The following is a 71,299-nucleotide window of genomic DNA, read 5'->3' on the forward strand; positions in this document are numbered from 1 at the left end:
TGGATTGGGCATTCTGTGATCTTTGGGTGGTTTATCTTGCTACCTTTCTTACCTTGGGGATTTAGTTAACATTTATCTTCCTCCCTTGAGCAGTGAAGTAAAATCTAAGTTTATGTTTCAGTTCTATTTTGAGTATTTTGAGTTACTAAAACTCTAAGGAAGTCAGTTTGACCTCATTTCCAACTGAGAGATTCCACTGCTCTCATTCAAGACTAATTTTCTGATTCTAAGGAAAAACGGAAGTCTTTTTTTTTTCCTTCCTCTCTTTCTTTTTGAATGAATAATGCTTGACATGGACAACACAGACTTGTAGTGAATACAGAGCGTCCTAGTGATGAAACCACCTTTGCAAAAATTACAACAGAAAATTATGACAGTGAAAGAGATCTGACCTCACCAACTCCATCTTGCTTCTAAACTCCAAGCTGTCCTTGTTCATTCCTGGGTATAGGCAGAACTGAACTAACTTTGGGAGGAACTTAGTTTATAGTATAAGTTTGAAACAAAGATGATAACAGCCCATTCTGAAAACAAACCCCCTTCTAGCCTGGAGACCAGACTGCCTTTGTAGGACTAACAAATTAGCCACAAGATTAGAAATTATGGTTTGGGAGTCATGCAACTAGAGGCCACAAGATTCTAAACCTCCCCAATTGCTCCTAAGGATAACATCACTATTGTAAAACCCAAGATTGGTGCTTGAGACGTTTTTCAGACCCACACTCATAGATCAGCTAGCACCACTGAGATGGATAAACTGGCTCATCTAGTCCTTTGGCCCCCACCCAAGAACTGACTCAGTGCAAGAGGACAGTTTCAGTTCCCTGTGATTTCATGTCACACCAGAGCAATCAATTCTCCCCACTCCCTGGTCTTCTACTCCCCAAATTATCCTTTAAAAATCCCAGTCTCTGAATTTTCAGGAGACTGCTTTAAGTAATAATAAAACTCTGGTCTCCTGTTTAGCCAGCTCTGTGTGAATTAAACTCTTCATTGCAGTTCCTCTGTCTTGATGAATCCACTGTGTCTGGGCAGCGGGCAAGATGAACTCGTTGGGTGGTTACAGTGACACAAGGAACCCCTGGGGTCAAGACCTCCTCGAAGCCAGCCCCACTTGAGACCTGTTAACCAAAAAAAAAAAAAAATCCTTTTCTTATTTAAGTCTAGTTTTCTTTTACTTGCACCATGAAGCAGCCTAAATGATACAGAAGTTTTATTGCCAAATCTACCAGTTACAGTCTTAAGAAAGTTGCAAAGGACAAACTCAGAGCAAAGATTTTCAGTCTTCATAAATTCAAAATGTATGCTTTTATCGTGTCTGAGAAAAGAAAGCAATCAATATATTCACATCTTTTTCTGGGTATATGTGATTTTTTTCCATTGGATAATGAATAGTAAACACTTCTACAATAGCAAGTTGACAAAATGAGGATGTATAAAATTAAAATATATCAACTATTAAATAAATGCCAGGCATTATGCTACAAACCATATATGCATTATTTCAATTAATCTAACTACTCTAAATAGATACATCATTTGCATTTTACAGATGAGAAAAATGATGTTCAAGGAAGTGACGTCATGTTCTCTGATTCTGTCTATATTGGGTACCTGGTGACGATTTCCCTCTGTCTAATACCTTAAACATCTGTTCACCTGCATGCTGCTTCTGTTCTGGACCTCTGCGCTGGATATAGTCCCAACAGAGTGGCTTGCTGGGAGGAGGGAGATACTTTTCAGATAAAGCACTAGCACTTCATCCTAACAACTTCTTCATACTGAGGCAACATTTGTAAATACATACAGAATGCCTAGGATTCAACTGTTGAGAAAAACTGATGTAAGTCTGTCTCAAAGAAAGCTGTCAGGAACTACAGTTTTATTAACCTAAATGAACACCTGGTTTGATGATGACTATGTAAATGTATTTTTAGCTAATTAATTTATTTCTGCCCATCAGCCAATGAGTGGATAAAGAAAATGTGATATATATACACTATGGAATACTACTCAGCCGTAGAAAGGAACAAAGTACTGGTGTTGGCAGCAACCTGGGTGGAGTTGGAGACCATTATTCTAAGTGAAGTAACTCAAGAATGGAAAAGCAAATATTGTATGTTCTCACTCATAAGTGGGAGCTAAGCTGTGAGGATGCAAAGGCATAAGAATGATATAGTGGACTCTGGGAACTCGAGGGGTGAGGGATAAAAGACTACACATTGGGTACAGTGTGCACTGCTTGGGTGATGAGTGCACCAAAATCTCAGAACTCACCACTGAAGAACTTCCCCATGTAACCAGAAACCACCTGTTCCACAAAAACTATCGAAATAACATTTTTTAAACTTTACTATTTCTGGGTAAAATTTACATAGATTTCTCAGAAAAAAAATATTTAGAATTGAGGTATCTATTAGAGAACTGAGTTAAATTATTACCACTTAAAAACACAAAGTGGTATAGCCACTTTATGAATTTATCAGTTAGCAATGGTTAGGTTAAGCTTAGTGGTTTATAACCAAATCTTAGTAGTTTATAATAACAAATGTGTATTGTTAATTCCCACTACAAATTTATCAAGACATTGCTGGATGCTACACTCCATGTCTCTTTGTGGGACCCAGGCTCATGGGACTTCCATTATCTGCATTAGAGAGAAAGAGAAGTCAACAAAACTTGCACTGGTTCTTGAAGCTTTGGCCCAGAAGTAAAATATATCTTCTCTGTTCACATTGCATTGGGCCAAGGAAATTATCGTGGCCGCAAGTGACTTAAAAAGGATGGGGAAGTGCAATCTTGGCATTGTCAGAAGAAATGAAAACATTTAGTGAAGAGCATTAATGACTGTCTTCACAGGAAAAAAACAGAATCAAATAGACATGATTTCTTGTTTCAGTTTCATCATTTCCTACTGTGTTACCTAAACTTTCTGAGCCTCAGTTTCTTATTACTAAAATAGAATCATGATAAAGATGATATTCACTTCAAGGACTTTGTGTTAACTATGGTAAAAAAAAAAAATTGAAAACTGTAGCAAGTTATGCAAATTAGAAATGTATAATATTACTGCTTTGAAAGTGATGGTGAAATGTAGAATAATTGAGAGGATAACGCAAAGCACTTATACCAGGAAGCTTTTAGCTGCAGATAATAGAAATGAACTTCCACTACTTTAATCAGTAAAAAAGTGTGTTGGCTCACAAATTTGTCATCCAGACATAAAGGAGGCTTCAGAATTTTTTGACTCAGGAGTTGAATGTTAGTATCGAGGACCTAGATTTTTCTCATCTGCACTTCAATTCTCAATGCCCGATTCAACATCAGGCTGTAGTAAGATGGCTAGAGTGATTCCAGGGATAACATCTAGAGAGAAAAAAGAGAACTCCTTTTCTTACGATTTTTCTCTTAAGAGAAAAGGAACTTCCCAAAAGCCCCCAGCAAGCATGCCTTCACATCCCATGGCCAGAAGTGGCTCACATACAGTACCCTGAGCTAAGCACTGCAAACAGGAATGGGATTGCCCGTAGGCCTCAGAGATCACCTGGATCTTGGGAAGGTGTCAGCTCTACCTGTGGCATTTGGCTGAGTGGGAAAGGGATGGAAACATGAATAAAGTAAGAATTAGGAAGGAAAAGGAGAAATGGATCCAGGGTAGGAAGCCAATAGTTGTAGTTATCTCAAATATGATTGATTTCATCTTTATAAATGTGATGACCTAATTTAATACATTCAATCAATGAAGTAAAAGAAAGTGCAAGGACAATATGACATCTGTCATTCTCTGTTGAGATTTGAGAGATAATACCAAGAACGTGTGGTGACCTGGGTCCTCACTGCTACTGTCTTTCTGTACCTGGACACTTCCTAGCAAGAGACTTCAACTTCAGAACAAAGAGGATCCCAACTTGTAACTGCATTATACACACCCCAGCCGCACACATAAGTTGCTTTCTAATTATTCCTCTTTAAGAAATTGTTTGTAGAATATCTATGTATAAATGGAAAAATAGAAAATTAAAATAACAAAAATAAGTAACACCATGTATTGAGTGTCTACTGCATGCTAGGTGCTGTGCTAAGTGTTCTACATATATTGCCATTGTGCTGCCAACGACTCTGCAATCAAGATGTTCCCATTCCTACTTTACAGCTAAGGAAACCAAGGCTCAGAGAAATAACATATTTTGCACAAGATTATCCAACTGGTAAAATCTGGAGTCCGAATTTGAACCAGAGTCCACTCAACACACTTTCACCTCTACACCAGTGCTTTCTGAGTTTGCTGCACATTAGAATCACCTCAGGAACTTAAAAAAAAAATCCCAGGTGATACCCCATAGCAAGAAAAGTAGAAAGTCGGGCAGGGGAAGAGGAACCCAGGCATCAGTACTTCTTAAAGTCCCCAGGTAATTCCAATATGGAGGAAAGTTTGGGAACCATTGTGCTATATTATGTTGCCTCTTCAACCAGGAATTTAAACCAGAATCTTTTCTTCCAAGGCCAAGAGCAGTGAATGATAGCTTAGGGGCTTATGGTGTATACTCTCATTCCCAAGTGATCCTCTTTCTCAGGAGTTCTGCTTTAGAGTAACTAATTTCAAGTTTCCCTTTCACTGCATTTCTCACCCATCCAAAGCTAAAAATATTACAGGAGACTTTTGTCAACAGGAAGAATGGACACCTGAACCATCTCAGAAGAACTTTTGAATTCATGATCAATGGCATGTTTTCCCTAATTAGGATAAAAAAGCCAGAAAAAATATTAAGTTTAATTTTCTTCTTACAAAGTAATCACTCGGACTCACCTGGAATTTAGAGAGCATTTAATTTCTGGCCTCATTTTTTTTTTTTTTTTTTTGCTTTGTAATTTTTATTTTAATATAATTTTGGACTTACTATAAAACTTATTAAAAGGACAAAGAACTTCCATATACCCCTCACCCCGATTCTATAATTATTCACATTTTACCATATTTTATGGTTTATGCATATTTTTTGTGAACCACCACAATGCAATTATCAAAATCAAGTTATAATACTTCTCCCTAATAATCAGACCTTACTCATATTTTTGCACACATTTTTTTGTCTTGTTCCCCTATATTTTTTACGTATAACCTCCAAAAAGGTTTATAGCTGAAAGTTATAGATAAAGCATAAAGTGAATAGTAAAATGAGAAGCCTTAATTCAACTGTTATTAATGATATTAAATGTTAGTGACCAAGCATTCCATTTAAAAGGAAGAGATTACCAGAATGGATTAAGAGGCAAATCTTAGCCATCTGACATCTATAAGATGTTTGTTAAATTAAAAGATATATTTAAATGTCTTCTGGCCTCTATTTGCTTCTGATAAGCAATTAGAGGCCATTCAGATCTTTGTTTGCCTTTATGTTTCCTTATATGTCATTTGTCATTTTTGCTGTCTGCCTTAAAGAATTTCTCTTTATTTTTGGTTTTCCATAATTTGTGATATGACTAGACACGATTTTCATCTGATTTTTCCTGCTCAGCACTTTCTGACCTTTAGAAATCTGTAAGTATATGTTTTTCACAAAATTTGGGAAGTTTGGGACCATTATTTCTCCAAATAATTTTATTTTACTCTGTTTCTCTTGGTTTCCAATTAAATATGTCACACCTTTTGATATTATATGCAGCTAACCAAACCTCTGTCCTCTTTTTCCATTATTTTTTCTCTGACCTTCAGGTTGATAAGTTCTGTTGATCTATCTCCCATGTTCCCTGATTCCTTCTTCTGTCACATCCACCCTTCTGTTAAAATCATCTCATGATTTATTTCAGATATTATATTTTTAAGTTCTCAAATTTTATTTTTTTCCTTATAATTTCTGTTTCTGATGAGATTTCCTATTTGCTTATTTATTACAGATGCATTTTCCTTTATGTCTTTAAGCACAGTTATAATAGCTACTTTGAAATTTTGTCTGCTGATTTGAATATCTGGAGTATCTTGATGTTAATTCTCATTAATTTTCCCATTTATTTTTATTATGACTCATGTTTTCTTATTTCTTAAATGTCTAGCAATCTTGTGGTTGTATCCTAGACATTTGAGAAATATAGTGCAGAGATTCCTGATTCTATTATGTTCCTCTGACAAGCATTAGAGGGTTTTTTGTTTCTTTGTTTTAACAGGTAGTTCCTTTGGCTGTATTCATACTCCAAACATTTTCTCTCCTTTCATGGGGAGCAACTAAAATCTCATATAGTTCTTTAGCCTTTGCTGAAAGGATTGAATCTGCCTCACACATGCATTGTTCAGAGATCAATCAGTGATTTAGGCAGAGTATGCTGAATTTGTTGCTTTTTCTCTGTTGATCTCTCCTTTTCAGAGCCCTCTCCCCTTACTTTTACCTGCTAAAGTATCCCTGAACTCTGCCTTCTGGGACTGAAAGTGGGATTTTAAATAAACTATAGATGGCTTCCTTTATTTGGTTATTATTATTTAAAATTTGAAGGAAGCGATGGTCATTTTTGGTGACTAGTCATTTTTGATGACTAATTTAAGTGTCATTTAAAGTTTCATTTCCTTTAAATTAACATTTTTTGTCATTCCATTCAAGTGCCTACTCACAATGGCAATAAGAATATGCTATGAACACTTAACCTCCCACACTAGAATTTTAAATCTGAGTTCTTTTCCAATGCTGTTTTGGTGAATTTCAGTGTGGGAGGTGAGATGATTTAAAGCTTTAGATTTTCTGTTATAGTCAAAGGCATAATTTATCTGACATCTTTGTTCATCCTGCATAAGGAATAACACTAGAATAATGTTTTTAAATAACATGTGTCCACATAATGACATTTTTTTCTTTTCAATTCTATCCAAACTAAAATAGCTCCGAAGTGTTTACTTATCATAACTGTTAAGAAATTATACTTGCCAGGCGTGGTGGCTTATGCCTGCAATTCCAGCACTTCGGGAGGTCGAGATGGGTGACCTCCACTTGAGGTCAGGAGTTTGAGACCAGCCTGGCCAGCATGGTAAAACCCCATCTTTACTAAAAATACAAAAAAGTAGCTGGGTGTGGTGGTGGGCGCCTGTAATCCCAGCTACTCGGGAGGCTGAGCCAGGAGAATCACTTGAACCTGGGAGGTGGAGGTTGAAGTGAACCAAGATCACACCATTGCTCTCCAACCTGGGCAACAAGAATGAAACTCAAGAAAGAAAGAGAGAAAGAGAGAGACAGGAAGGAAGGAAAAGGAAAGGAAGAGGAGGAGGAAGGGGAAGAAGAAGAAAAGAAGAGAAGATAAATTATACTTATTACACCTGCTATCACTTCTCTTCTACATCACGCTGGGAATTAAAAAGAATGCATCATTTTGTTGCTTCAGAAAATCTCCTGCATTCTTGTCTTTGTGTTTTATCAATTTATTAGGACTTTGGACAGCTGAGCAAAGTATAGAACATATCCAACCCAACCTCTGCCTTACAAGAACATACTTCTTAAAGAAGAAAGTTTTCTCAACATGGTAAAGAGGAAGATGAGCTTTCTTACTTGTTAAGTGCTCTGCAATATAGAATGTAGATGTTATATAGTTGGTCAGTGGAAGAGCAGAAGGAATATGTGCTACTGTTAGGACTTGGTTTAAGTTTTTCTGCGTTATGAAAGGCAATAGTATTACAGATCATTATCATAGTTATGCTAGATCTAACCATTGTACATTAAGATAGAAACAAGTATTTTATTTTGTCTTGTATAATCAAGACCTCAAATCATGATTTTTTAGCCATTACATATACAATTAATATTCAAACTTGATGTGAAAAATAATATTAAAAATGACAGATAACACTGAATTCATTTTAAAGTAGACATTTAAAATAGTATAGTACACTTTTTCTTTTTTTAAGAGACAGGATCTCCCTATGTTGCCCAGGCTGGTCTCAAAACTGGGATCCTCCTGCCTCTGCTTCCCAAAGTGCTAAGATTACAGGCATGATCCACCACGCCCTGTCATTAAAATAGTATAGTATACTGTCTACTAAACTAGATTGTGTTTAAAAGTCATTTGGCCCTCTCATGAAATTTGTTTGGGAATTTGTTTTTAAGTGAAGACAGATATCTGTAGAAGTGAGAAGCCAGATAAAATAGCATTTGTTTTCTTTGGTGAGCTTTCTCCTTACTCTGCTTCTTCTAAGAACTTTGTTGAGCATGCCTTAAGGGTCAGGTGCTAGGCTTCGTAATCTCCTCAGCTTAACTTCTTGTCACCTGCAGGAATGGCAGAGTAGTGTCATCTAACTCCGTCTTCTGATTGCTCAAGAGGAATCGTGTGTGTGTGTGTGTGTGTGTGTGTGTGTGTGTGTGTGTGTGTGTGACACATTCCAGTTTGGGAATGTTGGCTTCCCATTCAAAAGTGCTTAGGCCATCGTGAAAGCCACATCAGCGGGGGTGAGGGAGCCAGTGCAGGGCTCCTGGGCTTCTGGTTTGTGGCCTCTCAATGAAGGTGTGGCCCCTGGTAAGATACAAGCACTGCTGGGAAGCCTAACACATTGAACATTATTAGCTATTGATACCTCTGCATGGCTTGTTTTCTGTGCTTCTCCCCAGCACTAGCTGCTCCAAGAAAGTTTCAAACTAGGAACAACGTGAAGTGGAGAGCATAAAGACAAGTGAAGTCCAGGAAAGGTATAGCACACCTGGTAGGGAAGACCCCAAAAATCGCAGCTGCAGAGTCAAGAGGAAGTTGTTAGCAATCATACTGATCACCTAATGTGTGCAGCACACCCCACTGGATGCCTGAAATGCAGAGATTAGTAGGACATGGTCTCTGATATTATAGAGCTTGAAGTTTAATAGGAGGGAGAGAGATGCACAGAAATCATGAATGTGCATTGCAGCATGAGAATGGATGATATAAATGTTGAAATCATTCATTTCAGTGTTTAAAATGTTTCCTGATGACATGCAGTATGCCTGGAACTTTCAAGACACCATGATAGACAAAACAGACATAATCTCTGCCTGTAAAGATGTTACAGTCTAGCAGGAGAGCTGGCAGTTTTTAAATTGTAGAAATACAATCATACATCATTTAATAGGGATACTGAGAAATGTGTCCCTGGACATCTTCAACCACCCTAGAGTGTACGCACACAAGCCTAGGTGGCATAGCCTACTACACGCCTAGGCGGTATGATGTGGCCTATTGTTCCTAGGCTGTAAACCTGTGCAGTGTGTTCCTGTACTGAATGTTATAGGCAGTTACAACACAGTAGTAAGTATCTATGTATGTAAACACAGAAAAAGGTACAGTAACAATATGGTATTGTAATCTTATGGGACCACTGTCATATATGTTTGTTGTTGGCCAAATTGTCAGTATGTGGTACATGACTATGTATTTAACGACAATGATAATAAATGCTACAAAGAACTATGGAGACTATGGTAGCGTAATAGGGACACCTCACTTACTCATGAGGAATAAGAAAAACCTCCCCTGAAAAATTACAACTAAACCAAGATTTGAAGAATTATGTGGAGGGAGGGGTATTAGGGAGACCAAGGGGGTTGTAAGGGTGTTGCCGGAGGAGGGAGAGACTGAGAAGGCTCTGAGGCAGGGAAGCTCTTAGATGTTTGCGAAACTGGGAGAATTTGAAGGATGGGGTTGTCAGGGCATAGCTAGTGACAGCAGAGCAAGCCAGAAGAGTAAGCAGACAGCAAGTTGTGCAGGACTTGTAGACCTTCTTGGGATGTCAACAGACCATGTCGCCAGTTGAGAGCTTTAAGCAGGGTGAGAGGGACAAGCCAGCTGCAGCATGGCGCATCCAGTGAGAGGGGCTGTCGCGTAAGCAGAGACTGGTTAGGGCCTTCTGCAATAACCCAGCAAAACTTAAGAGCGTTGGCTTATGAGCTGTGCGAGGTGACAGTAGAACTAGAAGGAAGTGGTGGCTTTTGAGAAAGGGGCTGGACTGGCCTTGATACTGAATTGGATTGGAAAGAGAGGGAAGTGTGGAAGACAGTGCAGGGCTCTGCTATCAACTAGCCGATGGTCCACTTACCAAGGTAGGGAGCACCAGAGGGGAAACGGGCTCGGGGAAGGGATGGAAGTTTTCGTACTAGGTGAGTAGTTTCAGATGTGAAATGGGCAGGAAGATGGGTGGGCCTGGTTCTTAGAAGAGGGGGCTGGGCTGGGAGTCATGGGCATCTGGCAAGTACAAAGGCCAAGGAGTCCCCAGCATGAGTGTGAACAGTGAGAAGTGGCCGGGAGCAAGCCCTCAGGAGAGCCCTCGCTCACTCCCTTCTCCCAGCAGCAAGTAAGTGCAAAGCACAGTGTCACTGACCAGGGCTCTCGTGCTGTCTGGCGCACAATCACCAAAGTTTCCAGGCCAGTACGTTTTATTCTTATTAATACAACAGAAAGCCGGAAACATTCCCAGCTTCATTGTTTTCCCGAAGAGCACCTACTAAACCCAAATGATATTCCTAACCCCTAAACCTCATCACAATAGTTACCCTTTAATACACTACATCTACTAACAAAGCTGGATACATTGCCCTCCTCCAATACAATAAGTTCCCCCCCGAAGGGCATGTCACAATGTACCCCCAACTATACTGGGTGATCGTTTTTGTCCATGTGCATATATTTCGTCATTAAAATGTTAAAAAACAAATATTTCTATTTCTGTCTGCCTTAACTTTTTTGCCTCCGTATAATTGGTTAATATGTCTGAATAACAACTGAGTAGCTTTCTCTTATCCCTTTGAGTATAAGGAACTTGGAATATACTCCTTTCTGACTCCCACATCAGGGTAGGTTAACCACAGGGCTCAGAATTGAGTGGAAAACCAGGAGGGAAGAGCTGGGGAGACTCATGCTGACCCTGGGTGACAGAAAAACGTGGACTCTGAACTCTGGCAATCCAGGTTTGGAATATCCTAGATTTTACAACCTCCACAACTATTCATTCTCCTCCCCTTCTCTCCTGGCAGCAACGTAATAATTAACTGAGACACTGCTGGTCTCAGAAAGATTCAGCAGGAATGAAGATCAGCAAATACATCTTGTTGTTCGGTGACTTCTTAAATCTGATGGTACATTAGTCAGAAATGCTTACAGTGTATTTTATAATAAACTTTTGTTAATGGACTAACATGACGACTCTAAATCTCTCGCACTGTTAGTCCTTAGCTGCAATGCCAAATACATCAGGTAGGTTCAACAGAATCAAGAAACACCACGAAACCCTGCATAATTAGATGAGCACAAACTACGCTTAATAGCACAAAATACCAAACACCTGCCACCGTTCTGTAACGAGAGCTTGATATTCTATAGAATTGGAGATGTGGTGGCTTGAAGCCTCCTGCTTCCAAACCAAACACTAACTGGAATCCTTCACAAATACCCACAACTAGGTTGAGCCCTCAGTTGGGTCCACTTCTGTGACTAGAATCAAGGTGAACGGAATCACTGACTGCCTGCTCCAGTCCTTTTAAAGGTGGTACAGCACGTTTTTAAACTGACATCTCAAGAACCAACAGAGTGATGGAAAAAAGTTGGACACAAATGTGTTTTGCTTTGTTTTTATTTGGAGTCATAATAGAAAAAATGTTAATAAGCCCCTAAATTATTCTCCATTAATGTGATTTAAATCGTAAACTCATATTGATTTGTTTATATACACTCAACTGTAGAAAAATGACTTTGTTTTTTTGTTGTTGTTTATACCATCAAATCCAATCAAGCCAAACAAGATGGTTAACTAAAATGATTAATGAATGCAGCATTAGCTGATGGCTTTAAATTTAGCATGTGTTACTGATGTCAGGGTTGATTAGTTCTCTATCTAAAACTGATGCTATTAAAAGCTTTGAGCAATTTAGATGTTGTCATTGAGTAAAATTTCAATGCGGTGAGAGAAATTCTATCAGGATTAATTCTGCTATGGTGCAGCATGTGCACAGATGTTGGATAGAGAGAGAGTGGGCCTTTTCTGATGGGACAGGAAGAAGGAACGGGAGGCAGAGAAGCTGACAAGGTGGCATCAATCTCAGGAAAGGTAAAGAAGCTTGGAATGAAAAAACAATACTCATCTTTGCACAAGGACTCCCAAATGGCATACGGGTATGAATATTGATCATTTCAGCTTCAGAACTTTTCAAGAAGTGGGAAAAAATAAATGAAGGGAAGGCAAGAGGTTAATATAGTACCATGCTTTAGTAACTCCTCTGAAAATGAATCCACGGGGAAATCATTGTAGTCAGTGGTGGAGACCAACATTTTTATTAATAAGATAAAAGGAAAGAGTGGTAAAGCAAAGGCGATCATTGGATGGAATGATTATGTGTCATGAGCACTTGAGGACCTAGAAAGCAAACCGGAGTGATTATGCCAATCAAATTGCAAGGTCAGAGACATGCTAAAAGATTAGAAGGAATCCAATCCTGGGGCTATTGCACGGAACTTGGGGAAATCAAGTTGCTGCAAGTCGCTGTGACTTGAGGAAGGTGTGCAGTGGGGGACCTTAAACCATTTCCAACATCTGTGCCTTTGAAATATTTTATTATTGATCCAGATATCCCAAGACATTTTAAATGGAAGGGAAAATGTACTATACTAGACCCAAATTCTCTGGATATTTAGATTCCATCCCTGTCTAGGGATGTGGGGGAGGTGAATCTGTCAGTGGATCACATCAGACTAGAAGGTTCTTGTGATTAATGCAGCTGGGCCATCTCTAAGAAAAAGGCAGCAAATAATTTGGTTCCCTCTATGTAGTTCCACCTAAGAAGAGGAAAAACAGAGAAATGTTGTTACAATTTCCATTCAAATGAAGGAGGAAAAATATTCTGTCATTTAGACAGGAAGATTTGATGTTATAAATTCCATCTAAATTATTTAACATACTTCTGAGATCCCAGTATGAAAGGCACTTAGTAAGTTCCATGTGAAAAATGCATTATTATTATTAAGAAGATGAGAATCAGTCCTAGACTCAAATCTAAAAGTCAGTTTTCCTTGATTTCTTATCACCAACATGACATGGATATCAGGGTCGAACAATTTCTTGTTTCTCACTAGTCCGGGAGGCTAAAGAGATCTTGTAGTATCTGCCAGTAGTGCATAAAGCAAACATTCCTAAATGGCCTTTTTTGTTATGCACTTCACATTTGTGTTTCCTCGAAGTTCGGTGTTGAAGCCCTAACCCCTCAGTGTGTCTGTATTTGGAGACAGGGCCTGGAGGAGATGATAAAGGTTAAATGAGGTCAAAATGGGGGACCTAATCCAGTGGGGCTGGTGCCCCTATAAAAAGGGAATGAGACACCAGGGCCACCTAACCCCACCATGTGAGCACAGGGACAGCCAGGAAGACAGCCGGCACCCACCAGGAACCAAATGGGCTGGCACCCGATCTAGGGCATCCAGGCTTCAGAACTGTGAGGAATCAATGTCTGTTGTTTAAGCCCCCAGTCTATACAATTTTCCATTCTCACATAAATTGAACAGGAGGTCACCCATGTGTAGACCCGTGTGTGTGCAGTAAAGGAAGAAGAGAGAGGCACATTGCACAGGCACCAGCTGACCTGTTGATTTTCTCATTCTGTGAGTGTTCTCCATCATCAACAGCTCCCAGCGGAATTAGCACCACGCTCTTGTGGACAATCTCCTGGAACATTTTGGCAATTGGAATGGTGGATCCATCCCGGATCATATCTGGTTCTGTTCCAAACACTGAAACAGGAAAAGAAGGCATTTGAATAGGGTAAGGACAAGACCACCCCCAGTAAGCTCCTCAAGGGCAGTGCCTCCTTTACCTTCCTCTTTCTTTTTCCTTGTTAATCTTTCTTTGTTTTTACCATTAGATTTGGTGCCTGGGGTAAGGAAACCCCTTGATATCATGCAATTATATTCTAAGATAGACGCTAGAGTCAAGAAGAAAACTATGGATGTCTTCTTCACAATTACCTACTTCAAAAAAGATTTTAGAGCCAGGTGTGGTGGCTTACGCCTGTAATCCCAGCACTTTGGGAAGCTGAGGTGTGCGGATCACTTGAGGTCAGGAGTTTGAGACCAGCCTGGCCAACATGGTGAAACCCTGTCTCTACTAAAAATACAAAAATTAGTCGGGCATGCTGGCACATGCCTGTAATCCCAGCTACTCGGGAGGCTGAGGCAGGAGAATCGCTTGAACGTGGGACATGGAGGTTGCAATGAGCCGAGATCTTGCAACTGCACTCAGGCCCGGGTGACAGAGTGAGACTCTGTCTCTAAATAAATAAATAAATAAAATTGTAAATAAAAATTTTATTTTGAACTAATTTTAGAAAAGTTTAGCATTTAGAAAAGTTGCAAAAATAGTACAGAGAGAGCTCCCATCTATCTCTTACTCTGCTTTCCCTAATGTAAACGTCTTATGCAACTATTGCAAAATGATCAAAACAAGGAAACTGACAATGGTTCAATGTTGTTAACTCCACTCCAGACTTTCGATTTCACCAGTCTTTCCCTTTTTCCATTCCAGGATCTGATCCAGAATCCACACTGCTTTTTTATTATTGCTTCTTAGTTTCTTGTATGCTGTGGACGTTTCTCACTATTTCCTTGTCTTTCATGACCTTGACCATCTTGAAGCTTATCAGTTGGTAGTTTTGTAAAATATCCCTCATTCTGGGTTTGTCTGATGTTATCTTGTGATTGCAAGAGGTCATGCATGTTTGGCACAACACAAGACAATGTGCCTACCTTTATTGTTTCTTCATGCATTAAATATTATGAAGTGGGACTTCTTTGGATTTTTTGGTGACAGATATGCCAATAGCTGTACTATCACTCAAATATCACAATGTTTCTGGCAATTTTCAAAGTATTGCGCAAAATAGTTTTAACTGCTATCCTAGGTTTTAGAAAGAGATTATTTCAAACCTTCTAGCTTAGAGGACATGCTGCCAGTGATGCAGTGGGATGAAAAATGAAACAAAGAAACCAGAGAGAACATGTCACCTCTTCTTTACTCACACAGCAAGATGTGATGGATGTGAATCGAAGTAATGTATCTTGTTAGTAGAACCAGTTTAGCACACAAACAGACCGAAAGGTGTCTTATACATTCCTGAAAGGCTATTTCAGATTTATTTATTGTTGTCAACTGGGGTATTTCAAACGCACACCTCTCTTCAGCTGCCATTACATTTCTTCAATCCTAAAGTTTACTGGCAAAATACCTGCTAAGGTTGGGGGCAGCAGGAATGGTGATGGAAAGAAGCATGGCTCCCTGTCATGGACTTGTTCCCTAGTTTTCCGTGTCTGTGTCCGTTGTACTGATAAGCCCAAGAGAGAGAGTTAGTGCTTCAAGGAGATCTAGGCTTCCCTTTCCGGCTTTGCCACCATTAGCCAATGTGGCCTCAGGTATCATCTGTAATAGGATGCCATAGGTCTACCAAAATGCATGCCACTGCTTTTCCACCTAGCTTTTGGAGAGACCTAGAACTCCCTGCTTTGGGAAGAGCCCCCATTCTGCTATTGTTGGCAGGGTCCCCCTCCTGGTGCAGAAGCCAAAGAGACTGGGTGTCCCTGCTCCCTGATGCACAACCAGCACCCAAGTACACGCCCTCTGCTCAGCCCAGCACATGGCTCTACCCAGGACCTTGAAATGCATGGAATTAAAACAGGCACCACCAAAGAAGTTTGAAATAGAGCTGTGCTGCCTTCTGGGGAAGCGATGTGGCATTGTGAAGAGACCACCGGCTTTAGGGTCAGACACACTGGAATTGGGTTTCTCGTGTGTTTTGCAATTGTATACAGCGAGCTCATCTCCAGGAGGCTCCTGTGGAATCTCCTTGCCCTGCCTGGGGCTGTGTCCTCCTGGGTAATGCCGTGCTTGCATCAGCAGGCAGTCCAGCCATGGCACTAGTGAGAACCAGACCATGCACTAGCTAAAAATTAAACACCCAAACCCACAGGAGCAAGGGTCCATGGTTAAAAATTCTCAGGGGAGACCTTGTGTCCATCCAACGTCCACGCAAAGGCAGTCAAGCTTACACACGCAGGATAGGTGTGGCTTTCCGGGGATGCCCTGCCTGCGTATAGTGGGTCTCCTTTTCACCTTCCTGCCTCACTCTGGCCCAAGGCCATTAAAGTTCCAGTCTCTTTGTGACCAGGAAGAGCAGATCCCTGCAGGCCAGCCCAGGGTCTGCTTATTCACTCCCCTAGAGTTTAGCTTCTTCATTTTCAATCCTAAAGGATTCCCTCTGATGTCGTACAAGCTAAGCTGTGTTTTTTTGTTTTTCGTTTTTGAGACAGGGTCTCACTCTGTCCCCTAGGCTGGAGTGCAGTGGCATGATCACAGTTTGCTGCAGCCTTAACCTCCTGGGCTCAAGCCATCCTTCTGCCTCAGCCTCCTGAGTAGCTGGCATTACAGGCGCATGCTACCACACCCAGCTAATTTCTATATTTTTTGTAGAGATGGGGGGGGGGTCTTACCATATTGCCCAGGCTGGTCTCGAACTCCTGAGCTCAAGTGATCCTCCTGCCTCTGCCTCCCAAACTGCTGGGATTATAAGATTGAGCCATCACACCTGGCCTAATCTGTGTTTTGAAAGGATGTTTTTACATGTTGGCCAACATTTCTATGAGTTTTGTATCAGGGGGTTTGAAGGTTTTCTAGTGCATCATTTTCCCCAAAATTCAGGTCTCCAGACTTCAATTTGAGCACAGGTTTTGCCACTTGTGAGCTGGGCACCCTTTGGCAAAATACTTCATGTCTGTAAACCTGCATTTATTCCTCTGTTAGATGGGGAAGGCCACTGGGAGGATGACTTGAGATGGCGTGTATAGCGTGCCCTGCACATGACATGCATTCAACAATGTCCTCTATATTAAAAGGAGAGTTGATTTCTGAGTTTTAAAAGTGTCTGCTTTACCCACGGTCCCACAGGTACCACCCCTGAGTCCCAGTGCAGATTGGCCAGTCAGAAGATCTTAAGGTCCCACCTGTTCTGATGGCTCTTTTTGCTGCGAGATACTGGGTGTCGTTAACATTTGCGATCCATGGGTGTAGTCCTAGAGTCATGGAAACAACCATCTTGTTGGAACTATTTCTTTTGGAGAACACATCTTCAAGATGCCGTGTCACCTAAAAGGTGACGTTTTCAATAATAAGAGAAAGTGTCAGGTTATTCTCTCATACAGTTAATATAGTCTTCCATCAAGAAACTGATTAATACAGTTAATATAGTCTCTTCCATCAGGAAACCGAAGGCCCTAACCTGACACATGCAAGTGTTGTGATTTTTCCTTCACTCTGCCAAGGGGCGAGAGTGAGATCCTTCTTCAGTGCTGAGAGCAGGAAACCCTGGGCTGCACCCAGAGGGAGATTCTCCTCTATCCTCCTCCCCGCAATCCTGGCCCCAGCCCACCCCCTTCCAACCACAGCGTCTCACACACGGAGGTGCTGGAGCATTGCCTGTTGAAAGTGATGAAACCTAACACAGCAGGACTTCTCTTTTGAATCGTCCTCTTTTAGGACTCCTCAGTACCCTCTGAGTGATTTGGGAGCATTAAGCATTTGGAAATTTCCAAGACGTGGGAGCAACTCCGGGCTCAACTATGGAGGAGGCTCATTTCAGCCTCATTCTCTCCCCTCCTGCTCTTTTCTCATTGTTACTGTGGAGAGCCTCCCGGGAAGGTGCCATACTCAAACTTCTTCCATTAATTACCTCAACACACATTTACAGAACATGTGTCATGTCCCAGAGACTGTTCTAGGTGCTGCGGATACAGCTGTGAACAAGACAAGGAAGGCCCTGCCCTCATGGAGTTTATATTTCATGAGAAAAAGGGGTAGCACCTCCAAAAAGAAGGAAGGGGAAGGAGGAAGGAGGGAAAGAGAAAAGGAAAGGGAAGGGAGGGAGAGGGGATAGAGAGGGAAGGGGATTGGGGAAAGGAGAAGGAAGGATGGAAGGAGGGCAGGAGGAAGGAACAGGAGGGAAGAAAAAGGAAAGGGGAGGAGAGGGAAGGGAAGGGAAGGGAAAAGGGAGGAAGGAGAGAGGGCAGGAGAGAGGCAGGGAAGGAAGGAAGGAGGGAGGGAGGAAAGGGAGGAGGGGAGGAGGCAGGGAGGGAGAAAGAGAGACTATTTTAGAATGTAATTAGTGCTAACAAGACAATAAAGAGGGATAATGGAATGGACAAAGATGGTTGGGATGAGGTATTTCTTCAGTTCATTCATTCAAGAGTCTACTTTCTATTAAACTAACTTGAGGCAAATTGATGATTGGTTGGTAATTTGGACACGTAACTCCTTCCAGAAAACATTTTCCTTAAAATGGCTGCATCCAAAGTGTTAATTTCAGACATCATGAAGATCTAATGACTGAAGCCTGAGACCTTCTGCTTCTGTCCAAGCATAGGCAGGTCCCTACTCCATCTATGTGTAAACCAATCTTGCTTTTATATCTACCATCTAACTTTCAAATTTTCCTAGCATTCTAGCTTCAAATGGTTATTTACCTGACTGCTGTAGTTGCATATACTTGAGGAAAAAGATTGGGTTCTTTTTGTTTGTTTTTTTTAAGAGACAGTGTCTCACTCTGTCACCCAGGCTGGAGTGCAGTGGTGCAATCATAGCTCACTGCAGCCTTGAATTCCTGAGCTCAAGGGATCCTCTAGCCTTGGCCTCTCAAATCCCTTGGCCAGGATTACAGGCACAAGTCACTGAAGTAGGCAATATTGGTTTCTTGACGTTTGTTCCACTCCTCTTGTATTAGAAAAAAATGATACTCCAATGGTAGCAACCTCACTGCTCACTAAGCAGTGATAAGCAGGATTAAGAAACCATGTTACTACGCAGAATGACAATAAGCATTTGTTACCTGTTTTTCCACCACAGACACATTCATGTGAGGGACTAGCCGGATGGAAAATTTTCCTATAACTTGGCCAGGTATGACTGTTTTAGCTCCAGGCTCATCAAACGCGCCCTCGATCCCATGAATAGAAAGAGACGGGTACCTCCAGAGGTGCATTAGAATCTCCTCCTATATTAAAATAAAATTACCCAAAGCATGCTTAATTAGACCCCAGTGGAGCTGGGTTGCTTGTGTTACCACTGTCTGTCTCTCTGAGACACCATTCAGGACACGTTAACTGTCACCTTACTCAGCTGTGTCTGACGCAAGGACTTTTCCCTCAGGACACAAACTCTGCTGTCTTCAGATGCCTTCACGTACCCAAGATGCTCCCCACTGATGAGTGCCCCTCTTTGCCCAAGATTTGCAGTTTTCAGTGAACAAATGGCAAAGGGGTCCTTTCAGACGAGATCGGGCACGTTCAGGATGGAATGGCCATAGACAAACGGGCCCCTTCAGAAATGTGGGCTCAATTATAAATTTCTAACCTCAGTCATTACAATAATAACTTATGTAATGAAAGCATTTTCTTATTCAGAAGACATCAAAGAACTCTCCACATGTTTGAGCCAGTTTTCTTTCTTCTTCTGGCCATCCTCGAGCTGGTCTGCAGGAAGACACCTGCTTCATAATAATTCACTCTACTGCTTCTTTTCAGCTTGCTTTTCCCCGTCGTGGCCCCTTCCCCAGGAACCAGCCCTGCTACCAAACACCTTGTCAGGCAAACATGCTGCCCAGAAAGAGGAGGAGGAGAAAAGCAAAACAATTCTAAATTTGCCAGTAAGGAATGTTTTTGGCTTTGTGTTTACTTAGTCCACTGAGGCAGTGATGTATTCACTTACAGATTAGACCCTAAGGCTCTTGGTTTTGTCTGGAAGAATGAACAGTTACAGGTCTTGGAGCTGGAATCATCTCAGACTTTTCTTGGTCTTTGAAAAGGTAAGAAGTCCAACTCACCGGCTGAAGGCTGGCATGGGATTTAGGTTAATAAACAGCTTTGGAAAACATGGCTGGGAAATGGGTAACTGCTTGTAGTTAAATGCCAGAAGCCAGTGCCCATTAGACACCAGTGAAAAAGGACTGGTTGATCCAGCCCACAGGGAAGTGGCTGTGGACATCAAAAATCTGCCTAGGAATTCACATCTGCTTTGGATTCTAAGATATGCAGATTAGCACCAGACAACGATTTAGACAGCGGGCAAATATGATCTACTAGCCTCATGCCTCTTCCAGCTTATCCATCAGTCTGTGGTCATACCTTAGTATCGAACAGAAATTTCTCAACCCGGCTGCTATTCCGGTATTCTTCCAGGTCTAGATGGATGGCTTTGTATGTATTTATTTCCTCTTCTGTAAGAGGAGCCACTTCATCATAGATTCCAGGGACCAGGATATGACCCGATGAGTCTACCAGGCTACCTACAAAACACACACAGCAAACAAAGCCAGGTAGAAAGGGGTGTGCCCATGCTGTGGTCCTGGAGCCACAGACTGTGGGAGGACTCTTCAGGGCTGCAGCAGGCCTCGTGACTCTCTGGGTCCCCATGGCCAAAGCCATTGGCAGCAACTCCATCCAAGAAGTGACTGTCAGAGAAAGGAGCTGGTCACCAGGTTCACGCAGCTGGAATCAGCCCTGCTTTAGTGTTCACCTTGTCAAAGGTGAGGCTGAAAACACCTGGGCCCACAACCAGTGAGTCTGGAGCGAGTTACCTCCATCACGTTCACATTCTCAGCTATGCCTTTTATACATAAACAAGGTTTGTTTTTTAGTTTTACCTTATGCTGATTTAAAAAGTAATACGTGTTCACTATGAAACATTTAAAATACATGCTGGGTGCGGTGGCTCACATCTGTACTCCCACCACTTTGGAAGGTCAAAGCAAGTGGATTGCTTGAGCCCAGTAGTTCCCAACCAGCCTGGGCAACATGGCGAGACCCCATCTCTACAAAAAATACAAAAACTAGTGGGGCATGGTGGCACATGCCTGTGGTCCCAGCTACTTGGGAAGCTAAGGTGGGAGGATCACTTGAGCCCAGGAAGTTGAAGGTGCAGTGAGTAATGATCACATCACTGCACTCCAGCCTGGGAGATAAAGTCAGACCCTATCTCAAAAAAGAAATAATATGGCTGGGAGCGGTGGCTTACACCTGTAATCCCAGCACTTTGGGAGTCCGAGGCGGGCAGATCACAAGGTCAGGAGATCAAAACCATTCTGGCTAACATGGTGAAACCCTGTTTCTACTAAAAATACAGAAAATTAGCAGGGCATTGTGGCACGCACCTGTAGTTCCAGCTACTGGGGAGGCTAAGGCAGGAGAATCACTTGAACCCAGGAGGCGGAGGTTGCAGTAAGCCCAGATCACACCACTGCACTCCCGCCTGGGTGACAGAGTGAGACGCCATCTCAAAACACACACACACACACACACACACACACATGTATACACACCTACGTACATACATACCTGACAAACCAAAAATTGTTGTCATTTCTTCTCAACTTCTCTTCCCCTACACGCATGCACACACACACACACACACACACACACAAAATATAATAAACACTCATTTTTAATTAAAAGCTTTATACCCTTCAGGTCTACTCTATGAGATACCATCATGACCACAAAATCCTCTATATACACTAGTATGCTCTTCATGAAAGAGTTTAGGGATCAATACAAGTGGAAAAAACCATCACTAAATACCCAGAAGAGCAGCAGATGTTGAAGTTCAGTAAATGCTGCCCACTCTCTGGAGAAAGTGCTTATCAAAGGCAAAATGCAGCCAGGAAGTAGACTGATATACATGACACAAAAATGTCTCCAGGGCAGCTCAGTGAGTCCCCACTGATAATGCAATCATGAGATCTTCCCTTGAGGGTATGTCCCTAAACTTCTGCTGACAGTCTTCCGTGTAAGGACAGAGTTGCAGAGTCGTGCTTTCTAAGCACGCCTGTACCTCACTAGTAAAACAATCCAAGCCTCTGTTCTTGGCATCATTTTAAATTACAACTTTATTCTCTTAGCATACAAGTAGCCTTCCCTACTGCTGGACTGGGAGAAGGAAGAGTAAGAGGATTTCCTTATTTACTTTTTCTTTCCTTCCTTCCTTCCTTCCTTCCTTCTCTTTCTCTTTCTTTCTTTCTTCCTTCCTTCCTTGTGTAAACACAAGCATCCCCTTAGCAGTTCCTTCCTTCTTCCTTTCTCTTTTTTTTTCTTTTTTCTTTCTTTCTTTCTTTCTTTCTTTCTTTCTTTCTTTCTTTCTTTCTTTCTTTCTTTCTTCTTCCTTCCTTCCTTCTTCTTTCCTTTCCTTTCCTTTTCCTTCATTCCTTCTTTCCTTCCTTTCCTTTTCCTTCCTTCCTTCTTTCCTTTCTTTGTTCTTTCCCTCCCTCCCTCCCTCCCTCCCTTTCCTTCCCTTCTTTTCCTTCTTTTCTTCCTTTTCTTTCTCTTTCTTTCTTTCCTTTTTTTGAGACAGAGCTTGCTCTGCCACCCAGGCTGGAGTGCAGTGGCATGATCATGGCCACTGTACCTGGCCTTCCTTTCCCTTTTAATTTGCTTGCAGAGAATTCTGATTAGAGAGCTGTGGATGGCCGGGCGTGGTGGCTCAAGCCTGTAATCCTAGCACTTTGGGAGGCCGAGACGGGCGGATCACGAGGTCAGGAGATCGAGACCATCCTGGCTAAAATGGTGAAACCCCGTCTCTACTAAAAAATACATAAAACTAGCCGGGTGAGGCGGCGGACGCCTGTAGTCCCAGCTACTCGGGAGGCTGAGGCAGGAGAATGGCCTGAACCCGGGAGGTGGAGCTTGCAGTGAGCTGAGATCCGGCCACTGCGCTCCAGCCTGGGGGACAGAGCAAGACTCCGTCTCAAAAAAAAAAAAAAAAAAAAAGAGAGCTGTGGAGTGCGGCTCAGTCACTTTGGCCCTGCCTGAAACACCATCACAGGGAAAGGGGAGCCATTGATATCTGTGCTACTCAGAAATAATGCTGCTTCACAGATCCCATTTTCCATATTTCTTTGCCCTAGTTCTTTAATATTGAAAGCATTTGAATGAAAATATTATGCTTAAGAGCGTGTTCCCTCCCATCCTGTTCATTTTCCTCTTGCAATCATGACGTGATGTCATTTCTGCAGTTACCACAGCCGTCTTGGCAAGTGCAGGGAAGGCAGAAAGTGCCTTTGAAAACTGCCCACAGGAAACAGAATCCTGCATGCCCACCCAGCAGCCATCTTGGATTTGAACATTTTAAATAACATCATTTGGTGCTTATAAAAATGCCTTTGGTGCAATGGCCTTTTCTGTTTTATGGCTTTTAGGGAAATGCAAAGAGTAGGAAAGTGTCTGCAAAGGGAAACCACAGAAGGTTAGAGTTCCATTTGTAAACACAAGTATCCTCTTAGCAGCTTCTGCGTCCCCTGAACACTAAGCCCCTTTTCAGACAGGGAACTAACTTGGTTTTGCTTTGTACCCTAGTGGAGGTTGTCACACACTAGTGTTTATTGTCTGTTCATGATCACAGCACAGACAGAGAGGTTAGGAGGCTTGCATGAGGCAAGGGCTGCCCATGGATTCCCACATCCTGACTAGTGTGTATGGCTGATTGTCAGCCTGCAGGAGTGGACAGAGCAGAGCCGACTCTCACTTGACATCAGGGGGCCCTGGGAGTCCGGGCATCTCCACTACAGCCCAGCCTGTCAGCAAGCAAAATTCCTGCTTGTCATCTGATAAACACTAAAGCTCAACACTATGTCCTTATGTTTTTGTGCAAAACATATGAAAACCACATAGAGGACACAATCCAGAAATTACTGTGCTGTGGATTGATTATTTGATTTGTATCAAAAACTAAAGAAAGGCAAATCACGTTTTAAATTTCATTCATGACCCTGAGCCGACTCTTCCTTAGCAGAGCAATGTGCATTTGTGGGGCTGAATGGAATCCTATGCCTGGCTGAAGCCACACAGCCTGGAGACGCCATGCAGCAGTCATGCTTGTGGGAAAAGCAAAATGTGCTGCTAAAGATTTCAGATGCAGTTCCTAGGGAGAAAACATTCATTCTGGTAAAACAGAAATTAACCTCCACTCCCCAAAATCGTGAGTTGCGTACTATCTGATTCTTCTGGAAACCATTTAAACTCTTTAAAGGAAAATGGCTGGGTGTATTCTGTCTGAATTGTCAAGCATGGGAAATATCATCCAAGAGCTATATTTCAGGAAAACTAGAAGGCCATAGAAGAATAGATAGATAGATAGATAGATAGATAGATAGATAGATAGATAGATAGATAGATAGATAGTTGGATGGATGGATGGATGAATGGATGGATGGATGGATAGATGATAGATAATGGATGAATGGATAGATGGATGGATGGATAGATAGATAATAGATGGATGGATGGATAGATGGATGGATGGATAGAAAGATGATAGATGGGCCGGGCGCGGTGGCTCAAGCCTGTAATCCCAGCACTTTGGGAGGCCGAGACGGGCGGATCACGAGGTCAGGAGATCGAGACCATCCTGGCTAACACGGTGAAACCCCGTCTCTGCTAAAAAATACAAAAAACTAGCCGGGCGCGGTGGCGGGCGCCTGTAGTCCCAACTACTCGGGAGGCTGAGGCAGGAGAATGGCGTGAACCCGGGAGGCGGAGCTTGCAGTGAGCTGAGATCCGGCCACTGCACTCCAGCCTGGGCGGCAGAGCCAGACTCTGTCTCAAAAAAAAAAAAAAAAAAGAAAGATGATAGATGGATAAATGGATGAATGGATGGATGGATGGATAGAAAAATGATAGATGGATAGATAATAAATGGATGGATGGATAGATAGATAGTTGGGTAGATGGACAGATAGATGATAGATAGATGGATAGATAGATAATGGATGGACAGATGGATAGAAAGATGATAGATGGATAGATAATGGATGGATGGATGGATGGATGGATGGATGGATAGTTGGATGGATGGATAGAAAGATGATAGATTGATAGATAATAGACGGATGGATGGATAGCTAGATAGAAGGTAGAAATATAGGTAAATTTCATTATTCACTTTGGGAGAATGAAAGAGAAAGCTGTGCAACTAAAAATGATGCTGAAGACCTTAAGAAGATTCTCCCAACACCTGGGCCATCTGGGCTGATTGTACCATGGCCTGGACTACTGAGGCCAAGGGAGTAAATGCTTTCTGGCAATTTGTCTGCTCAAAAGGGGCACATTATTAAACTTTTTTTTTTTTTTGCTTTTTCTATTTCTTTCTTTTTTTGATAAAGGGTCTCGTTCTGTCACCCAGGCTGCAGTACAGTGGCATGATTATCTCAGCTCACTGCAGCCTCCACCTCCTGGGCTCAAGCAATCTTCCTGCCTCAGTCCCTTAAGTAGCTGGGACTACAGGCCTACACCATCATGCCTGGCTAATTTTTGTATTTTTTGTACAGACAGGGTTTCACCATGTTGCCCAGGCTGGTCTTGAAGTCCTGAGTTCAAGCAATCCACCCACCTTGGCCTCCCAAAGTGCTGGGATTGCAGGCATGAGCCACCATGCCTGGCCATGTTATGAAATTTGCATAAAGGAGCTATACCTGTCAAGTGGAGCACAGCGAGGTTTTGCAGAGTCTAAAGCTTGGGTAATGTGTGAACCTCTTTTTTAAAAGGACACCGAATTATGAATATAAAATGATGAATGTCCCTGCCAGGACTGTGGAAGGAGCTCCATAAGTGAGGCCCCTGGAGTTTAAACTTCCTTAGCTTCCCTGGGAACCCACCATGGGCAGCCCTGATGCCTAGAAGAGCTGTAGGTGAATTGAGCCTGGGCAAACAGGCTCCCCGAGAAAAACACACAACTCCCTACTGCACACACCAGCAATCCATGGGAAATCAAGGACAGCACCAGGACAATCGGGGAACTCGTCAGTGTTGCTGTGCCACTCAGGGCCACAGCAACCTTGGAAAATGAAGCCAAGTGGTGCTGACGTATTTGACACCATTTCTGGAGTCAGGCCAGGGCAGGCCATTACTCACTGAAGGACATGCTGCATTCCAGCCACCATGACAAGTGCTCTGCACACATCACCTTTTTGCATCCTAAAAGCAATACTAGGTAAATAGAAGATTGTGCCCCTTTACAAATGAGAAACCGAAGACTAGAGAACTCAAGTAACTCGCCAAGGTCACGCAGGTGGTCTGTGGCAGAGCGAGGACACAACTAGTCATCCACACGCAGAACCCACATGCTACAAGGTGTGGGCTGGTCTGCGGAAGGGCCAGTCTGTTGTGAAAAATGAGATGCTCTTGAGAAAGTGGGGGAAGGGCCTCATCTGGTGTGTCGCTTAGTTCCTTTTCCTTTTGATCATCCCTTTGTTGATTTATCTTCAGTCAAAAAGTCATGCCAGGTCTACCGAAGTTGAACTTGTGGTTCAACTGGCTTGGGAATACCACACCCAACCCGGCCCAGCATTCTAGGAGCAGCAGTAAGGGAGTCAGGGTGGCCTCTTAGTCTTTTGTATCCTTTGAGTCTCTGCCCTCTTGTCCTTGAGTATGGCTGGATGTGTCACAATGTCCAATAAAAGAAAACGGAGGAACTGAAGAAGAGTTTTGCAGACTTACTTAAAAGAGGAGGGAACAGTTAGCCAAGGGGAGGAAAATCTAAGCATCTACATGCTTGTTCAGAGCTGGTTCAGAAAGCAAGGAGAGGCACATAGAATCAAGTAGAACTGTCTTTTAGTTGATCCCTGATGCTTAAAAAGTGAAACAAAACAAGGCATTACCGAGAAGAGCAACCAGATCAGCCATTGGTTCATGAAGGATGCCACCAAAGGTTCCCGAGTGAAAATCCTGGTCTCTGCATTTCACCTGTAGAGTAGATAAAAGGCAAGAGATATACTTCCTGCCTTGGTTGCTTTAGTGGAAGCATTTCACGTGGTGAAATACATATCTGCATGTGTCCCTCAGAACTCAGGTAGGTGACCTCCAGACCTGACTTCACTTTCCGTGTTTCTCAGTCATGGGGACTGGAGTTCCTACCCGCTGTCCATTGCTTCATTCCCACCATCTCCTGAATACCCTGAAGCTGATTCATTCCCCAGCTTTTCCACCAACTTTATTCTAGCCAAGATCACGAGGCTCTCCTTGGCCAAATGATTGACGTTTACACAGCTGTCTTCCTTTTGGTTTCATCCAATATTGTTGATCACTCCTTTTTCTGGAAAAATTCTCTTGCCTTGGTTTCTGAGAAGCTTTCTTCTCTTTCTTCTTTTCTTGCCTGCAGGACAATTCTATTGATATCTCCTGTAATAACATCTTTTCTTCCTCCCATCTCTAAAGCTTAATACTTGGCTCATCCTTCCTCTACATGAGCTTCAAGAGCTCACAGGATAGCATTTATGTATACAGCACCCTTGACATAAGAGTGACTCCACCTTAGAAAAAGACTCCATCTTACATTTCCTAAGGCACTTTGCCAACAGGGACTAGGTGTTCTGCCTGATCAATAAAGACTGCATCCAGCTGGATAAGGATATAACCAAACACGTTCTTCCACTATTGGTTCTCATCAGAGGACTTGGCAGTCATAAAACAACCAGGACGTCAGCAGTTCAAAACTTAACAGACACGGTCCTGCTGTCACATGTGCTAAGAACCCAGCATCTGCCACCAAAGGTTCTGCCCAAATCAAAGGCTCTTCCTTACAAGACCACTGGACCACCCGAGCCAGGCCAGGATTTCTTTTTGTCTATGTCACACTCCCTGGACTGGTTCATTAACCTGTTTTCCTATCCCTTTTCTTTTCTTTTATTAAATTATTTATTATTTATTATTATTTTTTTTTTGAGACAGAGTCTTGTTCTGTGACCCAGGCAGGAGTGCAGTAACACAATCTCAGCTCACTGCAACCTCCGCCTCCCAGCTTCAAGTGATTCTTCTGCCTCAGCCTCCCGAGTAGGTGGGACTACAGGTGCACGCCACCATGCCCAGTTAATTTTTTTGTAATTTTTTAGTAGACACAGGGTTTCACCATGTTGGGCAGGCTGGTCTTGAACTGCTGACCTCAGATGATCCACCTTCCTCAGCCTCGCAAAGTGCTAGGATTACAGGCGTGAGCCACTGTGCCCAGCTCCTTCTCTCTTGATGGTAAATGTTACTTTGTTTGTTATGGAATATTCAGTCTATAACATTCACATATTGGCTAGGTATATAACGATGTATGCTTTACAATATCGACTGCCTTGTGGAGTAGCTTGGGCCTGTGTGCCTGCAGCTCTGACTCCTGAGTGAATGGGAGGCACTAAGGAGAATTGCCTCCTTGGAAACTGCATGGAGCCTGTGGCTTTTATTATTGAGATAGCATCAGTAAAAGCCTGACATTGTGGAAAGACACAAACATGTGTGGAACTGGTTATCTCTGACCATGCGGTGCTCACGATAATTTAAGGGCAGGGATACTATTAACACCTCCATGCCCTTAAATGTTCATCCCTGGAGGTCTGACCTACTACATAAACACCAGACCTAAAACTCTGGGGTGCTTACAGTGCATTCCACTCGAGCATGCTTCCAGTTTCTGAAACTCAAGAGATCTAGACCCGAACTCAACCACTTCTGCTATTACTTCCTACCAGCATGATTTCTCCTATGTACGCCATATCCAATCAATTACCAATTTCTACAGGTTGGGCTTTTTTGAAGTTGATTCTTCAGTTCATTCCCTCCCATCCTTCCAGCCCAGCTGGTCTTTATGGTGTTCCACTCCATCTTCAATGTAGTAACAGAGCAATCTTTGGTTTATTCACTTTAGCATTAAGACTTTCAGTTCACTAGGCAATAATGCTAGCTAAATTACTCTGGAGTATGAACGGTCTTACTTCGAAACCTTGAGCTGGCTGTCTCACATCCTGATGACAGCTCTCCTCCTCCTCTCTTGTAACTTTGCTGTACCACCTGTTCTCGGTCTTCATCAAGACGTCAGTCCCTTGACCCTTCCAAGATGTTCCACGTTGCCCTCCTGCATTTGTGTTTTCTCCTGTTCAACCTGAATACCACCATTGATCACCTCAGCCCTTCTGCTCAACACCTTGACGAGCTCTTCCTTACTTTCTCCACCACAACCCTCTGGAGTAACCTCAACCCCAGGGCCAGTCTGCCCCTGCGAGGCCTTCTCTGTCCCTGGCCACTGAGCATGCTGCAGAAGCCATCAATTTGCATGGATAGATGACTCCAGACTTTAACATTGCCTGGCCCTTCTTCATCCTCCCATCCCTTCTCTTCCCCCTGTCCCAAAGTGACCACTTCAAGCCATCACTTCACTGCAGATACACTCACTTCCTGCTAAACAGAAAAAAATTGAGGCTAAGAGGGAAGAAACGCTAGGACTTGGAGCTCTCTACCTACTCAAGGCCCTCACAAAAGAGGTTACTTCCCTCCCATGGGTCTGGAGCTCGCCCCCTCCCACCTCCTCAGAGCCTTTGTTCTCAAAAATCCTCCCCCTCCCTCCCAGGTCTCCAACTGCTGCCTCTGTCGATTGCCTCCCAAGGATTTCCTCCAGCCATCATCCCAGCTCTGTCCCACTTTTCACAGCCATGTTTCCTGAAAGCGGGTTCTAGAGAACAGTCCCTGCTTCCTGTTTTCTCTGTCACTCCCACATTTCTTTAGTATCTGTATCTCACTAGAAGTAAACTTCCTGAGGGCAGAGACTATTTTATTCAGTTCTGTACCCCTGGGACTTAGCATCCTCCTATCTGACAAATAGAAGGCACTCACTGTTTTTCAAATGCATAGCCATGTGTTTCCGTGTATGTGCTCACATCGGAATCTCAAAACTGCCTAGGGATTGGATAGAGCATGGATTATCAGCCTACACATTGCTATATGAGAAAACAGACTGAAATGACGAAATAATTAGCTATTTACCCGGGAGGGACTTTCTAAGTCTTACGCATTATCACAGGTTGCCTGTATTACTAGAAAAAGAGAAAAGGGGAAGGAAACTGACTATGCATCAAACCTGAACTAAAGGCTGCATGTAATGACACAGCCATCCTGGGAGGGGGCGTTATTGTGCCATCTTTCAAGGTGGGAAACCAAGGCTCAAGGTGAAGCCACCTGCACAAGGCTGGGCACGGTAGAAGCTAGGATTCAGATACTGGCCTCGGGCGACACCAATGCTCCTTCTCCTTCCCTGTAACCACAGCACTTAGATTTCCTGCCACTGCGGCCAGCAGGCCCACGCCGGGAGCAGGACACAGCAGTTGCCCCTGCATTGATCAGGCAGTCTGCTTACCTCCCTGTGGCTGCCATACCTGCCTGCAAATCCCATGGCCAGAGTTTCCAAGCTTTGCTTTGTGAGTCACAAACCCCTGTGAATCCCCTCTCCAGAACAAGGTACATAGCCACATCCACTCCAAGTGTCAGGGGGTTCATGACCTCCCCAAACCCCAAGACCTCTGCACCCACCCCACCTCCCCTAAGGCTGTGTGTCCCAAGTAAGGCCTCTGCCCTCAGGAAAGCTTTCTTTCTTCCTCTCCAAGATCCCAGAATGGACTGGCGCTCCCATTCACAACCCCCACAGGCCTCCATCCACGCACTGCTCTCTGTGGATACCTCCACCGTGAAGTAGCTGTTCCCCCGGGTTCCGTAAGTGATTGCTGGCTTCCTTTGGCTGATCCACAGGTTATCTGAAATTACGATGTAGTCCACACCAGAGAAGAATCGGTTCTTTTCTTTTTCCACAAGTTCCTCCAGGGCAACAGAGCCAGCCTCTTCCATCCCCTCAATGATGAATTTGATATTCACAGGAAGATCCTAAGTAACAACAGAAGAAAAAAATCGCACAAGTTGCCTGCTGTGGTTTGGCTGTGTCTCCACCAAGTCTCAACTTGAATTGTATCTCCCAGAATTCCCACATGTTGTGGAGGGACTCAGGGGGACGTAATTGAATCATGGGGGCCAGTCTTTCCTGTGCTATTCTCGTGATAGTAAGTCTCACGAGATCTGATGGGTTTATCAGGCATTTCAGCTTTTGCTTCTTCCTCATTTTCTCTTGCTGCCGCCATGTAAGAAATGACCTTCACCTCCCGCCATGATTCTGAGGCGTCCCCAGCCATGTGGAACTGTAAGTCCAATTAAACCTTCCCACTCTCAGGTATGTCTTTATCAGCAGCGTGAAAACAGACTACTACATTGCCCATTCACCTTTGAAGATCCACTATTTGTTTGCATATAACATAAACACATGAAATTATTATTTACATTCAATGTATGAATGTGCATTCCCCACAGTTGTGTTACAGCAATGGAGTCGTAATTATGGTTGTGAAGGAGAATTCAAGGTAACGCCTGGTGCGTGCCCTCCAACATGTCCTGCCAATTTAATGCTATGATCAAGAATTGGGGAAAGGGGCATCTACAGGAAAGCACATTCTATACTACAGAGCTTTCCCGTGTGGCCGCAGAGGGAGGCATTTTTCTCCTTCTCCCCAAAAGGAATTTTTCAAGAAAGGTTAGGCAATTACAAATGGCTTTTCTGTCCTCATAATTCTGAACATGAAAAAGGAGAAATTTCTCCTTTGAAAGATTGTTAAGCCTCAGGTTAATTTTTACTTCCAGTATCTGTTATTTTTCAGCTGTGACTTCAATCTGCCTTTTAACTTACTCGAAGGCTTTGATCTCGCAGCAAAATGGAACTTGAGGGTTTTTTTTTAGTTAATATTAGGGCAAGGAATAGCTCCTTTAAAATTTTTACAACATGCTTCTTCCCCCATTTGCTTTTGATCTTTTTGTATCTTTATAATTTATAACTTCATATCTTTGAGAACCACATTAAGAGGAGAGGTCAAAGTCTTTTCCTAGAGCACAGGATGCGTGCAGAACTCTAAAAGTGATTACAGGCAGATAAACAGCATGCACACACTATAATCAGTTCTAATAAGCGGACTTGACTCACCACAGATTAACAAATGCAACATGAGCACAGGATTATGGATGAGAAAATAATAAGTTACGTAGTAATTAAAATGAGAAAATTAGAAAATCAGTCATTCAGTTGGAGAAGAGCTTTTGGGGGACAGTGATTTGTTCATATGTACCCCTTGTGTTTCTGTGTGTCTTAGGAAGTCCATCTGAAGTTCTGAAATCTTAATATCTGAAGGTTCTGTGTGAACACTGAACTAGCAAACAATTGCTGAAGAGTAGTTGGAAATCCTAAGAATTTTCTGGCAAGTCACTTTTAATAAAATACAAACCCATAGCACTCAGCATGCAGGCCGCATACATTAGCAGCTGGGTTTGCCAAGCCTCCCCTTGGCAGCTCACTGCTCTACCTGTGAAATATGGATATTAGTACTCACTCTGCCTCCTAGAAAATAACCCAGGGAGGGAATGTGTCCTAAGAGCTCTGTAGGCAAGGCGGGCAGAGGAGAAGAAGGGAGGGAGGGAGGAAGAAGGGGACACTCTCGAAGGACCTCACACACCACCCCCAGTGCAGATATTTCTTCACTGAATCCCTGTAAGCCTGTGAGGTAGAAACTGCCATTCCCACTTTGGTCACAGACGAGGAAAGTGAGGCTCAGAGATGAACTGACGTGTCCAGGGCAGTGAATATTTCTTCTGTTTTCTTTGTGATTGTGTAATTTTCAGAGTTGAAATTTATAAAGGAAAACAGATTTTGGCCTTTTTATTGGAACAATCTTATAAATATTGCTATCCCTTAGAAGGAGAGAGAGAGAGGAAGAAAGAGAAAGAAAGGGGAGAAGGAAAAACAGGGAGGGAGACAGAGAAAGAAACCAAAGCCACACGGAATGCTCAGGGCATGGGTGGTGTGAGCTCCATGGATAAGAAGACACCTTTGCAGGGGTCTACAGGACACCGCCGAGACCTGTGCTGATTTCCTGAGCGTGTCTTCTGTGAGATTCAGGAGTGGAGTCAGAGTACTTAAGTCCCCTCCATCTGCTTATGTCTCAGGAGAAAATAAACTTCTGAGGGAAGCCCCTGGCACCTAATGAAATAATCTTCAGGAAAAGACACCTCAGAAGCCCGGGTCTTCTCTGCAGGACAGGGTGCCAGGGAGGCCCCTCAGCCCTCAGGGCCTTGCAGCCTTGGACAGGGCTGAGGCGGTGCCCAGGACAGGGCGGATGGAACCATACCCCAGGGTTGACCTGATTCTGTTCCACAGAACAGAATCCGAGGCCCAGAGAGGTCAAGTCACTTGCCCAAGTTCACAGAGCTAGATCCAGTCCTCTGCTGGTGTCTAAGTACATTCGCCAGGAGCGGGAGAAGAGTGCCTTGAGATAAGACCATCCTTGTGTTGAAACATGAGATAGTTAAAGGTACAAACCTGGGTCCACCAACAATGTCCTCTGGAGGCCGGAAAGAGGGGACCCACCTCCTCAAATCTGTACCCCTGCCTCTGCTCCAGAGCCCTTATTTGGACATCTAAAGAGAACCACTGTGCTCTCAGGGAAGAGATCCAAGGACTCCTGTGGAATGTCATGGAGATTCCTATCTTGATCATTTGCAAAGCAGCCGATACATTTAAAAAATGTGTGTTTGTCTCTGCTAACAAATCATACTTTGTGATAAGAAGAAAAAGAAGATTAAAAAAGACAAGATAAGATAAAATAAGGATTAAACAAAAAAAGACAAGTCCCATCAGATAGCAGCTTGGCCACAGGCTTGTTGTGTCTTTGGCTGTGTCTTGTTTTTTAACGTGGTTAAAAGTGCAGGCTGGAATCCATCCTCAAAGTATCAGCCCTGCCACCAGCTGCACTGCTCTGGGTAAGTTCTCTGACCTTCCCAAGCCTTACTGTCCTTATCTGTGAAATGGATACAATTGTCGCACACACCTCCAAAGACTGTTGGAGTGAATAAGTGACCTAAGGCAGTTTGCTCAGAACACAGCAAACAACTCAAAGTAAGTTGTAGTTACCATCCTCCTCCTCCTCCCTCCCGAACACAGCTGTCACCTACTTGTTCCAGGGCTCTGAAGGCGCTCACAGCATTGATCCAAGCCAAGACAGGACCTTTGTTGTCGGTTGCGCCTCGTCCATAAAGTTTCCCTTTACAAAGGGAAGAAGAATGTTCAGAGAAGTGTGGACACCTCTGCCACGTGAGTTAAAAACCAATGTTGTTTCATGGGTACTAATGTTAACAGTGCTTTCTAGAATAATATTCCAGGCACAAATCTTGCTATGAAATTGCAAAGTATGATTTCTTATGTACACATAAGACCATGCACAAGAGATCCTGGATCTCTTCCCTGACAAATAGTACAGTCGTCAGCTAGTCAGATAAGACAAGTAAATTTGCAATAGACAGATCCCACTGTCCTTAACAATAATTAGCTATTTTGTCCAAGTTCACTGAAGAGACCCACCGGGGATTTGTTGCGGAGTGCCATGTGGCATAGCCTCTCATTTTGGGATTTTACAATTAGTAGAAGAATGAAAAAAATATGTGTGTATATCTCTATTAACCTTTCTTCTTTTTCTTTATAAAATGCGAATTACATTTGATACTGTTCAAAAGGAAAGTGTGTGGCCTCGACAACTGTTTTCCTCACAACTCAAGAACCTCCGTCCAGGGGCACAAAAGTGTGTTGTTTTTTTCACAAATGAAAGAAAACCAGCCTCAGTGAACCAATCAGTAGGCTATGAGAGCCGCCTCTCTATGCATTCTTCTTTTTTTTTTTTTTAGATGGAGTCTCACTCTGTCATCCAGGCAGAATGGAGTGCAATGGCGCCATCTCAGCTCACTGCAACCTCTGCCTCCCAGGTTCAAGTGATTCTCCTGCCTCAGCCTCCTAAGTAACTGGGATTACAAGCATGTGCCAGCATGCCAGGCTTTTTTTTTTTTTTTTTTTTTCCCAGACAGAGTCTCGCTCTGTCACCCAGGCTAGAGTACAATGGTGTGATCTCAACCTCCACCTCCCAGGTTCAAGCAATTCTGCCTTGGTCTCCCAAGTAGCTGTGATTATAGGTGCCCACCACCATGCCCAGCTATTTTTTCGTATTTTTAGTAGAAACGGGGTTTTGCATGTTGGCCAGGCTGGTCTTGAACTCTTGACCTCAAGTGATCCAACCACCTTGGCTTCCCAAAGTGCTGGGATTACAGGCATGAGCCACCGCACCGGGCCTGTGCATTCTTAATGACAGGGAGAGACCCGAAATCCAGGGACAGAACCACATCTTCACCCCTTCAATCTTGCAAGCACAGCAGCTCCGCACTGTAGCCCGGGTACCTCACTGACCGTCCACCTCCGTCAGCACGTAAGGGTCCGTGAGCCACCCATCGCCCTGGTCAGCAGGCTGCACGTCCAAGTGGCCGTAGAAGCACACGGTGCCTTTCGTGGGATCGTTCCCCAGTTCGGCCAGGATGACGGGAGGTATTGGAAGACTCTGACCATCGGGCAGCTGCAAAATGATCAGGAATCACATTTTTAAAAACGCTGTGTTGTTCTTCCAGAAAATTCAAAGACATGATATTGGGAGTCCTGGCCAGGCTATCCCTGGGTCCTTGGAGAGCCCATGTCATTTCTCTGAGCATCAGTTTCTCCATCTCTAAAATGAGTCCCATGAAACACTTTTTTTTCTTTTGGAGACAGGTCTCAGTCCTGGCGCCCAGGCTGGAGTGCAGTGGCGCACTCGCAGGCTTATGTGATTCTCCTACCTCGGCCTCCTCATAGTAGCTGAGACTCCAGACGTGCGCCACCACGTCTGGCTACCTTTTTGTATTTTTGGTAGAGACAGGTTTTGCCATGTTGCCCAGGCTGGTCTCAAACCCTCAGGCTCAAGTAATCCGCCCGCCGTAGCCTCCCAAAGTGCTAGGATTTCAAGTGTGAGACACTGCACCCAGCCAAGACGCTTTTAATTAAGATACCAAACCTAATTAAAAGTAAAGCACTTCTTTAGATCCACATTGACAATTAGCAGCATTAGCTGAATGTGCTCTTGAGTAAGAATGCAGATGGGCCGGGAACGGTGGCTCATGCCTGTAATCCCAGCACTTTGGGAGGCCAAGGCAGGCAAATCAAGAGGTCAGGAGTTGAAGACCAGCCTGGCCAACATGGTGAAACCCTGTCTCTAATAAAAATACAAAAATTAGCTGGGCGTAGTGGTGCACGCCTGAAATCCCAGCTACTCAGGAGGCTGAGGCAAGAGAATTGCTTGAACCGGGACTTTGGAGGTGGAACTTGCGGTGAGCTGAGATCACACCACTGCACTCCAGCCTGGGCTACAGAGCGAGACTCTGTCTCAAAACAAACGAACAGAAAAAGAATGCAGATGACAACTGGCTTAAATTAGGTGGACAAATCCTAGAAAATGTGGATGATCCCAAGGTTCCTCACTGCTAAAATAAACACAGCAGGTGCTTAGATTTAAGACATTCATGATGGAGTAGAGTTCTAAGAGACGGTTCTGATGAAAAAAACACAGCTCCAGATACAATACCTTTGAGAAAGATGCATATGAATTTAAAGAAAAGGACAATTTCCTTTTCCGTAAAGAAGAAATTGGAACCTGTGTCCAGGAAGTGAAGAGTACAAGGGGGTCCTTTCCATAATAAAGGGACCTTCACTTGTCATCTGCACTGGCTTCTAAGAGCCCGTCCCAGCCCTGGAGTCCTGATAGGACTGGAAAGCAGTAACACGGCTTCGTTCAAGACCAAGGGAATGCTTCATTTTCATTAGGAATTGGGGGGTTTTGGTTGAGGATCAGGGTGAGCCTCTCCCTTGCCACCCCCAGGAAGGCACAATTGACATCTAGAAGTAGCTGCTCCCTCGGTGGGCGGGAACACCACAGCACCTGCTGAGAACCCATGTCCACCGAGGTCACACGGGCCCCCAGACGCTGCAGTGTGTCCGCGGCCACAGCCATCATTCTGAAGAGCTCTTGTCTGAAGCGAGGCACGGGCTGGACAGAGTCGCTCTCGATGGCCACCCACTCCTTCAGCGTCTAGGAGGAAGAGTAAGCAGGCCATTAGCATGGGGGTCCCACATCTGCTCCGGGGGGAGCGAGGGGAGGGCAGGAGACGGTGAGTCCCCAGGTGCTCTTCTGTTGATTGAGGACCTGAGGACCTATGACAGTGCCAGTGAACACTGTGACATTCAAGAGTAACAGATAGAATAGCTGGGGTTTTAATCAGGAACCCGGAGGCCAGAGATGCCTGGTTAGTACAGAAGGTCAGGCAGGGTGGCCTGGGAGAAAGATAATGGTCTGGGTCCTCGCTGGGTTCCCCAGGGCTGTCAAGAAGGGCAAGTCCCCACCCACTGTTTCTAATTAAGAACCGAAGAGCTGGTGGGTTCTCGTTCTCAGCTTTCTCCAGGACTCCTTGCTTCCCATACCTGGCCCTGGAAGCCTCCGGGCCATGACTGAACCCCACAGTGGCCTCCGCTGGGCTGCAGGTCCCTTCTGACATGCTCTGCACTTAGATTCCCCGGCCCGCCCCTCCCTGCGCTCCTAGGATCCCACAGGCACTGTGACGTCAGGCTTAAACTCAGCCTGTCATAGCTGTGTGACTTTGGGTGTATTCCTTAACCTCCCTTAGCCTGAGTGTTCTCATCTGCACAAGAAAGTAACGCTCCCTAACGATAGGGTGATGGCGAGGACCACTGAGGTAACGTGTGCACAAGCCTCAGCCTGGTGCCAGGCACCTGGCGGCCACTCCAGCAGTGCTGGCTGATATGAATGACTGATAAGAACCATTCACACACCGGTGTTGGAACCTGAGTGGCTCATACTGAGACAGTCAGCATTTTTATGAAAAACTACACAGATTTACTGATCTTAGACTTCTCTTCCTGACTCATTTGAGTTTGATCTCTCTATCCTGGTTGTAGTGCTTTCATTTTTATTATGAAGGCATTTATCTAATCCTAATGAATATTAGTTTTACATTTTTAAACTGGAATTTACAGAACAGAGACTGCTGGCTTCTCCCTAAGTTCAGTAGATTTGGGTATGTTTGAGGGACTTAGGGGGCTTGGGGTACAAAGTTCAGGGAGACCTCAAGGAGCTCCCAGTCTGGTGAGCACAGACAACACCACATCAGTGTGCACATGTGTGGGGGTGTGTGGGGATGGAACCAGTCGGCCACAGAGGGGACAAGAGAGCTTAGGAGAGCGGGGCTGGGGAGGAGCTGGTGAATCTGTGGGCTCCAGCAAGCTCCTGCCTTCCCACTCCTCCTCCTGTCTCCTCCTGCTCCCCAGGCCTCCCTCTTTTTGCCGTTCCACCTCACCCTCCCTCTACTTTACCCCACTCCCACCCCGTATATGTACAGACCCTGTATGGTGAACTAGGGGTGAAGCAGAGGATTATAAACTTGGGAGGCTGGGGCAGAAGGATCACTTGAACCCAGGAGGTCGAGGCTGCAGTGAGCTGTGTTTGTGCCACTGCACTCCAGCCTGGGTGACAGAGCAAGACCCTGTCTCAAAAAATAACAACAACAACAAAAAAAAAGGGTCAGGCGCGGTGGCTCATGCCTGCAATCCCAGCACTTTGGGAGGCCGAGGAGGGCAGATCACTTGAGGTCAGGAGTTCAAAATCAGCCTGCCCAACATGGGGAAATCCTATCTCTACTGAAAAAACACAAAAATTAGCTGGGCATGTTGGCAGGTGCCTGTAATCCCAGCTACTTGGGAAGTTGAGGCTGAGGCAGGAAAATCACCTGAATCTGGGAGGTTGTGGTGAGCTGGGGTTTCACCACTGCACTCCAGCCTGGGCAACAGAGCGAGACTCTGTCTCAAAACAAATAAATAAATGAATGAACGAATGGAGGAGATAAAATGCCTATTGCACACATACTACAAAATAAAAAACGTTGCTGTTGAACTTTGCAGAGCTCCCTGGCTCCCCAGCTCTGCCTAGGCCTTACAATAACGTCAGGTGGCATTAGGAATGGGCGACCTGATGGACCAGGGCAGACTCGAGCTCAGTGGAGGTGCTGGTCGTCTCTGTGTGGACATCCCTGGATCAAGTGTGCTGGATATGAAGAGACAGTGCCCTTTGCAGGAGGAATGGCTAGGAGGGATCTCTTCCATCCATCTAATGAATACTGAAGATTTTTAACCCAATGAGCAGTCACAGGCATTTTAAATGGAATTAGGCAAAAATATCCACATCTCCAAGCAAATAATTGTCTCACCCAAATACCAAAGGAGGTAATCTATGCATTCTGTGTGCAGTTTCCTTCTCCTACCTGCACAAATTCATCCTGATGGAGGTCAATGTACTGGAAGACTTTCTCTAACAGCGCCGGGGGCAGGGAGTGTGAAGAGAACATGCCTCCCTCCAGCAGCAGCAGCAGGGCCAGCAGGGACGCAGCCTGGAAGGGTTTGACACAGGAGGAACGAATGAAAATCAGCACCGGTCGCTGGACTTTGGACCTTCCAAATTCCTCAAGAAGGGTTGTTATCTCACACAGCTGCCTCCAGTCAGTCGGAATAAAATAACACAAGGCGGTAGAACCAAACATGTTATTTTTTGTTACGTCTTTCCCCAAACACTTTATTTCCAATGCTAAAGAATTTTAATAAGACAAAAATCGAGTTAACAAGCTCATCTTTAAATAACATCATTCCGTTTATTCCTAGGATAAGGTGTTTCCTCCTGGCCCCTTGGGGAGGCCAGTTCTGCTGCCCAGGAGTGAAGGACGATCTTTACAAGACAGAAAAGAGCAAGGTAGAACCGAAAACAAACACGCAAAAATCTTCCATGTGTGATGAACTACTGCACTAGACAAAGGAATTTCTGAGCAATGCCTAAAATCCAGTGTTGTGGGGTTTCTTTCCACTGGCTCCTGAAATCACAGTACTTTAACAAGAAAGGAAGAGAAAGGTCTGAGGTGGTGGTTCGTGCCTGTAATCCCAGTACTTTGGGAGGTCGAGGTGGGCGGATCACTTGAGGTCAGGAATTGAAGACCAGTCTGGTCAACATGGTGAAACCCCGTCTCTAAGAGACCCATCCACAACCCTGCCTCCTCCCTCCTTTCCCCTCCCTGACCCCTGCTCAGTCTCCCCAGCCCATCCACAGCTGGAATGACTCCACCTGGGAGTCCTCGAGAGCCTGAGAGCCAGCATTCCTCCTTGACGCCCGACAGGAAGGTCCTGTGGCAAAGTGGGCAAGGGTCACCCCTTCACAGAGGCCCCCCAGAGCCCTTTCTGGAGTGGGAGCTGCCGGCATCAGGCCCAGGGGCCACCTGCACATCTGGAGGGGCCATTAGCAACATCTCCCCCAGTGCAGCCCCAGCCACCAGAGGCTGGAGAAGAGGAGGGAGGGAGTGAGGGATGGGAAGGGCCAAGGGGGCTGCAGCCCTTGGTCAGACCCCCGACGCCAGGTTCTTAGCTAGGAAAGCCACCCGCTATCCCCAGGAGACCAGCTGGGCTCCACTTTAGAAGCCAAACCCACCCTCCTGCAGCAGGAGGAAGGAGGGGCGAGTTTAACCCAGCCTGTCTCTGTTAGTTTTGTCTCTGGAATCCCATCTTTTATCGTTTTAAATGTTTGAGATGTTTTACATTATAAAGTTATAATTGTTTAATCTATGATTCTTTAAATGCCCACCTTTCCATAGGTGGAGGTGAGCAGGGGTTACAGGGAAAACAAAGGGAACTAGGCTGGTGAAGTCTCAGTGCCATCCCCGAGACCTTGAGAGACAGGTGTGCTCACAACGAGAGGACGCTCATTACGGATGTGGCCCCGCCAATGCTGCTTATTTTACAATGGAGCATCTGCAAGGCTGTTTGAAAAGCAGTTGGTTGAATATTTTTCTTTTCATTCTGTCATTTTCATGGCTTCCTCTAATCCACTCTCCATGAAGCAGCCTGGGTGATCTTTTTAAAGGCAGGGCAGATCGCAAGACTCCCTGTTTTAGCTCTTCCAAGAGGTCCCATTGCCCTTGTGGTAAAGCAAATATCCCCATGCCCCCCAGGACTTACGTGGTGGATCCCACCTGCTTCTCCAACCAGACCTCCTCCCTTGTTGGGGTACCATGCAGGGCCCCTCCATCACTTTCCACCTGTTCCCAAATGCATTGCTGAATCTTCCTCCATGCCCCTGCCCATCCCTTGGCCTCAAGCCCCCATGGAGCAAAGGTGAGCTGGGGAGCATCCAAACTGATGAGCCCCCCAACACATGGCACAGGCATCTGAAATGAAATTGTGCACAGGGGGCTGTGTTCTGTCTCTTCTAGGAATTCACTTCCAACAAAACATCTAGTCCTACTGAAAATGTCCCAGATGGCAAGAAAGAGTGCATCTCCCTAACCAGAGTGTCACTTAGCACCTGGGGTCAATCCATCCCATGCCCAAAAGGACAGTCACTCCCAGGCTGTTCTACCTCCTGTCAGATCATCACTGAAATGCTGCAGGGATGTTCAGGCTTCAAGAACTTTTCAGCTAGGATTCAGCTGGCACAAAATCTGAGCGACCACAGAGAACCTGTGTTCACAAAATAAGGCAGCAGAGTGAGAGTCAATGCTGGGTGAGGGCATGTGGATAAAGCAGTGCAGTCGGGGTGGCATCACAGGGAGACCACAGGCCTAACAGTCAGGAAGGCCAGCACCAAGTTCAGCCCTGCCAGATCCCAGTTGTGCTCCTTTGGGTACCTCTCTGAGCCTGAATTCCCTCAACGGTCATCAGGGACTGGAAGCCTCACAGTGGTTGAGGACCCAACCAAAGAGCTATAGAAAAATGTGTGGCTCCGAGCAGACAGAGAGCTCACCAGCTGTCAGGAAAGCAGTCAGACATGCCGTGAAATGCAGACCATGTCCCATCATGGGGTGGGGGTGGTCAACAGCAGCGTCTGGGAGGAAACTGGTGCTGAACACTGACGGGGAGGAAGGGTAAGTTTGGGGAAGGGCAGGCATTCGGGGCAGAAGTTTTAACCTCTGGAAGTTTCCTCTTTTTGAAGCAGGATAATGTATCAAAACGTTCTAATAAGAGTCTGAATTTTGCTGGAGAATAATCGAGAGGAAATTGTAAAGTTTAAGAATAGTTATAAATATTCTGGAGAGTGAACTGGCTTAAGGACACACATACATATCAATCAAATACAACTGAAAACCCAGAAATAAATCCTCACATTTAGAATCAACTGATTTTCATCAAGGGTGCAGAGATCATTCAATGGGGGAAAAATAGTCTTTTCAATAAATAATGCTGGGAGAATTGGATATCCACATGCAAATGTTAAAGTTTCACCCCCTTCCTCACACCATATATAAGAACTAACCCAAAATGATCAAAGACCTAAATGAAAGTACTAAAACCATAAAACTCTTAAAAACAAACAAACAAACAAACATAGCTGTAAATCTTCCTACCTTTGGATGAGGTGATGGTTTCTTAGATATGACACCAAAAGACAAGATGGATAAATTGGACTTCATAAAAAATAAAAACATTTGTCCATCAAAGAACATCATCAAGAAAATGAAAAGACAACACATAGAATGTGTGTGTGCATGGTGGGGGGGATTACAAATCATATATCTGATAAAGGACTTATGTTGAGAATATAAATAACAATTACAGTTCAATAATAAAAGAAAGCCAAATTAAAAATGTGCAAAGGATTTGAATAAATGTTTCCTCAAAGACAATATACAAATGGCCAATAAACACATGGAAAGTTTAGGCTTAGCATGATTAGCCATCAGGAAAACACAAATCAAACCACATGAGACACCACTTCCTACCCACTAGGATGGCTAGAATTAAAAAGCCAGACACTAACAAGTTTTGACAAAGATGTAGAGAAACTGGAACATTCATGTACTGCTGATGGGAAGTCAAAAGCCTGCAGTCACTGTGGAAAACAGTCTGAAAGTTCCTTAATCTATTAAACATAGAGTCACCATATGACCCAGCAATTCTACTCCTGAGTACATATCCAAGACAAGTGAAAACATATGTCCACACAAAAACTGGTACATGAGGTTTATAACAGCATTATTCATAGTAGCCAAAAGGCAGAAACAAGACATGTTCATTAATGAATGGATAAATAAAATCTATATTTCACTGAAATATTATTTGGCTATACAAAATGATTTTCATCTTACATAAAAAGGAATGAAGTACTGGCACATGCTACAATGCAGACAAACTTTGAATACATTGTGCTAAGTGAAATGAGCCAGACACAACGGCCACGTATTGTGATTCCATTTACGTAACAGTCTAGAGTAGGTAACTTCATAGAGACAGAAAGTAGTAGATTGGTGGTTACCCAGTGGGAAAATAGGAAGGGAATGCTAATGAATAGGGGTGCCTTTGGGGTGATAAAAATGTTATAAAATCGATTGTGCAATGGTTGTACAATTTTGAATATACTAAAAACCGTTAAAATTGCACACTTTAAATGGGTCAATTGTAAGGTATAAGAATTATATCACAATACAGTCATTATACAAATAATCATAGCTATAGCCACTCATTTGACAATACAAACACATTATGGAGTATGAAAACTGTAGATAGAGGAAGCCATGCATTGGTTAAAAGCAAGGTCAAGGTGAGCAATGCCCATTCATGAGCTGATTAAGAACTGCGTCCAGTAGGTGGTGCTGATGAGCCGCTCATGATCTCCCTGGCTGCCCTGCACTCAGAAGGCTGAAGCCGGATCCAGCCCAGCTCTGAGGGACTTAGCCAGGAGCCAGGGTCGGCAGATAGTCTGTGGGAGAAACTCCTCTGGCCCTCCAGTAGCCAGAGAGGGAGCTCAGGTGCGAGCAAGGCTTCAATAAAGGCTCTTGGAGGCAACAGTGGCTACTTCTTTTTTTTTTTTTTTTTTTTTTTTGCAATCGATCCATCTACATTAACATTTGAGCTTTTATTTTTCCTTCAGACAAGTTCCATTGAAAAAAATTTGGTGTTCCTCTCCAGTGAAAAATAAAAAAGGAAAGTTGGAAGAAGGAAATAAGCTGCAGGAAAAAAAAAAAAAATGAAAACAGTGATTATTGTAAGGACAGAATAGTTCAGATTCAGCAGGAGCCTCCTCCTCCTCTGGCCCTGGGAGAGCAACTTAGCCCTGGTCTCAAATAAAAGACTGACCTGATGCCCTGACCTGACGACTGGCCGTGACAGCAGGGATCTGACAAGGGGAAGTGCATGATTTCATCCTCCCTCCCTTTTCCACAGAGCAGGGCAGCCTGCTATCCAGGTTCATGGACGCTGACTTTGGGCATGAATCCCCCCTTCACCATCTGAGTGGGATCGGAGACTCCATCCATTTTCCTCCTGTTCCTCCACGCCTCTGTTTGTGTTTTTGTTTTTGTTTGTGTGTGTGTGTGTGTGTGTGTTCAGTTGTGCTTGACCTTGAACTAGTTACCTGTATTAGGCTGTTCTTATTGTATTGCTATAAAGAAATGCCTGTGGCGGGTAATTTACTTAAAAAAAAATAGGGTTAATTGGCTCACAGTTCTGCAGGCTGTACAGGAAGCATGGTGCCAGGATCAGCTCACCTTGTGAGGAGGCCTCAAGGAATTTTTACTCATAGCAGAAGGTGAAGCAGGAACAGGCAGGTCATGCGGTCACAGCAGGTGCAAGAGGGATCAGGGGAGGTGCCACACATTTTAAACAACTGGATCTTGCATAAACTCACTATTGCAAGGACAGCGCTCAAATACCTCCCACCAGGCTCCACCTCCAACATTGAGGATTACATTTCAACATGAGTTTTGGGTGGGTACACATATCCAAACTGATCATTCTGCTGCTGGCCCCTCAAATCTCATGTCTTTCTCACATTGGAAAATACAATAATGGGCCGGGCATGGTGGCTCATGTCTGTAATCCCAGCACTTTGGGAGGCCAAGGCAGGCAGATCATGAGGTCAGGAGATCGAGACCATCCTGGCTAACACAGTGAAAACCCATCTCTACTAAAAATACAAAAAAAAAAAAAAAAAAAAAATTAGCCAGGCGTGGTGGTGGGTGCCTGTAGTCCCAGCTACTCCAGAGGCTGAGGGAGGAGAATGGTGTGAACCCGGGAGGCGGAGCTTGCAGTGAGCAGAGATCATGCCACTGCACTCCAGCCTGGGCAACAGAGCAAGACTCCATCTCAAAAAAAAAAAAAATTAAAAAAAAACAATAATGCCTTTCGAATAGTCCCCCAGTCTTCACTCATTCCAGCATTAACTCCAAACTCCCAAGTCCAAAATCTCATCTGGAGATGAGTTCCTTTCACCTATGAGCCTGTAAAATCAAAACAAGTTATTTACTTCCAAGATACAATCAGGGTAGAGACATTGGGTAAATGCTCCCACTCCAAAAGGGAGACATCAGTCAAAAGAAAGGGGCTCCAGTCCCCATGCAAGTCTAAACCCCAGCAGAGGCGTCATTAAATCTTAAAGCTCCAAAATAATCTCCTTTGGCTCCATGTCCCACATCCAGGGCACACTGCTGCAAGGGGTGGGCTCCCAAGGCCTTGGGAAGCTCCACTGCTATGGCTTTTCCAAGGTTAGGATGCAAGGTGCCAGTGGATCTACCATTCTGGGGTCTGGAGTATGATGGCCCCCTTCTCACAGCTTCATTAGGTAGTGCCCCATGGGGACTCTATGTGGGGACTCCAACCCCATATTTTCCTTTTGAACTATCCTAGTAGAGGCTCTCTGTGAGGGCTCCACCCCTCCACCCCTAGGTTCTTTCTAGGCACTGAGGCTTTCTCATATATATTCTCTGAAATCTAGGTGGAGGCTGGTAAGCCTCCCTCACTCTTGCACTCTGTGTGCCTGTAGGCTTAACACCATGTGGAAGCTGCCAAGGCTTACAGCTTGCGAGTTCTGAAGCAGTGGACTGAGCTGTATCTGGGGCCCTTTGAGCCACAGCTGGAGCTAGAGCAGTGGGGATGTGGTGAGCAGCCTTCTGAGGCTGAACAGAGCAGTGCTGTCCCAGGTCTGGCCCATGGAACCATTTAGTCCTCTGAGGCCTCTGGGCCTGTGGTGAGAGGGGCTGCCTCGAAGGTCTCTGAAATGCCATCAAGACCATGTTCTTATTTTTTTTGGCTTTTAACACTAGGCTACCTTTTAGTTATGCAAGTCTCTCTAGCAAGCGGTTGCTCTGCAACTTGTTCAAATTCCTCTCCTGGTAATGATTTTTCTTTCTCTGCCACATGGCCAAACTGAAAATTTCCCAAGCTTTATGCTCTGCTTTCCTTTTAATCTTTTTCCCATTTAGAGAAAAAAAAAAAAAAAAAAAAAAAGTGCAGCTCATTGCCAGCGCTCATTTAATTTTACATAAACTCACTTTTTGAGGTTGAAGCAAATCTGACTGATTTTCAATGTGAAAATAAAATATAAAAACTGTTCATGGAGTTCTTTCTAAACAGAACATCAGAATCAACTAAATCATCAGAATCATCTATTTCAGATTCATCAAATGAATCTTCGACCCACAATTGTTCAAGAACAATGTTAACATCACATGCAGGAATGCTACATTTTCTAGGATTTGACATTTTCAGCAGTTGAAAATTACTACATTTTGTAAATGGAAATACCACTAACAAAAACCAGAATGCCCTAAATAGAATGATGTCTGTTGTTTCCAAAGTCAATATACTAGAGTGATGTGAAAATAATAATAAAAGCAAGATAGTTTATGGCAAAGTTATCTCAGGGTAAATGCTGCAGCCAGAAGTGCCACTGGTGAATATTTGTGGGGCAACCAAGAAAAGGGTTAAATATAAATTCCAACTTTAAGCCATTTCTTCACTTCCACATCTGAACATAACTTGTTAGAAATAGCCAGGTCACATCTTGAACACTTTGCTACTTAGAAATTTCTTCTGCCAGATACCCTAAGTCATCACTCTCAAGTTCAAATTCCACAGACCCTTAGGGCATGAACACAATGCAGCCAAGCTCTTTGCTGAGGCATAACATGCGTGAGCTTTGCTCCAGTTCCCAATCAGTTTTTCTTTGCCATCTGAGACCACGTCAGCCTGGACTTTACTGCACAAATCACTATCAGCATTTTGGTTACAACCATTAACCAGTCTATAAGAAGCTGCAAACTATTTCCCTCATCTTCCGGTTTTTTTTTTTTTTTTTTTTTTTTTTTTTTTGAGACGGAGTCTCGCTGTGTCTCCCAGGCTGGAGTGCAGTGGCGTGATCTCGGCTCACTGCAAGCTCCGCCTCCCGGGTTCACGCCATTCTCCTGCCTCAGCCTCCCAAGTAGCTGAGACTACAGGCACCCGCCACCACGCCCGGCTAGTTTTTTGTATTTTTAGTAGAGACGGGGTTTCACCATGTTAGCCAGGATAGTCTCGATCTCCTGACCTCGTGATCCACCCGCCTCGGCCTCCCAAAGTGCTGGGATTACAGGCTTGAGCCACCGCGCCCGGCCCATCTTCCTGTTTTCTTCTGAGCTCTCCAAACTCTTCCAACCTCTGGCCATTACCCAGTTCCAAAGTTGCCTACACATTTTCAGGTATCTTTATAGCAATTCCCCAGTCCTCAGTACCACTTTTCTGTGTTAGACTGTTCTTGCAGTGCTATAAAGAAATACCTGAGGCTGAGCAGTTTATAAAGAAAAGAGGTGTAATTGGCTCATGTTCTGAAGGCTGTGTAAGTATGGTGCCGGCATCTGCTCAGCTTCTGGGGAGGCCTCAAGGAACTTTCACCCATGGTGTAAGGTGAAGCGGGAGCAGGATCCTCACATGGCAAGGACGTTAGCAAGAGTGGGAGGCACCACACACTTTTAAACAACCAGATCTTGCAAGAATGCACTCACTATTGTGAGGACAGCACCAAGCCAGGAGGGATCCACTCCCATGACCCAAATACCTCCCCTCAAGCCCCAACTCCAACATTGGGGATCACATCTCAACATGAGATTTGGCAGTGACACAGATCCAAACTCTCATCACCCAGTGAAAATCCAGGGATGCAGAAAGGTTATTCCTGGCTTTTGACCTTGCAAAAAGAAGAAAGAGGAGCTGCAGAACAGGAAGCTGCACTTGCGGGGGGCTGGGGTTAGGGATGCGCAGGGTGAGTCCTGGACTGAGAGAGTCTTTTCAAATGGCCGGGGTGGGCAGTTGTCCAGCTGAGGGTGCTAAGCTCCCACTGGCTATGGGACCCTGAGGGGAACCCCATTTGCTGCAGAGGCTTGTGTTTATCCCAGCTGGTTGTCCTTAGGTTTTTAGATTTGGAACAAAAGTTCCAAGTGCCCCTGTGCTGAGCCTTCTTTCTAAATACTGTAACTCTTAGGGGAGGTTTACATCCTCTGCTGTGTTACCATCACAACCTGCCCTTCCCCAAAGTGAGAGGTCCCGGGGCACTTCCTGAGTCTTCTTAGTGTCTTCACATATCATTCTTCTCTTTCTCCTCCCACAGCTTGGCATTGGCTTCACCTCTACCTCTCTCCTAGCTCTCACTAACAACTGGAGAGTTGGATGCCCTGTGGGCTTAGCTGATCGAGGCCTTGACAGTGGCCCAAGATACTTTAACGTGGACACTTCTGTCTCCTGCCAGGAGAGGAGCAGGTACCCCTAAAGGAGGATGGAGTAGGGGTGCTGTGGGAAAACCCCACTTTTGTACTGGTTGTTTTTGTTTATTTGGGGTGTTGAACAGAAGAAAGAATAGAAAATGAAAGAAAGCACTCTTGCCTCCACCTCCCACAAAGCCTCAGGCCAAGGGCGGGTCCTTGGTGTCCACACAATGGCCAATCAGCCAGACCCTTGTTCAGGGGAAGAAACCTCAGTGCCGGTCAGTCATCCCGGATACCAAGAATTCTATTGACCTCCTAGTCAAGAGTCCTTGTGAGATTGTTTTATAGAAGTTGCTCTGTCCTGGGTCTGCTCTGATGAATTTGTCATAACACAGAAAAGAATGTTTTAGTAGCCTAGTTTATCTCACCATCACAGGATTTTTAATAAACAACAAAAACAGGCTTTCCTGGATTCTGTTGGTTTCCTGTGGGCACAGAGCTGAGCCAACGTGGCTCCTGCAGATTGATTAACTCACCCTGGCAGCAAGACCCCATGGGGGAATCAGCAAGGGCGTGGTTTCCTTCAGTCAGCAGCCTGGACAAACTCCAGGGAGCACAATTCCCCAGAAAATCCCAAGAACTGTGAGTCCCTCCATCATCCTCTAGTCTGGCCTAACCTGTGAGTTTGACCCCGGAGAAGAACATTGGTTGAGGCCAAGTTCAGTTTAGACTCATTCCCAGAATGTGAGGCCACACACCACGTGAAATGGCTGGAACTAACAAAGTTTACTCAGTTTGCTAGGATCCTCACAGAGCTGCTCCTTGAACGCTGAGCAGAGCTGCAAGAAGTCAGAGACCACCGAAGCCAGGGGATGGAGGAGGAACTGAGTGCCAGTCACGGGGTGGTTGTTTTCGTGGTTTGCAGGGAGAGCTGGCCTAAAGCTCAGGGGCTAGCACTTAGGAACTGGCTGGCTCAGGACACAGGCTCTGAAGCAGGGACAGTGGGACCTACTGTGTGCCCTCAGGGTGGGTGGCACGAGAGAATACGGCATGTGGCACCTACGAAGCGCCTTCGGGGGGTGGCACAAGACGATACCACATCTGGCACATCACAGCCCAAGGCACTGTACGATGTCTTCACTCCTGGGCAGCAGATGGCTAGTCCAGCAGCCAAGCTGCCCAGGTGGGCCCTCGGTGCTCCCACCTGTGTCTGGGGTCCTCATGGGTAGGCAGTGGGGAAAAGAAAGCTCGCATTGTCAGGGTGTGAGGCTGGTGTGATGCTAACGGGAACAATGTCCCTTCAGACACTTTTACTCCCCACAGTCTGGACGGGGATCTGAGTCTCGTCAGACATCAGCCAGAGAGACAGCACAGCATCACTTTGCACCACTTCCAGAACCTTCCGTCATCTAGAAACATAACAGCGGCTTGTAGCACAATGACACAGCCAGCCAAACAACAATGACAAAAAAGAGTGAATGAAATAACCAGTGATTTCAGTTATTTCTCCAACAGGCCAGAATCTCATGACAGTTAAATCGATACATTGAAGTATACTCTACCAGGGACAGTGGCGTCATCAGATAAGGCTGGGCTGTGAGTTCCTCAGAGGCAAGAGCGTGTTTCCAATGGGGGAGCAGGACATGGCTCTCGGTTTTGAGGGGTGAAAGGTGTAAATCCTAAGGGATCCACAAGGCTGTGCCTGATGCTGGAGCCAAAACCCAAGGCGAAAATCGCCTTTGGAGATCTCATAGCTGTGGCCACACCAGACCCACTGGCTCTTCTTCCTTTAAATCTCATTTGAGTGATTTCTGTGTAAAAGTGTCGATAGGATATTTACAGAATACCTGCAGGGGAGACTGTACAATCTCAGGGGGCAGCACGTGAAATTGAGATGTGCCGGCTGCAGAATAGCGGAGAGGAGGAGGAGGGTCTGAGGGAACCGGGAGTTGAGACGCGGACTGGGGACAGAGGAGGGGTGGCGAGGAAGAGAGCAGAGATTTCTCACAGAGTCAGGAGAAGAGAGCCTGGCAGGGTTTTGGTGGGACCGTGGGCCAGGGTGGAGACACCAAAATGCAGACAGCACCAAAGAACACGTTTCTCTTCTAGAAACCTGCAATTATGTACACAGCCTTTAAAGTGTTATCTTACACATTCAACTCACAGCAAAATTACTTTGACTTCAAAGTGCAGGACTTGAGGCATCCCTGATGCCTGTGAACCAAGGTCCCTGGTTAAAGGCGGGGGTGGACTCCAGGGCTTGGCCACCTCTGGCAATGGCATCTCAGGCCACCTTTTGGCTTTGAATAAAAGATCAACAAATGTAAAGTTGAGAACAAGGGCCGATTCGAGGAGAGGGTGGGGCTTTCCCATGGGTCTCCACTAGCTTCCTCAGGCTGCTGGAACAAAGCACCCCAAAGCGGGGGTCTAACACCAGGGCTTCCCCCCGCCGCAGTTCTACAGACCAGAAACCTAAATCACGTGTTGGCGGGCCCGGGCTCCCTCTGCAGGTTCCAGGGGAGGTCCTTCCTGCCCCTTCAGCTTCTGGTGTTGGCGGCAGACCCTGGCGCTCCTTGCGGTGGCGGTGTCCTTCCGGTGTCTGCCTGTGTGTGCAGTCAGCCTCTTTCTGTGTCGCTCTGTGTCCTGTCATCTTCGGAGGACACTGAGTTTTGGATTTGGGGCCCATTCTTTTCCAGAATGACCTCTTTTTAACTAATTACATCTGTAAAGACCCTGTTTCCAAATAAGGCCACGTTCTGAGGTTCCAGGCGGACAGGCATTTTTGGAGGAGCGTTATTTAACCCAGTACACCCTGGGTATTATTTTCTTACCACTGTATAATATCCTTTTGTTTTGTTTTGTTTTGAGACAGAACCTTGCTCTGTCACCCAGGCTGGAGTGCCGTGACGCGATCTTGGCTCACTGCAACCTCCTTCTCCCGGGTTCAAGCGATTTTCTTGCCTCAGCCTCCCAAGTAGCTGGGATTACAGGCGTCTCCCACCACACTCGGCTAATTTTTTGTATTTTCAATAGAGATGGGGTTTCATCACGTTGGCCAGGCTCGTCTCGAACTCCTGGGTTCAAGTGATCTGCCTGCCTCGTCCTCCCAAAGTGATGGGATTACAGGCATGAGCCAGCATGCCCGGCCCCCGTCTGCTCTTGATTCATAGGTGCCCGCTTACGTTTTGTATTTTCTCATTCATTAATGTGGGTGTTAGTCTTTCATTTGTCTCTTGAAGAATTTAAACATACTTCATTTGTATCCGTTTTAAACATATTCTACTCTGTATGTCAGTCTTGGTAAACCCATTTTCTAACACATTGCAAGAGCTGTTTTTCTTGAGGCTTACACACTTCAGAACTTTGGCTTGCAGCCTCGACTTGAATGATAGTCATTTTATTCTCCTTCTCTGTTATGAGTTCTGCCTAAAACACAATGGTTGCCTCCACCTGGTGCTTTAAGATGCCCATTCCAGGTCCAGGTCTTAAATTGGTGGCTTACAGTTCTCAGACAGTGTTCAGTGGCACACAGCTGTAATCCCAGCATTTTTGGAAGCCAAGGTAGGAGGACCACTTGAGCCCAGGAGTTCAAGACCAGCCTGGGCAACACAGAAACTGTCTCTATATAAATTAAGTTCGATTTTAAAACTTAGCCAGGCAAGGTGGTGCACACCTGTAGTCCCAGTAACTCAGGAGGCTTGAGGCGGGAGGATCACAGAGTAAGACCTTGTCTCAAAAAAAAAAAAAATTCCTGAAGTATATGTAATTGCTTTGCTTGAAGTGGAGGGGGAGTTTTAAGGGTGAACTCATACTGTGCGTTGATCGGGACTGCCTGACAATGATTTCACTTCCTGGGAGGCAGTGTCCCCACAGCCTGGCTCAGTGCCAGGCTCAGCGCCGGGAACGCAACCCGGTGCAAACTTTCCCAAACTGGAGGAGAGCAAGATTTGGGCGAAGATAAAAAGGGTCCACTTCAAAGCTCACAAGCTCTGTTCAGTTTGTATCCTGGATAACCTTAAAAGGCATAAATGTTTGTATCCTGGATAACCTCAGCCTCCAGGAATTAGCAAAGAAGAACTAGTAACTTAGGCCTTGACAGCAGGAGCTCAACAAGCAAACCTCACCCTGTCAGCAGGGACAGGGCCTCTGGGATGGCTCCAGGGCAGTGCTCCCGCCCACACCTCTGGCCTGCAGTACAAGGTGCAACGTTGGGTAACAAGACTGCCCCAGGCAAACTGTGAAGCTGAAACATGCAAAGGCGTTTCGCCCTGACCACCATGCACTCTGGGATCCCAGGGCACTGGAGCTGTCCTAGAAGGTGCAGGGGATGCCTCCTCGTCTGCAGTCTTTGGGGAATTCCATTTGTGTGTGCCTTGTCTTAGCACTGTTTCTCTCCCTTTCACAATGCGCCCCATTCCTTCTGGGGTCGGGAGGGGACAGCGCCCCGACTTTATGTGCTGTGGTGCCGGAAGCTGAGTCACGTGTACCATGAAAGGTACCTTTGTCCCAAACACAGTGCTTCTGAAGAAGTAGTGGATTGTAACTGCTGGAAAGAGCAACTGAGGCTTGGAACACTGGGGCATTGTGGGGCCTGCAGAGAGGTGCTCTGGGGACAGAAAGCCCCTACCTCCTCATTAGGGCGGGGACAATGGGGCTGGGGAGGACCTCAGGGCTCAGGTCCCCTGCCCCAGCCTTGCTGCTGCCTGCCCTGTGACGGTGAGACCAACCGTGCAACAGCCCGCCCAGGCTCCCTCCCATAAACCAACCGCAGGTGCGTATTTCCTCCAGGGCAGGAGCTCTGCGCTGGGACCAGGAGGATGGTGGCTGGGCCCACCCACCCCTTCTCCTTCTGTGACTCCTCCAGGAGCTGGCTCTCAGCTCCAGCCAACAAATGCCACCCACCCTCCAGATGCCATCAGCTCCTGAACCTGCCAGGGTCCCAAGCCAGCAGAGTGGCAGTCACCAGGGCAGCGTCTCTCTCTGGTGAGCCACAGATGACAACCTCCTGAGAAGCTAGGACAGCTGCCCTAGACTGTGCATGCTCAGGGGAGGATCCCATCGCTGCACCTTTCCTGGCAGCTCCTGTGGCAGCTAAACAGTGCCTCTGCACGCCTCCCGTCTCCTTCCCCAGGTGCCTCAGCAGAGCCCATGACTGGGGCTGTACTCACTGTGAGCCTCCAGCGGGTGATGGCTCCCGACCGCAGCCCCATTCCCCGTTCCACTTTCAGATACAAGTTTCCATTGTGAACCACAGAAAAGTGTATTCCAGTACCCAACAACTCACAGGGCTGTCCCAGAACGCTGCTAGTGCGTGTCTGGAACTAACATTTAACTGTCTATAGCAGTCTGTGCTAAACCACCTATGATACAAGAAAATCGGCATCACTTCATTAGAAGCCAGATCTGAAATGTGATGTTTGCAATGTTCCTCAGATTCTAGTGCTGGAGTGAGTTAGGGATTCCACACATCATGTGATTTGTTGATTAATAGAAGTCGTGTCCATTTGCAGTAAGGTCACATTTACATTTTTATTGCGTCTTCACACGCATGGAGCCGAGCACTTCGTGGCCACGACATCATCAATCACTCTGAAAATCCAGTGAGGCAGAGCCACTGTGGTTCCATTTCACAGACGAGTGACCTGAAGCACTAGAGGGATCAAGAGACTGCCTGGGATCACACAGCCACGATGAGTAGGTTACACCCCCACGTGTCTCAACACGGCTCTCCTTTCTCGACTTGCCCTCCAATCCTCACCGAGGTTCCCCAAGAGAGCTGCTGCTGTTCCCTCTTATGTCATGTACAGGGGGCCAGGCTGAGGCAGGGTGCCCATTCCAGGCACTCAAGGTCAGATTAGACAGGACAGAGGCCAGGCGCAGTGGCTCATGCCTGTAATCCCAACACTTTGGGAGGATGAGGCAGGTGGATCACCTGAGGTCAGGAGTTCGAGACCAGCCCGGCCAACATGGTGAAACCCCTGCCTCTACTAAAATATACAAAAATTAGTCAGATGCAGTGGTGGGCGCCTGTAATCCCAGCTAAAAGGAGGCAGAGGTTGCAGCGAGCTGAGATTGCACCATTGCACTCTAGCCTGGGCAAGAGAGCGAGATTCTGTCTCAAAAAGCAAGCAAACAAACAAACAAACAAAAAAAACAGATTTATACCAAACAAATGTAAAGTGTAGATCCTATTTAGATTCTGATTCGAAAGACCAATGGTAAAAATATTTTTAGGGGACAACATGGTAAAGTTGACCACAGGTTGTAGGTTGTATATTTGTTGATCTTAAGGAATTATTGCTAGTTTATAGTGTGTTAACGGTATTGTTGATATACACACGTGCTCGCCTTCAAGATATGTGCTGAACAACCTACAGAAGCAATAATGCAATGTCTGGACTTTGCTGTAGGATTATCTGGATGCTGAGAGTGAGGGTCCTGCGAGGGGCTCTCCTGAAACAAGATGGGCCATGTGTTGGTAATTGTTGGAACTGGCCGATAGACACACAGGGACTCACTATCCTCATCTGTCTATGTTTGTGCTTGTTTGAAACTTCCCATTAAAACGAGAGAGCAGGGTTGGGGCAGGCTGAGCCTTGGCAAGCAGGCAGTGCCCTGGGCCAACGTGAGTTCATGGCCACCGCGCCTGTGGTCACGCCACTGATCCCAGGAACCTCTTGCTGCTCAGGAGCAGCTGGTTGTGCTTGGGGGTCCATCTGCACCAACAACGCTAACAAGGCATTTGGTCGGAGGAATCCTGCAGGTGGGGGAACTCCCTGGCTGCAGATGAGCAGCTGGCCAAGGAAGGATCGAATGCCTCAAGGCAGGATGGCTCCCTCTGGCATCTGCGGGCACTGGGAATAAGAGGTAAGGAAGCCTCTGGGAGCTGGAAAAGAGCTCACCTGGCAGTCCTGCATCCTCAGGCCCTTTATGAGACAGTGCGCAGGAGAAGTGGGTGGCGGAAAATTAGCACACGCCTACTTAGAAATCCAGGCTCTGGGAAAAGCCTGCATCCTTCCGTCATGAGTTGGGAGTCTATTAACGTAAAGAACTAAAAGCTGGTGGGAACAAACAGGTGTAGATCTCCTTAGTCCAATCCCTGCTGGAGAGGGAAGGCTTTTTTCTTTTTTTCTGAAGGGGGAGAAAGCTTGTTGTAGGAAGACAGTGTTTGCAGCGAATGTCCAGGTATTTTCTGGCCATAATCTCTCCCTGTTTAGCTTTAACAGGTTGCTTGAGAGAGAATGCCAGTTCCTATCTTGTGCAAATCAACAGCAGAACTGATTAATTAGAAATCAGCTGAACGCTAGATTAAATAAGAGCTGGGCTTAGGTTCAGAACCTTGGAGCAAGAGATACGCCCTGAAAAAGCCAAGAAAAATCTAGGGAGACTCTTTATACTTGAAGTCGAAAATGTTCTCAAAGGCGATAGGTGGAACGCCTCTGTCAGAATCCCCTGACTAGGGTGAGGTGGAGGGTCACTGTTAAAATGGTAGATCTTTTGGCCAAGAAGTGAGAGAAAAAATGTTCAGTATCATTAGGCATTGGGAAATGCAGATCAAACCACAACCAGACACCACTTCCCACCCAGGAGGATGCCGGCAATCACAAAGTCAGATAACAAGTGTTTTGAGGATGTGGAGAAATTGGAGCCCTCGTACACTGCTCGTGAGGATACAAAAGGGTGCAGCCAGGGTGGAAAGCAGTCTGGCAGTTCCTCAGACACTGATCCATGGAGCTACCGTATCCACCAGCAATTCCACTCCCAGGTACACACCCCGGAGAAATGAAAATACATAAATACATATCCACACAAAAACTGGGACACAAATGTTTATAGCAGCATTATTCATAACAGCCAAATGATGGGAACAACCCAAATCTCCACTCACAAACAAACGATAAATACAAAATGTGGCATATTCACACAGTGGAATATTATTTGGCCACAAAAAGGGATGCAGTCCTGATACATGCTATGACACGAATGGACCTTGAAAACATTACATTAAGTGAAAGAAGCCAGTCACAAAAGGCCACATATTGTATGATACCATTCATATGAAAGTCCAGAATAGGGAAATCTATAGAGACAGAAAACAGGTTCGTAGTTGTTTAGGGATAAGGGGAGGGAGGGGGAATGGGAGGGTCAGATGAGGACAGTGTTGTGAAATGGACTGTGGTGATGGTTGCGCACATTAGTGAATATACTAAACGCCATTGGATGATGCTCTTTAAAGTGCTGATTCCTGGGCCTCTGCCCTAAAACTGCTCACACTAAAGTTTGAGAGAAAAAAAACAAAAACAAAAAAAACCCTGAGTTTGGGATTTAGTGAAAAAGGCAGTAAATAGTACGTGGATGGGTAACTTCTCACCTTCGTCTAAATTGTACTTTGCCTTTTGTAATCAACAGTTAGAAGTTCTACTCTATGGTTTTAACAATAATGCTGCTTTTTGTGGAAAGAAACAAGGAGTGTGGACAAAGTGTAGTGATGTATGACCTCGTTCATTCCCCCCAGAGAAGCTTCCTGGTCCCAGAGTCCACATCCCTGGTACCACTGTTTGCCCAGAGTGACTGGGCCCAGGCACTAGAGCACACAGGAGGCACATCACACATGCTGATTGCACGTGCCCCATCCGAAGTGCGAGTGCTCACAGCATAGAGCCCCCTCTGCATCTTGTGGTCCAGCTCCCCAAACCTCATCCAGTCCCTCGGGCCACAACCAGGGATCCACCCTGGCTGTTGGTGGGCATTTGATCTGTGCCACAGTAAAAGAAAGCGTTTGCCCAATCTTGGGCTCAAGATCCCAAGAACAGAATTGATGACTTTCTTTTCTCTCTCAGTATTAGAAAAAGGTGATGGTAATAAGTCAGCAATAGCGACAAAAACAAGCAATGGGAAAGGACTCCCTATACAATAAATAATGCTCGGTTAACTGGCTAGCCATATACAGAAGATTGAAACTGGACCCCCTCCTTACATCATATACAAAAATCAACTCAAGATGGATTAAGGACTTAAAGGTAAAACCCCAGACCTAAAAACCCTGGAAGGTAACCTAGGCAGTACCATCCTGGACATAGGAACAGGCAAAGATTTCATGACAAAGACACCAAAAGCAATTGCAACAAAAGCAAAAATTGACAAATAGAATCTAATTAAATTTAAGAGCTTCTGCACAGTAAAATAAACTATCGACAGAGTAAATGGACAACCTACAGAATGGGAGAAAATATTTGCAAACTATGCATCTGACAATGGTCTAATATCCAGCATCGAGGAACTTCAACAAATTTACAAGAAAAAACAAGCCCGTTAAAAAGTGGGCAAAGGACATGAAGAGACACTTTTCAAAAGAAGACATACATGTGGCCAAAAAGCATACGAAAAAAAGCTCAATATCACTGATCATTAGAGAAATGCAAACCAAAACCACAATGAGATACCATCTCACATCAGTCAAATAAGTGTATTAAAAAGTCAAAAAATAACAGATGCTGGCAAGGTTGCAGAGAAAAGGGAACACTTACACATTGTTGGTAGGAGTATAAAATAGTTCAATTATTGTGGAAAGCAGTGCGGCAATTCCCAAGCAGCTAAAAACAAAATAACCATTTGACCCGGTAATCCCATTACTAGGTTATATACTCAGAGGAATATAAATCATTCTACTATAAAGACACACGCATGAGAATGTTAACTGCAGCACTATTCACAATAGCAAAGACGTGGAATCAACCTAAATGTCCATCAATGACAGACTGTGTAAAGAAAATGTAGTACATCTACACCATGGGGAATTCTATGCAGCCATAAAAAAGAATGAGATCATGTCCTTTGCAGGAACATGGATAGAGCTGGAGGCCATCATCCTTAGCACACTAACGCAGGAACAGAAAACCAGATACCGCATGTTCTCATTTGTAAGTGGGAGCTAAATGATGAGAACACACGGACGCATAGAGGAGAACAACACACAGGGGCCTATGGGAGGGTGGAAGAAGGGAGGAGGGAGAGGATCAGCAAAAATAACTAATGAGTACTAGGCTTAATACCTGGGTGATGAAATAATCTGTACAACAAATTTCCATGACACAAATTTACCTTTGTAACAAACCTGCACATGTGCCCCTAAACCTAAAACAAAAGTTAAAAAAAGTAAAAGAATAGCAAAGGGGAAAATACATATTACAATCTCTTCCTCTCTTTCATATCAAAGGGTATTATATTCAGTCCAAAATAAATAATAACCTTTCTTTTTTGAGACAGGGTCTTACTCTGCCTCGCAGGCTGGAATGCAGTGGCATGATCATGGCTCACTGCAGCTGCGACCTCCCAGGTTCAAGCCATCCTCCCACCTTGGTCTCCTGAGTAGCTGAGACCACAGGCATGCTCCGCCCTGCCTGGCTACTTTTAAAGTTGTAGAGTCAGGGTCTCACTATGCTGCCCAGGCCAGTCTTGAACTCCTGGGCTCAGGCAACCCTCCCGCTTTGGCCTCCTGAAGTGTTGGAATTGCAGGCATAAGCCACCGTGCCCAGCCAGGGAAATTATTTTCTTTCATATTGCTTTTAACGTTCATGTTTTGAATAGATACTATCATGACACAGTTTAAAACTTTTTAAAAGACGGACAGTATTCAGTGAAATGTCCTCTTCTAACCCTCACCCCAGTGCCCTGGCCAGTCATGGGTTCTTTAAAAAAAAAAAAAAAAAAGTCAGCAATGGAAAGCATGGCCAAGCCACAGCGTGAGGTTCTTTCTCTCAGAACAGTGATTTTGCAGCGTGGTCTGGGAGTCTCGTGGTCTTGCAGGTGGGCAAAGACCACTTCTAGAATCAGTGGTCAGGATTCTAGGTCAGGTCGCCGCCTGCCTTCTCACTGTGTCTCTAGCCTCGCATTTGCATGTATTTGTTTCAGTATGTCTTTTGAGGGTCCTTTGAGAGTCTTCTACGTATCAACCTTCCACAAAATTCTGAAAATTTCTCTGTGTGTGTATGTGTGTGTTTGCAATGGAAATAAAAGGGTCCATGAATTTTATCTTTCCAAGTAGTCTGGGACACAACCCCACAAAACCTCACAGCCAAAGACACCTGCCTGCTTGTTTTCCTAGAGAGAAGCCTTCCTGCCACACCCACACTCAGGTCTGCACCTGAGCTGTGGAAACCTCCCCGAGAAAGGCCTCGGGTGATTTAGCCCGGTGATTTAGCTCTCTTTAGCTCTCGTACGCTAGCCCTTAAGCCGGGAAACTGGGACCAGGACAAACAGCACACTGTTACCATTATTTAGGCAAATTCTTCCAGGAGCAAACTCATTTTTTTAAGAGAAAAAGTACAGAAAAAAATTGATTTAAGAAGACTGAGTTCATGAACAATTTGAATATGAACTACTTGACAATAATGCCATTTAATTATTGTTAAGAACACACAACCATCCAAAAGCATTACTGATAAAATATAATTCCAAACACCACATTCCTCGGCCAAGACAGCACCTGAGAACACCATGAGGAGCAGCATCTGGGGCCACACTGGGTGCCCGACCTACCCACCTGGGCTTAACACATGTGCTCCTGGGACAAATGGAAGTGTGGCGCCCAGTGCACAGACTCTGAGGGTGGAGGTCCTACTCACCATTCTCCCGAGTTTGGGATCCATTCGGCTGGAGTTCTGAAGCCTCTAGCAACTTTCCCAACCTCCAAAAGATGTGGCAGAGTTAGTCCCGTCAAAGCCCCGAGAGGGTGACATTAAATATCTCTCTGGGCCCTGACCCACGTTGTCCCCCGGAAGGAAGACGAGGCTGGTATAGTGGAGCTATTCACATGTGGAGAACAAAGCGGCTTCGGAGGTATTCATTCAGCTCAACTGCAGAGGAAGAGACAATGCATCTCATACGCACAGATACAGGATGAGGCAGTGGCCCCAAAGTCATGTGATGTCACTGGAAGCCAGCAGCCTGGCTCGGCCTGCGACTCCCCGGGTTCTTCTTTGCGGGTATGAGTGTATCATCTCTGAGACGGAGTGGGCCCTGGCCAGCAGGCAGAGCCGAGCCAGCGGCACAGCCCCCTCAGGTGACAGCCCCCTCACGTGACGGGCCCCCACACGCTGTGGCTGTGGGCCCTCGTGATGGAATGTTATGGCTGAGGATTAGCTTCCTAGGGCTGTGTAGGGGCCGAGGGGAGCGTTTACCCCGCTCTCTGAAGGTTCGCTGAAAAATCTTGCAAAAGGCAGTTGAATTGGAGAAAAGGCATACAGATTGATTTGATCCTAGTTTTACGTGACATGGGAGCCTTCAGAATGAAGGACCAATACCCAGTGGGGCTGGGAAGCTGAGACACCTTCCTGAGGTTCCACAAGGAGTGGCGGCTTGGATGCTGGCGAAACAGGTGACGGGAGGAGAAAAGAGGACTTCAGCTGAGGACAATCAATGCTCACTAGGGAAGATTAGGTGGGCTTGATGAGTACACCACAGTCTTCGGCCAAGTCCGCTGGGCCCCAGAGCAGACTGGTCTTGACAAGTCTGTCCGGCGTGTTCGGTGTCAGCCTTCCTTCCTGAGATAGGGGTTCAGTTAACGGGAACTCAGGGAAGGGGCCACCTTTCTTCTTTGGTGGGTTAGACTTGAAGGAGATAAGGACACTTCAGGATCTCTGGGAGAGACGGTGGGGGTGGGGGAGCGAGAGGCCTTGAATCTCCTTTTCAGTTCAATTGGCACAAAGCACCATATTTTGGGGTATTGGCTTCTGAGCCCCACTCTCTGCTCTAAAAAGCACCCTACACTGGTGGCTTACACGACAGAAATTGGTCTCAGTTCTGGAGACTGGAAGTGGGAGATGAAGGTGTGGGCAGGGCAGGTTTCTCCTGAGGCTGGGTGGGAAGGGCATGTTCCAGGCCTCAACCTGCGTGGCTGCTGGCCGTCCTTGGTATCCCTTGTCTTGTAGAAGCATCACCCGATCTCCGCCCTCATCTTCATGTGACTTTCTCCGTGTGTGTGTGTGTGTCCAGATTTTCCCTTCCCACAAGGACACAGTTATCAGGGGTCCACCCTATGCCCATGTGACCTTACCTAAAGGTAAGTAATTCAATCTGCAATGACCCTATCGCCATAGAAGGTCACATTCTGAGGTCCTGGGGGTTATGACATCAACATATAAATTTTGGTGGGAAGGTCAGGGGACAGGAGAGAAAAGGAGGCACCAGGGCACAGGGCAGAGCCCTGGGATGAGGGGTCCCGGGACTTTTCTGGGGGATTGGGATTCTTTTGCATCATTTCTCTCTTAATAACTCTTGCAGGGATTGGCACACTGGAGAGTTACTCTGTAACTTTTTGCTGAATGAAAGGACAAATATCAAATAATTTTTGCCAACAAAGAAGCCTCTGGAAAGGCAGAGCTGGAACTCATTACCTCAGCGAGTTGAGGCTAGTGTGGCTCTCAGGGCTGGGCCCCTCTCCCTTGCAGAGGCACAGCATCTCCACCAGCTGCACCTCCTCCCCATCCTCTCACCTTTTCCCCAACACTTGCTGGGCCAGGCTCCTTGAGCTCCAGGCCTAGCACAGCGGCTCCCGGGAAGTGGGCCTGGCCCTTCTCCCGAAGGCCAAGTTGCTGGGATCATACTCAGAATTCCAAGGGCTGGAAAGGAAGAGGATGAGGTGGGGCCCAGGTGTGGACTGTGACCCTAGGAGGGTGGGGGCCCTGCTGCCTGCAGCCATCAGTGCAAAACCTTGTCCCTGCCCGGTCAAGGTCACCTTTGGCAAGAGCATAGCCCAGGGGCAAGTCCAGGGTTTCAAAAGTCCACGTAATTCAGATCAGAGAATTCCACTTTCCCAGCCTCTGTCAAATGCACTTTACTCTTTCCTTGCAGAAAATATGTGAGATATGAGTGTTCCTCACAATAAGTTTTTTTTCTAGAAAACAGGAAAGAGGAAAACAGAGCTGGTTCAAATATTTTGTTAGAATCCTAGCACTTTGGGAGGCTGAGGCAGGAGGATTCCTTGCCAGGAGCTGGAGACAAACCTAGGCAACAGAGTGAGTCCCCTTCTTTATAAAAATTAAAAATGAATAAATAAAAATTTTTAAAATGTTTGCAGCTGATTACAATAGAAGACATTTGATTCTATTACTAATATAGTTTGGAAGGAGGGAAGGAAAGACTCCAATGGATATTAGCAAGAACAGAAGCCAAACACAAGTCCAGGCGAAAGTGCTCCTACAAGAATTCCAATTATTTTGCCTTCTCAGTCTTTCATCTTCAAACATCTTCATCTCAGTGCCAGTTAAATCTGGGAGACAGTGGAGAGAAGAGAGGGGAGAAAGGGAGAGAGGAGAGAGAGATGGTGGTGGAGAGAGGGATGGTGGTGGAGAGAGAGGGGAAAAGACAGAGAGGGAGAGAGAGAGACCAAGAAGCTGCTCTGGGTTCCCTACTCCTAACACATGTGAACCTAAGCTAGGCTGTGCTTTTCAGCTTCCCAGGTTTCCATTGGAGAGTATGAGGGGCAATGCCTGGCACTAGTATTTCCTCTGACTTTGCTGGGTCAGAGGCCACCACCTGTGTGTGTCGGCAGAATATGATGTACACCATGTCGGCAGACAGAAATACATCCTAAGTCTGTGCCTGGTAAATAAGCTCTGTGCCAATGACATGCCCCATTGACAGACCTCGCTTGGTCAAAATCCTATCATGATTCTTCAGCCAGATTCCCCGGCACCTTCCATGCCCTTCATAAGGCATCATCACTCCCCAGGTGGCACTGCACTCACTTACAAGCCGTCTTCTCTCTTGATAACTGTTACAGGGATTCGCACACTGGAAGCTACTCTGTACCTGTTGAATGAAAGGACACATACTTTTTACCAATGAAGAAACCTTTGGGGTGGCAGAGTTGGAACTCCTTATCCCAGCTGCCTGGGGCTCATGAAGGCCTCCTGAGCATGCCTGGGGCCCTCTTCCCTGCAGTGTGGCATCTTTCTGTATCTGGGGTAGCACAAACATGTGGCGCCATCCAGTCACACCCAGTGGAGAGAGAAATGGGCCTCAGGAGCCTGTACTCCCAGGAGGGAGAGAAAGATCTGCTCCCTCAGCGGTGTTCACCAGCTTCCGCTTTCTCCTCTTCCTCAACCATCCGCACCAAGCTACTGCCACCAAGGATCTGGGTAATGACGCACCACGATGCCCATCACTCTGAATCCCGCAGCACTGGAAACGCCATGCTTTGGTCTGCAAAGAGTCCTCCCTGACTCCGGACTCTAAACAGAGCCGGTGGAGTCACCTCTCCAAGTCTCCCATTTACTTCCCTGGAAAGAGGAGGAAGGAACCGACCTTCTCCGGGTTCAATGAGGCAAAGCTGGTGATGGTTATGATTAGAGATGAAAGCAGACCTTTTGCCCCGTCTTGGGACACTAAAACATGTCCAAGAGGGCTCTTTAGAGATGAAGTTGACGGTAACAGCTTCCATTCAAGTTCTGGGAAGATAAATCTCCGCACACGCGCTCCTGTCTGTCCCTCCAACTCTTTTTAACCCCACAGAAATCCAGCTTTTGCCTCTCTCTGGAAGCCTTCCCAGAGGAGGAAGCCCAGGTGTGGGCTGTACCCTGTGACCTTCTTGCCCTCTGGGGGCACGGGTTTCCTGTCCGGGCAGTGGCAACAGTGTGTATCACACTCAGCGCAGGGCTGAGTACGCAGTACGGTACACAGTGGGTGCACAATGAGCGGGAGCTGACGTGATTCCAGCTCACCCCAGACGCCCCCAGGCCTTGCCCACCTAGTGAGATTTCACAAGCGTGTCTTGGGTGCTGCCCTGCGTTGGGAACAATGGCTGAGCAAGTGCCCGAGCCCTGCCTTCAAGGAGACAGGACAAATGTATGAAACGGCCCAGCGGCTGCAGCTAACGGCTAAGTGGATCACGTGGACAGAAGTCTTGGGTTTGAACGTGGAAGAGGATGCTTTGGGCAGACGCTGGGGCAGGCATGGAGCTGGAGGAGGTGAGCCTTCCTGGAGGGCAGGTGGGACTGGAGAGGTCAGGCCCTCCAGCAGGCAGCATGCTAGAATCACCTGGGAGCTTAAAAAAGGCCAGCGGCCAGGCCCACTTCCAGAGAAATCATCTGATTTGGGATGGGCAGATGAGAAATAGGGATAGGCAGAGGAAGTGGGGGCCTCCGGGTGGGGATGGGGCTGCGACAAGGGCAGCAGGAAAGCCGTCTTCTCAGAAGGGGTGCCCATTAGCAGACAACAAAATTCAAGATCCAAGGATTGGATGGGGCTTCGGATCTCCCGGTCTTTTCCACTCCGTAGGAGTCCAGACCCTGACTTCCTCCTGCGTGGCTCCAGCAGCCTCACCCTGGCTGGTCGCCTGGACCCCAGGGGTTCAGGCCACAGGACCATCTCACGCGAACATCTCAGCGAAAGCCCCCTCTGCGCCCTTTTGGGTGGGGTTTGGTCATGACGATCTGTTGTTCTGAGGAACTTCTGCTGTGACTAAACCACTGTTTCTTTTACGTTGGCAGCTGTCTGTTGAACCAGCCTCCTATCAAAGGCCATTTGAGGAAACTCAGACTGACGGAATTCTGCGTGAGTGAGTGGAAGCTCCTCTCTCTTACCATGTAGAGTAAGTAGTAACAGATTCTACTACACACAGGTGTCTTATGACACTGAAGAGTCACCAACGACGAATCGCCCGCCCAGGGGGCTCTGCGAGCCCAAGAGGGTCCACAGTTGCCTCCTGATTGTGCAGTGGTGAAAGGAACAGGAGGGCGTGAGCACCATTTACCAGGACCGCCTTCTCCCCTCATGCTGCTTGCTTCCCAAAGCTTCAGGGCTGATGCGAACGGTGAGTTTTCTTCGAAAAATTGATAACAAAGTGTGTTCCATGAGTCTTTCTTCTATGTGTTATATATACTTTAAAACATTTAGTTGACAAATAAAGATTGTATATATTCAAGGTGTCAAATGTAATCATTTGATATATGTATACATTGTGTAATGATTATCCCAATCAAATGAATGAACACACCATCACGACCGCTCCTGAACAGTAAATCCCAGCACTTCTTTACCTTGTAACTGAAAGTTCTCTGTACCCTCTGCTCACCATCTCATTCCCACACCCTCCAGCCTCTGGCGACCACCATCCTAGTCTGTTTCTATGAGTTTGACTTTCGAGTCTGCATGGAAGTAAGATTTAACAGCATTGTATTTTTGTGTCTGGCTTAATTTAACTTAGCCTAAAGTCTCCAAGATCATCTGTGCTGTCACAAACAACAGGATTCCCTTGTTTCTATCTGGCTGCAGAGTGGTCCATTGTGTATATAGACTACGATTTCTTTATCCATTCATCTGCCGATGGACGTTTAGTTGTTTCCCTATCTTAGCTATTGTGACTAATGCTGCAATGAACATGAGGGTGCAGACATCTCTTCGACATATTGATTTCATTTCTTTTGGATAAATACACAGAAGCGACATGGCTGGATCATATGGTAGTTCTGGTTTCAGTGTTTTGAGAAATCTTTATAATGGCTGCATTAATTTATATTCCCACCAACAGTGTGCAACAGTGTGCAACAGTGTCACCTCCAGCACCTATTATCTCTTGTCTTTGCCAGAGTAACAGGTGTGAGGTGACACCTCATTGTGGTTTGGATTTGCACTTCTCTGATGATTAGCGATGTTGAGTATTTTTTTATATGCTTGTTAGCCATTTGCATATCTTCTTTGGAAAAAATGTCTATTCAGGTCCTTTGTCCATTTTCAAAGTTGGGTTACTTTTGTTTGTTTCTGGTTTTTTTTGCTACTGAGTTGTATGAGTTCCTTATATATTTTGCAGGTTAACCCCCTTATCAGATATGTGCAAATATTTTCTCCCATTCCATAGATTGCCTTCTCATTTTGTTGTTTCTTTTGCTGAGCAGAAAATTTGTAGTTTAATGAAATCCCAATTGTTTATTGTTTTCTTTTGTTGCCTATGCATTTGGTGTCACAGGCAAAAAATCATTGCCAGGACCAATGCCATGAAGCTTTTCTTCTGTGTTATAAGAGTCTTATGGTTTCGAATCTTACACTTAAGTCTTCAATCCATTTTGAGTTGATTTTTGTGTATGGTGTGAGATAAAGGTCCAGTTCCATTCTTCTGCATATGGATATCTAGTTTTCCCATTGTTATTTATTGAAGAGACTGTCCTTTCCCATTTGTTCTTGGCACCTTTGTTGAAAGTCAATTGGCTATAAGTGTGTGAATTGATTTCTGGGCTTTCCATTCTGTTCCATTGGTCTAAACGTCTGTTTTTATGCCAGTACCCTATTTTGGTTACTATAGTTTTATAGTATATTTTGAAGTCAGGTAGTATGATGCCACCAGCTTTGTTCCTCTTTTTCAAGGTTGCTTTTGCTATTTGGGGTCTTCTGTGATTCTATATAAATTTTAGGATTTTTTTTCTATCTGTGAAAAATGCCATTGATATTTTGATAGGAATTACACTGAATCTGTAGATCACCTCGGGTACTATGGATACTGTAAAAATATTAATTCTTTCAATCCATGAACGTGGGATAACTTTACATTTGTATCTTCCTTTCCATCAATGTCTTACAGTTTTTGGTATATAGATCTTTCATCTCCTTGGTTAAATGTATTCCTAAGTATTTTATTCTTTTTGATGCTATTGTAAATAAAATCATTTTAATTTCTTATTGGGTAATTTATTTTTGGTGTATAGGAGTGCAACTAATTATTATGTGTTGATTTTGTATTCAAAATCTTTACTGAGTTCATTTAGTAAGTGAACTATTCATTAGTTCTGAGAGTATTTTGGTGGAGTTCTTTTGGGGTTTTCTATATGCAAGATCATGGCATTTGCAAACAGAAAATTTTGCTGTTTCCAAATTGGATGCCTTTTATTTCTTTCTTCCTTTTATTTTTTTTTTTTCTATTTGTTTTCCTTGGGGCAGATGTCATGGTATAATTGATGTAATAGAGGAACTTAAAGGTGGACATTCAGTGTGCAGAAAACTGATTATTGTTTTCCAACATCTGTTCTCCCTCTCCTACGTAGAATTTTTAGGTAGGCATATTTTCATCCTCTCATACATTTGGATGTGGCCACCTGACTGTTTTCTGTAGAGTAGAGGCAAGGGGTCGAAACGTTCAATCGTGGCTTGTGTCTTTAGATGGAGGGATCATGTCTTGCCCTCTCTTTTCCTCCTTCCCACTGGCTGCTCCAGCAGGAGCTGGTGCAGAGATCTTGGCCTATGAGATAAAACTAAAAGGAAGAGGCTCATAATGGAAGGAATCCAGGTCCCAAATGATACAGGAGCCCCCACACCAGCCCTGAACTTGCTGCTCAGACTTCTGTGTGAAGAACAAATGCGTAAACCTTCACCCTGTGGAAGCCTTGATCATTTTGGTCACAGTAGCTTAGACTTATCCTCACTAATTAATACACTGTTGATTAAGGATCCTGAACATTTCTAGCATGACTTATCTGGCCCAGACACCAAAAAAATAACAAGAAAAGAATGAACTTGACTTTCTCTAAGTCACATGGAGGAGTTAACTGTTCTTCAGGTTAGAAGGGCTCACTCAGCTGACCCTCTTCCAGGTTAAGAATGTGGCACAACAAGTTCTGTCTTTTTCTACATCAGACAAGGTTACGGTGTTTTTCCCACTGGCCAACTTCCTGCTGTGGCCTGAACTTGATACAGGCCTGGCTTTTGCTTTTGGCCATAGGGAAAAGGCTCCCAAAGCAGCATCTCCTGGAACTATTTGTTGACGAATGCAAAGACCCCTGAGGGAGATCTGGGTTACCCAAGCATGTGAAATGATTGCTATCAAATTGACTTTTTTTAGGATAAGCCTCCCTGAGAGGACTAGTTGTAGGGCTTAGGGAGGACTTGGGGGGTGGGAGCAGGAACAGGAGAACCTCTACTGCTGACCCCAGGGCAGGCGCCCGGGGAGCAGAGGTATTCCAATTTCTTCCCTCCTTTCTAGTAAGTGCTGGGCATGAGAGGTCTGAGCAATGGCACCTCTTTTTCCCATCCAAGTTCTGACCTATGAGTCAAAATAGTCAGCAAAGTGGACTGTAATTAATTAAGCTGATATTTTAAAGCACGGATTGTACGTGTAGGTAATCCTATGCTGATTCCCAGAATGAGGCAGCCTCCCACTGCAGCCCTGGAGGGACAAAGCAGAGTGCCCCCTCATGGACAGCTTCCTGCAGCCGGCCTGTGCTCGTGGAAGCATGGTGGCCAGCAGCGTCCGGAAGCCAGCAGTTCCCTTGACGCCCTCCTGGGGAAGTCTCATCATGCAGTGCCTTCAGCAAGCCACCTCCCTGTGCACAACTTCCCTGGCACCCCTGGAAGGCATATTCCAGCAAGTTCTCCACAGGGACTTCTCTGCCGGGCACTGCGCCGGGGCCACGCTGTCTCCAACAAGGTCTGGACTTAGCCCTGAGGAGTAGCTCTTCCTCGGGCTCTCTGTCCCAGGAGTCTTGGCTGCTCCCTACGTTTGCCCTTCCAACTCTTGGATTCTACAGGTGTTTGACTATCAGTCTTATCTCTAACCTTCAGGATCTGGAAGCGACATCATTTTTGTATTGATTGGGTCCAGGGAGAAATGCTGAGATACCATGTCACACCCACTAGAATGGCACTATCCGAAAGATTACAGGTGTTGTTGAGGGTGTGGAGAAATCAGAATCCTGGTACACTGCTGGCGGGAATGTCAAATGGTGCAGCTGCTTTGGACAACAGTCTAGCAGTTCCCCAAACAGCTACAATTGGAATTCCTGTATTGCCCAGCAATTCCTCTCCTAGGCATATACCCAAGAGAAATGAGGAGCTGTGTCCACACAAAAACTGGGACATGAATGTTCACAGCAGCATTATTCATAATAGACAGAGTAGAGACAATCCAAATGTCCACCAACTTATGGATGGATAAGCAAAATGTGGTCTATACTTAAAATCAACACTACTCAGCTATAAGAAGGAATGAAGTACTAACGCATGGGACACCATGGATGAACCTTGAAAACGTTCTTCTGAGTGAAGGAAGTCAGACACAAAGACCACATATTAGGCCAGGCATGGTAGCTTCGGAGAATTGCTTGAGGCCAGGAGTTTGAGACCAGCCTGGGTCATATAGCAAGACCCCGTCTCTACAAAAAATTTAAAAATTAGCTGGGCACAGTCACGCACCCTGTAGTCCCAGCTCCCTGGAAGGCTGGAGGATCACTTGAACCCAGGAGGTTGAGGCTGCAGTGAGCCAAGATGGTGCCACTGCACTCCAGCTGGGTGACAGAGCAAAACATTGTTTCTTAAAAACAAACAAACAGGCCGCTCCTGGTGCTGCTTGTGTGCTCGTTTGGTGCGGACCTGGTACCTCTTTTGTGAAGCGGCAGCTGAGGAGACTCCGGCGCTCGCCATGGCCGACGAAAAGCCCAAGGAAGGAGTCAAGACTGAGAATAACGATCATATTAATTTGAAGGTGGCGGGGCAGGATGGTTCTGTGGTGCAGTTTAAGATTAAGAGGCATACACCACTTAGTAAACTAATGAAAGCCTATTGTGAACGACAGGGATTGTCAATGAGGCAGATCAGATTCCGATTCGACGGGCAACCAATCAATGAAACAGACACACCTGCACAGTTGGAAATGGAGGATGAAGATACAATTGATGTGTTCCAACAGCAGACGGGAGGTGTCTACTGAAAAGGGAACCTGCTTCTTTACTCCAGAACTCTGTTCTTTAAAGACCAAGATTACATTCTCAATTAGAAAACTGCAATTTGGTTCCACCACATCCTGACTACTACTGTATAGTTTTCTCTATTCTTTCATTTCCCCCTTCCCCATTCCTTTATTGTACATAAAGTAACTGGTATATGTGCACAAGCATATTGCATTTTTTTTTTTTAACTAAACAGCCAATGGTATGTTTTAATTGACATCAAGTGGAGACGGGATGGGGAAAAATACTGATTCTGTGAAAATACCCCCTTTCTCCATTAGTGGCATGCTCATTCAGCTCTTATCTTTATATTCCAGTAAGTTATTTTGCTCTCACTGTTTTAACAAAAACACACAACATAAAAATCCTTGCATACCTTGTTCAATTGGAGAATTTTAATGTTTTTCATTTATCATTGTAAAACCAAGGACAATTTTATAACTTTTTTGTACGTAGCTGTTACATGTAGGGCAATCTGTCTTTAAGTAGGGATAAATTACTCTAAAACAAAAAAGAATCTTAGATAGTTTTCCCTTCAAGTCAAGCGTCTTGTTGTTTAAATAAACTTCTTGTTTAAAATGAAAAAAAAAAAAAACAAACAAACAAAAACTAAAGGCCATATATTGCATAATTCCATGTATATGAAAGTCCAGGCCAGGTGCAGTGGCTTATGCCTGTAATCCCAGCACTTTGGGAGGCAGAGGTGGGCAGATCACCTGAGGTTGGGAGTTCGAGACCAGCGTGACCAACATGGTGAAACCTCGTCTCTACTAAAAAATACAAAAATTAGCCAGGCATGGTGGCGCATGCCTATTATCCCAGCTACTCAGGAGGCTGAGGCAGGATAATCATTTGAACCCAGGAGGCGGAGGTTGCAGTGAGCCAAGATCACGCTGTTGCATGCCAGCCTGGGTGACAGACCCAGATTCCATCTCAAAAAAAAGAAAAGAAAAGAAAAGAAAAAAGGAAGTCCATAGAGACAGAAAGTAGATGAGTAGATGCTTGGGACTGAGGGAGACAGGGCGATTGTGTGGGGGAGGTGATAGGTTACAGGTACTGGGTTTCTTTTGGAGGCAAAAACATTTTGAAAATGTTTTGAAATCAACTGGAGATGGTTGTGCAACTCTGTGACTATACGAGAAGCCACTGAATTGTTCACACTAAACAGGTGGATTGTTTGGTCTATGAATTGCACCTTTACCAAAGCTGTCAACAAGAAATCACATGGGGGAAACCAGAAGGAGAAATACCGAGACCTCAGTGGGAAAGGCGGGAGGCCAAGTGCA

The 71,299-nt window shown here is 45.2% G+C and overlaps 3 protein-coding genes across 6 annotated transcripts in view; 2 read left to right on the plus strand and 1 right to left on the minus strand.

The window, feature by feature from the left end:
• Positions 1 to 4,041, plus strand: part of LOC102126216 (uncharacterized) — a 7,552-nt gene extending 3,511 nt beyond the window's left edge. The window contains exon 5 of the mRNA XM_074022512.1: positions 1,553 to 4,041. The gene's annotated coding sequence lies outside the window, so the exon portion shown is untranslated. The remainder of the gene's footprint in view (positions 1 to 1,552) is intronic.
• A 7,504-nt stretch (positions 4,042 to 11,545) lies between these two features.
• Positions 11,546 to 60,017, minus strand: CNDP1 (carnosine dipeptidase 1). Of its 4 annotated transcripts, none has more exons than XM_005586440.5 (12): positions 59,928 to 60,017; positions 39,079 to 39,204; positions 36,687 to 36,836; positions 35,132 to 35,294; positions 33,853 to 33,941; positions 30,490 to 30,690; positions 26,661 to 26,745; positions 20,140 to 20,300; positions 18,846 to 19,010; positions 16,969 to 17,110; positions 13,563 to 13,710; positions 11,546 to 12,762 (listed from the first exon to the last, which is right to left on the minus strand). In XM_005586440.5, the coding sequence occupies exons 1-12, from the start codon at positions 59,949 to 59,951 to the stop codon at positions 12,696 to 12,698; spliced, it is 1,521 nt and encodes a 506-aa protein (XP_005586497.3). In that variant the 5' UTR covers positions 59,952 to 60,017; the 3' UTR covers positions 11,546 to 12,695. The 4 variants fall into 4 exon arrangements, with proteins under 4 accessions (XP_005586497.3, XP_005586496.3, XP_073879128.1 ...); XM_005586439.5 differs by lacking the exon at positions 59,928 to 60,017 and adding an exon at positions 53,472 to 53,715; XM_074023027.1 differs by lacking the exons at positions 16,969 to 17,110; positions 18,846 to 19,010; positions 20,140 to 20,300.
• Positions 60,018 to 69,616: 9,599 nt separating this feature from the next.
• Positions 69,617 to 70,622, plus strand: LOC135968194 (small ubiquitin-related modifier 2). Its single transcript, XM_065533618.2, has one exon. The coding sequence runs from the start codon at positions 69,707 to 69,709 to the stop codon at positions 69,992 to 69,994; it is 288 nt and encodes a 95-aa protein (XP_065389690.1). The 5' UTR covers positions 69,617 to 69,706; the 3' UTR covers positions 69,995 to 70,622.
• Positions 70,623 to 71,299: the final 677 nt, after the last annotated feature.

Source organism: Macaca fascicularis, chromosome 18, assembly GCF_037993035.2.
Source record: "Macaca fascicularis isolate 582-1 chromosome 18, T2T-MFA8v1.1".
Lineage (NCBI taxonomy): Eukaryota > Metazoa > Chordata > Mammalia > Primates > Cercopithecidae > Macaca > Macaca fascicularis.

Bases quoted from the DNA above. Each gene is read 5' to 3' on its own strand.
- CNDP1 (XM_005586439.5), bottom strand. From the start codon at position 53,513: ATGGGGCTGCGGTCGGGAGCCATCACCCGCTGGAGGCTCACA. The intron at 35,295-36,686 runs GTGCTGTGGTGT...ATCATTTTGCAG, and splicing joins TGGACATGGGTTCTCAGCAG to CTGCCCGATGGTCAGAGTCT. The intron at 30,691-33,852 runs GTAGGTGACAGC...GTTGTTACTTAG, and splicing joins CCTTCAGAGCCCTGGAACAA to GATCTTCCTGTGAATATCAA.
- LOC135968194 (XM_065533618.2), top strand. From the start codon at position 69,707: ATGGCCGACGAAAAGCCCAAGGAAGGAGTCAAGACTGAGAATAACGAT.